Genomic DNA, 72,089 nt, shown 5'->3' with positions numbered 1-72,089 from the left:
AAAGCATCATGATCTATTATCTTCCTAATATCTTAATATGACTAACCGCTACTCCATTGCTGAATGGTTATTTTATGTAATTGAGCAGAACTGACCTGGATCATATTATTCAGAGCTCATGCAAACTTCCTCTTTGAGGTCACTTCCCAGTTCATATCTGGTCCAGACAGATCCTGACTAATATTTGAAAGCCTAATGACAACAGACGATCTGAGATAGGATCTCCAAAGGCCTGATAGTAGCAATACTGCTCACAAATGTAACATTGGCTACAAGGTAGTTCTGTCACTTCAGGATCCCTGTTTCCGTGGATCATACCCAACTTGCTCAAACATGGGACACAGTATCAGTAATGCTAAAATGTGCATCCCTGCTCTGATCTCCTGCATCCAGTGGGGATGTCTAGAGTGGCTTGAGAACATCACCTGAACATCCCATTCTATGAAACATGGAATGATTTTTTAAGTATCATAACACAAAATAAATATATTTTTGGGAATTATGCACCTCTATCTGGCTTTCTTCAGGGTGTATTTGGAGTACTCTTTTTGCTCCTTATTCTATTCAAGAGAGACATTGATGAACTGCAGTGAATGCTATGGAGAGACACCATAGCCTGGAGCACAGAAGTAAAAGAAGAAACCAAGAGGGTCAGGAGGAAAAAGAGTTTAAAATTGTAACTTAACTCCTGTCTGCCGCTCCCTGTGAAAGGCTGATCATAGAAGAGACAGAGCCAGACTCTTCTCAAGCCACATAGCCAAAGGAAAAAGAAGCAACACAGATCATAGGAAAAAAATTGTCCCTCAATTTTAGGGAAAAAAAGATCACCGAGAAGATAGTGCAGCACTGGAAGAGTCCACAGGTATAAAATTAGACACCTTCACTGTTGTGAGAGGAGCCCAGTCACAGTTCAGCAGCAGATTCTGGTCTGCAGGGCCTGGTTTTGTCAGAGGGAGTAAACATCAGCTGTTTCCACTGAAATCTGTAATATACGTCAACCTTTATTACTTTGAGGAAATTAAAGGTAGGTCACTCAAGATTCAAGGACCAGATTTTCAAAACTCATTTATGGAGGGTACTGGACATTGAAGACAATTGCAGACACATCACTGTGCACAGGTACTCTAAAACTGTTGCTAAAAGCACCATGAAAAATCAGGCCCTCATTGTTTGATGTGTCTCTTTTGTTAGTTAGGTCAGATTTCTTTTGCTATCCCACAGTGCTATATGCGGTGCTGTGTTTATTTTCCAGGTCAAGTAGTTTCACGCACTGGAAACTTAACTTTGGAGAAATAATATGAGAGAAAAAAAAAAGATAATCTTAAATCTACCAAGTTTAAAGGGAAGAGAAAAAAGTTCAGTTCACATGATTAACTGTCATAAGCACAGTAAATACCATCAGAGGTGCCAAAGCCTGACTTGAAAGGTTTTAAATGTTTCAAGCTGTGCAAGCATGCGTTTCTTCAAACAGGCAGAACTGATTATGATGATCACAGGCAAAACCTTAGTTAAACAGAGGATGTGCAATTTTTGTAAATCGTTATACAGTGATTACTAACTATTGAAATAAATGACTTGCATGTTTATTAGCATTAGAGTCTTTTTTCTTCCCTTTGTATCCCTGTGAAGAACAGGGAATGTTGCAGGTGATGAAGACAATTTTCATCATCAATACAGGACAAGGCAACAAGTCTGGAGAAAATCAAACTTGACCAAGTAGTGTTATTTAGATTTCAAAAAGTTTAGTAAACTTTGGAATAGTTTCAAGTGACTCTTTTCTAACAGTTAAGGTCAAATTTTCTTTTCAACCCTTTATTACCTATATATATATATATATATATATATATATATATACATTCTGGTCATACCAGGAAGCTGAAGGAAGCTGTTCCCTACTGTGTCAGGAACGGTACACACTCCTGTACACTCAACATTTCAGAAGAATGAATGGAAAGAAGCACAGAAATGATGAAAGTAGGGATAAGGTCATGTAATTCTTATTGTATTTTACTATTTGTGTTCCTAACGCTAAACAAAACCTTACTCAGCTGAGCTATACATATTTTTTAAAAACTTATTTAAACTGGCGGTTGTTTGGACACTCCTAAATCTTATTTAACTTGCACAAGAGACTGAATTGACAAAAAGGTATTAAGCAAGGCAAGAGTTTAAACAGAGCTTTGTAAGGGGTCAATTTTGTCTATTCAAAACTTAAGTTAAACTGGCATAGCTGTAAAACTGTAGAGGCACATGTTATTCCAGCCACGTTGTACCTTCAGAACACATAAATGCTCCAAAACACCATCCAAAACACCAAAACACCATCTCTAAAACACCAGCAGATCAGAGAGATGGAAGCATCTGGAGGCAGAAAAGGAAAACATCTGAAGATGGAAAATCTCTCTACCTAGAAGATGGCAGGAGTCTACATCTTCAGTTTAGATGAAGGTTCATTCTTCTCCTTGCTGGCAGTCTCCACCCCATTACATGACCAAACAAATCAGTAGTTCCCAGGAACAGGAGGTCTGCCTGAGCAGATCAGGTTGCAAACTGAGTCTTAAAACATGTGCTTGGTGTGTTGTGCATATCAGAGACAGAAAATTTGGGGACAATATTCTGAACTTTTCTGTGAAAACAACAAAGGATCAATCCAACTTGCTTTCCATAGAAAGACACATTTCTTTTCCCCAGAAAGTCTTGTTTTATTGTCTTATCATTTGCTCTCCCAGTTGGAGACAACTAAAAGAGGGCTGATTTTTAATAAATCATAAGTATCTGCCCTTTTTCTTTAAAGGCTGCAGCCAAATTACAATGCAGCACTCAGGCCATGATTCACACAACTGTGCTTCGTTATGCTGGTCCATGGTTAAGTCCGCTGAAATAGGAGATGTTCAAACACTGTACTCATTAAGATGTGTTTAATGCTTTCCTGGGGGAATTCCTGTTAGTTGGTGTTAGAGCACCTTGAATAAGCTGGACTTATTTGCTCCTTTTTTTTTGAAAAACTAGCAAATTTTATTTGTTCAGGGAGACAAAGCAACCTAAGTCCAATGCCTGGCTCTTAGACATAGTTACTTCTATTTCATTAATTATTTCATGAAATAGGATCTGTAACCATCAATAAAAGATGGTTTGGATTTTTTTTTCTTCCTGTAGGAAGAGCATCTCCTAATGAACTGATCCACCAGTTTGGCAGTATCTGACCTCTTCTTTACATACACACATACATCCCATCTATCTGTACTCAGCTCTTTACCTGTACTCTGTACACACACATATCAACTTCTGCATGTGTTATTCAGAAGAAAAATATACAACCTATGGTATATTGAAGTTGTCATTCCATAGTATCCTTAGATTTGTAATGGAAAAAGCCAAATCCAAAGGGAAATCTAAGAGGTTGATTAATACCAGAAGAGGAATAAATAAGATTGGAAACAGAGTGGATGCTTGAAAATCTTACTTGCTTCTACCTAGGGTCACTAATTTAATTTTCTCCTACCGTCCATGTGGTTTTTGTTTTTTAATTTCCAGGAATTCCTGACTGTTTATTCTGTAGTGAACCAATGGGATTTTGAGGCCATGGTATGTTGTGGGAAATGTCTCAGTAGTATGTGTTCTTTGTTAAAAGTTGCTGAGGAGCTGTGTTGGTGTAATTGAACAAACACTAACTATTTCACTTTTAAAAGGGAGCATAATCTGCACATCAATTAAAGCCAAATGTCTGGTTAATGGCTAAGACACTGCTATGTGTCATCCTCCCAGTATTCATCAAAGAAGTGTTCCATAAGTGCCTTGAAATCTAATTGCCAGTGTTAAGAAAAAAAATCTTCAAATAGATTTGTGGAGGCAGATGGCTTGTTTATATACAATTTTAATAAGAACAGTGTTTTCCTAATAAAATGGTGTGTGATTTATCCAACATGTAGAGCACAACAAAGGCAGACAAGGAGTGGGCTATATGTGCACACATCTCCAGGGTCTGGTTATGCAAAATGCCGCACTGCCTGCCCGAAGCCTGGCCAGGGCTGCGCTGCCTCCCTCCCATCCCAACACCTCCACTGGATGAGGAGGGGAGCTGAGGCATCATAAGATGATGGTCACCCTGTTCAGTTTTGCCCTCACCACATCCCTCCTGCTTCTAACAAAATCAGAATGTTAAATATAGATGAAGTCATGCAAGAAGTAACAGAGGAGCTGCCAGTTGGTAGATGTCTCTCCCTGATCTAGGTCCAACCTCACTTGTCCTTCCTTGCCTCCTCCCATTGCTAATATTCCTCACAGTGCTTCACAGATGTTTTCTTATCATGCTACTGAGTGGTTATTTTTCAAGTGGCTTCTCAGAGCAGATGTTCTACAGGCACGTGCTGTTTAGCCTTCTGTTGACATTATTTCTCTTATAAAAGAAGTGTTACTGCCACATTGCCTTTTTTAAAAAAAAAAAGAAAAATAAACCCCAGAACTCCAAATACAGAAATAAATAATTGGAGTTTTTAAACACCTGCTGATTATCTGATAATATTCCAAGAGAACCCTGGATGCTGCAGTTATAACATTTCACAAAGCAGCTCTTTCAAAATGTCTCTCACTCAGAAACCTCTAGTCCTTATCCAGTTGCAGCACAACACATTTAATCCTTAGCAATAAAGGCTACATGAGAAACAAAATGTAGCACATGTATGTTTAGACATATACTATTTTGCAACTATATTTTGTTTATTTGTTTTAACACATACACACACACAAAAGAAAAAATAAACTATAATTTGGTTTTATGCCAGCAGGTAAATCCATCCACACTCAGTGAACCCTGTCTCTGCCTCTTCCATCAGGTTCATACACTGGGGCATGTTCTTCTATTTATTTGGTCCTAGCATCTTTCTATCCCTCTTTTTGTAATGTGTTTCCTTCCCATTACTATTGCAGATATATTTACTTGCTGCAGTTTTGCTCAGGTTTTCAGAGGGTGTTTGGAAGTCCTGCATGTACAACCAGTTAGTTCTCAGGTCAACACTTCCAAATTAGCAAGGAACAACTCGTTGCAGAGAAATATTGTTGGAGGCTGATTTTCAAAGAGAAATGTGCAGCACAGCAGTCATGTGGAAATAAAGCTACATTGGAGACACTATCTGGGTGGAGAAAATAAATAAATATTATACAAGTTTGGGAACTACAACCAGTGGCCAGATTTCCCCCAATGAGTATAAAACTGGAATTACTCCATGAATTAAAACTTGGTTTCATGGGATCTGTGCCAGTTCAAACCAGCTGAAGAGCTAGCCCACAGCCCACAGCTTTTGGCTTTGACCACACTGCACATCCCACCCACTACACGCCCTTGATGTGGAAGCATGGCCTTGATGAATGAGCACAAGAGCAGAAAATCTTTACTCGAGCCACCTCATGCCCCTGCTCCAGTTGGCCTTTCTATACAATCAGTTCATTAAACAATACTTCAAGTGCCTGATTCATCCTCTTTTATGCCAGTGAAATTCTTGGATCCAAAACAGCATAAAACTGGAGCCATGCAGAGCTCAATTAAGCCCAAGGATTTTGAAAGGGTTGATCAGCTAAAGCTTTTACAGTTCCTGTTAATATTAAGCACCAAATGTGTTTATCTTGCATAGGCGTTTTTGACTTCCAGAAATTTCGGGCGTGGAGCTGTGGGGCAGTGGAAGTGTGACAGTGACAGGTAACTCAGGGAATGGCTTTTGAGACAATCTATCCACCAGGCAGCCTTCTGTAACTCTCTGACTTCTGCTTTTAAAAGGCAGCTTCAGTTCTCATCTGTTTAGGAAAAACAAATCCAATGTTTTCTGTTTACAGTCACTCCCTCCTTAGCTGAACATCACTCCTTTCTCACTGTCCTACATACAACCAAAACATCTGGGGTGGTGGCCCGTGCCAGAACTCACACCAAGTTGTCCAATTAGCCAGATATCCCCAGGGATTGGACAAATGCCTTGTATCAGATGTCTCTCCATCCCACTAATAGTTCTTGCTACACTAAAAAAAATAGTGCAGTGGTTTATTAAAAAAAATCCACCCCAAAACACAACAGTGGGATAGAAGAACTTTGGAAGCTGACATGAGGAAAGAAAGGGGAAAAAAAAGGTTGCCTCTGTGCATGCATGTGCATATTTACTCACACACATACACACAACATTTTTTCCAAACATGTATGATGGCTGAGAAATTTCAAGGGTGAGCACAAAAATATTACCAGAAAGCTTAAGAGAAATAAAGTAGCTGACTTCAAAAAGAGTGGAAAGTACTTTTGATTGGGGTTCTACTAACTGTGGGAAAGCTACTAAGGGAAAAGTGGGAAATGTTTAAGCAACTGTTGGAAAGAGTGCAGTTGAAATTCTTCCCACTTCAATCTAAACAGGGAAAAGTGCAACATAGGCCATTGCGGTTAGGTAAGGAATGAAATGCAAAGAGTTTTACAAGCAGAAAGCTGAAAGCTTTTAAAAAAGATAAACAAATCTGGTGCAGAGGATTTGGAGGCACCGTATGTAAAAATAAGCAGAAGTAAGTTAAAGGATCAAATTAAAGGAGCAAATGGAATTACTGAATGCTAAACTACATAAATATTTCAACTGACAACAATGGGCTCTTTAGACATATTCACATTAAAGAAAAAGGAAAATGTAATAGTGGTCTCCTAAAAATGCACAAAAAATGAGAAACAGGGACAAAGGAAACGGTCTAATATAATAATATAGCAGAGGAAGGGAAAAAATAAGAATTATATTACTGTTCCTGATTCAGAGCCCAGTCCTACAGGAACTGAAATGCAACTCTTTACACTTTTATGGGCAGATACTCATCTGCACCAGGTACATGACAAGACAGAAAAGGCAGGACAAAGCACACCAATTTCTCCACCTTTTCTCCCATTTGTGATTATGGGGCTGGCTCAGGCTCCAATGCTTGTAAGAGAAGGCATGTAACTCCTACAAATTTCACCTGGCCACAGTGATCCTAAAGGTGCCTTTCTGGTATTTGTGAATCATGGGTCTCACTCTTTTCTGATCACTTGCAAAATTCAGCCCAACTTGATGCCAGATAGCAGGGCACTCAGTATAAAGCCATTACAACATGATTTAACAACCTGTTCTCCAGAGAAATCCCAAGGCAGCTCAGGAACACTTAGGTAATTCCCACTTATTTTGTTTACACCTTGTGTCTGTGAAAGGAAAAAATGAACATAAGCATTAAGAAAATTTGAAATATCAGTATAACATAACAGGCTGTGAAGAGCTATGAATGACAGACAGTCAGTGACGTAGAATTTTTGGACCTGGAAGACTTTCTTCTTTTACATGACTCTCTTCTGTCATATGGACATCCAAAGCAAAGCACTTCTGCAGAGGATTTACTGAGAGAGTGAGCTCTGAAGGCAATTGCCCCTGCTTTGCATCAATATATGCTTGTGCTCTTTGATGGAGACAGACCCTGCACTGAAGTGGATAAACCAGTATTTTTCCTTCAAGCTTTCTCTCCCCATCTGGCTCCACACCTGTTGTGTGTTAAGTATATTTTCAGTGAAGACTGAAAACATTTAGGATGACCTGATAGATGTATACAAAATAATGAAGGAAGTGATAATGATGCATATGGTTAAACATCCTCCCATCCAAGAAGCCCAACAGCCATGAAATGTGGCAGAAGCATTCTAAATATAAACACAAATAAAATCCAGTAAGAACCTAGTTCTCAAAGATAAACAAACACCTGGAATAAATGGTGGCACTGGACAATAAAAACAAATTTCAACAGTGTTCTAAGTATTTTTGTATTGTAAATAAAAATATAAACCACTGAAAAGCAGGAATAAGATAAATATAACAAGAAAATGAAAAGAAGACACTTGGACACATCTGTGAGCAGGCTGCATATGCAATAAAAGCAACTGAAAAGGCAACTGTTCATTATTATAATTTATCATTACTTTATTCATTCTTCTGATACAAGAAGTATCTGAAGCCAAAGCCAGATGCTTACAGTGGAATTAGGTACATACACACTTACAAGGTCTGCAGGAACAAGCCCTGATTTCTCACTATGAGCTATCACTGCTGAAGATGTTGGCACTGACACATTATGCCTGACCACTCAGCAAGGATGATAACCTTTCAGAAATAAGACCACTGTTGTCAAGAATCTTTCCTGGTTTGAAAAACCTCCCTGACCTCTCAAAACCAATTTGCTCTATTTAAAGTTAGCTCTGAATCCCAAATCCAAAACCTTAAAAGGAATGGTTCTGTCCCTAGTTTCGAAACTTAGCCCTTTCTCCGAGCTTGGTTCTCAATTGCTTTATTAGAGCCACACTGATTTACGCTTGCTCAGTGTGTGGTTCTCCAAGGACAAGCTGAAAAAGCACGGGTACCCTGTGCCCAATATACATCCATTTTGACACAGGCTTTGAAAAGAATGTTGAATCCTTAATATCACTAAAAATATGGAAGTATATTTGATTTTTTTCTTCCAACAGCTCTACGCTCTCTCAGTTCTCCTAATTTCTGCCCTGAGGCACAGCACTCACATGTTCAGATACTGCCCAAACATGCTGGACGACAGCCCTCTGTTTACACACAGGACAATCCTTGGCCCAAGTTTTTTTTCGCAGTCTTTAGAAGATATTTTCCTGTTGTTCTCAACAGACTGTGTCTTGGGGCAAAAGCAACAGGGTTTCATTAGTGCTTTGCTTGGAAGATGCTGATTAACGCCCACTGTGGATGTGGGGGTTTGGGCTGTGTTTTGGCCCGAGTGCGCTGCAGCTCTGGCCCCATGTCCAGCAGCCAAACCAGTAGAAGATGGTGATGGCTGTCACTCCCCACTGCCCTCTGCCAGCTTGGAAACCCATCCACTGAGAAGCTGCATCTCATTAATGCTGCTGGACAGTGCTGGGCCACATTCGCCCACAGTGATTAATTCAGTGAATTTGGCACGCTGAAAAGAAATCTCTCAAAATCTCGCTATTCCAGCGAAAACACCTGGATACCCTTAGGAAACAGATATAACAACACTATTATTGAGAAAAAATAATCACTAGGAATTTTAAAAGGGGAAAATAATTTGCAGTCAGAGATGGATCAGAACCAGCTTGGTAAAACAGATCCCTTTGTAGAGTTATCAAATGTTCTGGTACATGGTGACATGCAAACTGCAGGTTTCCTGTTCTGATAAAATATGAGGGTGGGACTTCATTAACCAAAGGTTTTGTTTTTATATTAAAAACATCGATAGGTGTTTTCTATTCCACTATGAAACAAAACCATATCAAAAAGTTATACTTTTATTCCCCATAACCTACAGTTTTGACTCACAGTCCATTCTGTTTCTTTCCCCCTTCCTCCCCCATCTTTTTAACAAGAGAAGGCAGCAGAGAATTTGAGCATCACTCAGTTCTCTGGCTTTTCCCTTAATAAAACATAGTAAAATGGAAAGCTTTAGTAAATTTTTGTGCCCATCTTCATGTATCAAAAGGCTGAAAGGTGCTGGTAAAACTTGGAAATCAGGGTGTCTAAAACAGTAACTCTCCTACATTTTTATCAAAAAGGCTCTAATATTGAACACTTCAGCTGATTCAAAAGAGTAATAAATTAATAGTGGTCCACATTTCTGGAGCCTTTCTAAACCTGAAGTTCAGAATTACAAAGGGTCATACAATGTAAGAGAATCAGCAAAAAAACCTTTGCCAAACAGTCCCATTTTGTTTTTCTAATAGTTCCCATACGGAATGGCAGTGACCACGACAGAGGAGAGTAGAGAATGTCACTCCATAACCTATCCAATGAGACTTTAGTTGTTGTTTCAGCTAAAAAGAATAACACACAGTGATTTCATGTACTCTGAGATCCCTACTCTGTATCTCTCAGTTACCCATTTCAGGACAATAGAATCTAATTTCAGCATTCTGAGCTAATTGAATCAGGGTGAGAGAGAAAAGTGTTTCCAGTACTTTTCTGCAGAAATGTCTCACAGCCCATTCTGTTGAAAAAGAAAGATTACATTTAAATCTTTAATTTCTGCATCCAGTCAGTAGAGTTAAGTTCACACATGATCTCATGGAACAAAAGTAAGCAAAAGTGATGACGTGAGAAAGGTATTTTTTCCATGTTCCATTGCTGTGAAATCCTATCTTCTCAAGCTCATTGCCTATAACATCAATTTAGATGAGATATAACAGGGCACTTCGTTCTCATTCTGCAGCTTTTACCTGGTTTGTAAAATTCTTTCAGCACTTAGTACTTATTTACTCTCCTGGAGTATTTTTTCAATTCACCTGTTTCATGAGAAGAGCACTGTCTTCACACCGAAGGTCTCTAGACCACTTCTCTACTCATAAACTAATTACCACCAACCACCTATGACAAAATTACAGAGTTCAAAACTTACAGTGCTTCTTTAAGTGAAGTACAAGAGAAATTTGCACTTAGAGTCACTGTGTTATGTGTACATAATATGTGTACAAAATACACCAGAATCTGAGTTGCACCAGTCTTGCCTACACAACTGTACCAATGAGTATAGATGATAAATGCTTGCCCCACCTTATGGGCCTCAGGACTTTTTCATTCTTTGCATTTGAATAGCATAACATATAATATAAAAGCCACATGATGATTAGTAACCAAAACTAAACTGAAATCCTTACCCATTCAAACAAGAGTTTGAGCAATTGTAAATCAGTATTTGCTTGTGCAAGATGTTACGCAGTATTTTGGATGAGACTCTTCACCACAAAGTACTGATTTTATTCACTACTGAGCAAGACTATGAAAAAATCTCTTATTTGATCCTATACTGAACTTTTGCTTAGCTTAAAATTTTATAACAGCCACATCTGCTTCCACAGTATCTCTAATAAATAGATACACTCATGTGAAAAAACTTCACCCCAAGTTCATCTTGGTCCTCTTCTTAAAAAAAAAAAAAAAGGCGTATTTTTTCTTCCTGACCTTTTTCCTAGAAAAGACAGATAGATTGTGTGCAGAGTTTATTACAAGATCGATCAAGATAATTGAGGTATAATTTTCTCAGCTATTTCTGTCATCATTTTTAAAGGCAGAGATGATTGTTTCTCTTTCACCCATCTGGGAAAGCACACTGTGCTCTCATGTAATTTGAACGTTTCAGCAAGGATGTGAGACCATCTTTTTGGATGTAGCTAATAGCTCTGCCATTAGGCCATCCTCTCTTGAGATTTAATTTTTCCTATTAATAATTGTCAACACTATCTCTTTTTCAGAAAAAAAACAACCACACCTAAGTCTTCTCTTCCTGTCTGGCACAACACCAGCCAATATGAAGTTCAAAACGTGGCTACAGTTCTGAGGCTCCTTAAAGATTCATTTGCCCCTTATGAGAATCTTCATAGACAATCCCTTCTCTACACACACTTTTTTCTTTTTAAGAATGATTGTTGAGCATTCGTGTGAAAGGAAGCATGTTCTTTTTATAAGGTCCCCTCAAAATTAAACTCCAAGGCTCATATTTTTGCTGGAGTGACCATGCACAAATCCTCTTCTCATTTATGCCAATCTTCCAGTGCCATAATTTATGTGAATTATTTTTAATTGCATCTAACCTTTCAGAGAACAAGATCCTGTCTGTCTGCTATGTTAGTTTTCACTCAATCTTTTTTTTTCCCTATGTGCCATTCCATTTCTGGTAACTGTGATATCAGTTACCACAAGAAACGTTCCTGTTGTGAAATACATTTTTTTTGTATCCAATATTAGATAATTTTTCAGATCTGCAATGACAAAACGCTATTTCACTGTGATCTCTCATATTTTAATCTCCTTCAACTACCAGTATTTTACCCTGTATTTCTACAAGTATTTTCCATCAGTCACTTCCAGTCATTAATGCTCGAAAAGTTAAGGCTTAAAGTCAAAGTTTTTGCTTCTGTTTACCATTAAGGTAAAACCAAGACATTAAATAGGTTACGGCATGCATGAGTGTGTATTGTTGTGTATGTAGTTTGTATTAGTGGCTTCAACCCTGACTTTGCTATTTTCCTAGAACTGGCAGTGGTAAAATGTTCTTACTGGATTTAAACCCAGTGATTTTCAACTATGTTCGTAACATAAAAATATATAAATAAAAATATTCAGTGAGCATGTCTTAGCTAAGCATCTGTGTCCACATGAACCATTCTTGTTTATATACATATATATACACAGAATCTTTGATGTACCTTGTACACCAAATCCAGTCATTGTGTAAAGAGAGCTCCTTGCTCTGCATTTGACTTAGAGTATTAATATTAATCAATTTATACTGTTCCATCTTACTCTTTCACAAGTTTTTTTTTCTCCTCTACCACAAAAAATAAGGCATCTGACTTGAACTGTTTTGTTAAAATAGTTATGAAACTGAAGAATCAAATCAAATCAAACTAAATAGTAAGCTTTGAAAATTTGGATCCTAATGGTGGATTTATTCAAGCAGGACTTTTTTCAGGACTATCAAAATCTCTTTAAATATGAGTCACAAATTATTCACTATCTGTCTGGGATGTTCAAAGAACTGTAACATTTTACCCAAGAGTTTGCCTGCTCTGACTGGCAGCAAAGTAAATATGATGGGTGGTCTGTTTAAGGCACCTGTCCAAGCCCAATCACATTACATTTTCATAGTATCAACATTTGAAAACACTATAGCTGTTGCATCAACAGAAATGCATGGGAATATCTCCAAAGCAGATGGCAACTAGCACATCACAAAAACATGCAGATTCCTGAGCCAATTTATATAGTAAAACAGCATCTACCGCAGACCAAAGGGAAGAATAATTAGCATATTCAAACACTCAGAACTTCCCAACATCCCATGGTTTAGGCAAAGGACAATGAAAAGTAATTGTTCTCACGTAATACTGGCTTTCATTTGGACAGGATCTACTTACAGCAGGATTTACTCAACTGAGTAATTCCCTTTGAATCTGAAAGAATACACAATTAATTTGAAAATATTGGCTAAATTTTGCCTGATGGAAAACACAGAAACCCAAACAAGGAACTTCTTAATGAGAACATTTCATTATTTCTGAGTCAGTTCTTATAAACCAATGTGGTTCTAATGTCATGTATATATCAAATTTTATTGTAATTCACAGGTATTTAATACAGTCCACATTTCAAGAGAACAGTGAGCAATCTGCACCCATACAACACAGAACACTTTGCACCAGATTTGTTCATATACTGCATGCCTAGGTCCCTTTGCAATTGTTTCTGAAAACAAGGATTATGTTATGCAAACACAACCTACAATGTTTCCCATTGTCTGAAAATCTAATTATTTGACTTTCTACATAATTCTCTCCGTGTTAATTGACTTAGAATGGAGTCATTCAGTTATCCAGAGGTGGCTGATTTTGCAGATTTCACGTGTGAGAATTCATTCAGATAAGTAATGGAAAATCTGCCCTACAGCTAGATATGTTTAGAGCTGATCCAACACCTGCTGGATAACCCTTCTACTGTGACCTGTTCATATTTTTCATACTCCAATTCCATAGTTCCTCTACTGCAGGAAACAAAACAAATCCTTGTTATTGCTAGCTTGATGGTGCTGATTTGAAAAACGTAGGTACATTTCAGATATGACAGAACTGGCTCTTAACTATTTTGTGGCCACTCAGCCACCACGCTCCAACCAAGAGAGTTTACAGATCCAAACTGGGACCCAATCAGACTTCTGAGTGACATAATTTTGAGTGGCCTGCTAATAATGCTATGCCCATGACCTGGAATCCAACAATACAAAACCAAAGCAGAAACTTAGGATGTGCTTAAACTCACCTAACTTGAGACATCCAGATTTCAGATGGATATAGCTGAGCTCAAGGCCATAGCTGAAACCAGGATCCTTTACACACCACAGAGAAGACTCACTGCCTGTACTGACTACAGAAAAGGGACAATGTTACAGACTCAGAAAAAGATACATAGGTCCTTAAAGTCCAAATAAACAAAACTGTAAGGACCAGACACAGATTTTATCCTCAGCACACTGAAAAAACTGTACATACAGAACTTGTTATCAGAGGTTACAGAACTACTTTTTGGGGACATATTTAATTTTACAAAATTAAATAAAACATTATAAATGTATATATCATAGTCATTCTGCACACTGCTTTTATATTCAAGCATAAAATCATCAGTAGGAAAAATGTGTTGATGCATAGTGCATGTCCTTCTGCCACCTCTGGTCTATGATGAAAAAGCATCACCAGAGTGTTTTACTCTAAGGCACCATAAACACTACCTTAAAAACCTGGAGTACAACATTACACTTTTCATCCTACCTTAGTATTATATACATATTTATGTATAAACAAGCTGCACCACTGTTTTGGAAGAACCTGGTGCGGTGACACTAAAGTAATTTAAAATGTAGCACATTCAATTTAAAGAAATGGGGTGTCTGCTAATGCACTGTCTGAAAGTGGAATTGTATCTTTAGGATATCCTCTGATCTCCAGTCTTCCAAAGGTCTTGGTGGTTGGGCTTGTCAAATAGTCACAACACTGTACTGGAAATGTGAACAAAATATCAATTTTCCCAAATGAAATGCTATAAATTTAGGCCAATATAAACCTGTCAGAATCATCCCTCTATAAGATTCACCCCAGGGTGTGGTGCTGCACAGCTGAGGAGCTGAGCTAATAAGTGTTGAAAAAAAGGAAAACGCTGCTTTATGGCATCATGTAAATTGGCACAAAAAATTGCTTGCTCCTACGCCCCAATCTCGACAAATAACAGCCAAAATGTGGAAGCCATACAAAGTCCCACTGGTATGAAAGCAGGAAGAAAGCAACAATCAGTTCTGTTGGGGAGTTCTGTATTACACGTTTCCAGTGTTCATATAAATTTCTACATTTTACCTGCTCAGGCTCAGAAGAGGTAAGTTCACCAAAACCACTGTGCACACAGATACTTTCTACTTGCATATTAAAAAAGCACCTTCTGCCATTTCCATGTTCCAGTGGTATCACAAGACTGTGAGTCCAAAAGACTCTTTTGTTGCCTTCAGCTTACCTTTGGGTCAACCAGAGAGTTACTCTAGACTGACACTAATGTAACCAAAACCAGATTTTAGCATTAAGAAAGCAAATGTAGATTTTGTTGTGACTGTATCAAGTCTTGCCAACATATTTATATGAGCAAAGCTCTCTTTCAGATTTCCAATTTATACTGGCAAAGCGCTCCACATTGGCACAAGATGCTTCAGTTGGATAGACTGTATTTCTATGGAGAAAACGAGAGAGTTTGCTAGCACAGCTATGTTATTTGAGAGTCTGGCATGTTCAATATGCTCGATTCACGTACACATGAAAGAAGAAAGGGGCAGCACAGCTCTGTGCACACTCATTTAGGAACTCCATTGCAGAAACCTCACTAGAACGTTCCAATGAATTTCAAGAATTTCTATGTTGTAAATCAGAACTTACAAAATTGGATTAAAATTGTAAGAGTTTTAAAATAGAAATCTTGGGAGTATTTTCATGCATGTCTGGATTTTAAGGTTCATGTTTTCACAGCTTTTTTCTCCATTTATAGTGCCTATGTCCTTTTAAAGCAACAAGAACCTGAGATTCATATTCAGTAACATATACGCAAGAACACTGGGCCTTGAGAGAAATACCAAAACACAACAAAATCATGAGGTGTAACCAACATAAACAGATTATATTGATGAAGGATCTTTCATTCCCAATGGAGCCAAACCCTTACACAGCCACTTTAATCTTCTGCAGAAGATCTCCCACACTCAGGTGAGTTCATTACCCAGGAAGGGAATGTTTGAAATACTGTCTGATACATAAAGCAGCTCTGCTAGCAACAGTCAAACCCATGTGAAACCAGTCACACCAACACATTGAATGAAAGGCAGACACCACTAGCCCACATATTAATAGAAAGCAGCTTCTCTATCTACTGAGAATACTGTTAGTATGATTTTTCTAAGCCCTGAGCACGTTTGTGGAACTCTTTGGGGAGTTCTGCGTCAAGGAACATCCCTCCAGGCTACAGCAGGCTGAACAAGATGGGCCAAGGAGCTTGCCTGGAAGGTCCCTGCAGGTGAAGCAGCTGAGTGGACATCCAAATGACTAGAAATAGTTCCTGCTGCAAAGAACAAGCAGGAGAAACACACAGGCACCAGAAACATAGCCAAGCCTGGATTTGTTTTGGCAGCTTGTTGGATAGGCACAGGCTCTGATTCCTGAAGAAGGGAATTGCCTCCTGTTGTCCATGGACAGAGCCTTCATTTCTTTTTAAACAAATTGGATGGCATGCAGTAAATATCTGGCTCCTGCTAGCAAAATTGTCTCACAAGACCCTAAACACTGATGATCTCTCAGGCCAAAAAGAACATGATCTGTTTATTTATTACTTGTTTACCTTGTTCTGGTCACTAGAAACATTGGGTGAAGATCCCGTGTTGCCGACAGTACTCATGTTTGCTTTTCTCTTGCAGACTGATTTCCCTTATCCATCTCCACACTAAATCATACCAATGATGCACAATATTATTGATGCAGCCTAGCCAGGGGTCTTTTTTTTTCTATTAAGGAACAGAAGAATGCACCCCAGAACATACTTCTGACTGGGAGAAAACAACTTTTCAAAATCTACATATTTTGAAAGTTAATCATTTGCTAAAGACTCAACTGTTCAACTAAAAAGTAGGAAGGGAAATAAATTTTTTTGTTTGCCTTGGTGAGAGTATGACTAGCTTTGCATGATAAATGGACCACTAGGTTGTGTGCCTGAATAGCAATTTCTGTGGCACTTCCTACCTCTACTGTGGCAGTTGTGCAGACAGCTCTTGACAAGAACTTTTCATAATAAATGATGCCAAGATGTATACTGAAAGCATAAACATAAAAATATTAATTCTATGTCAAAGTGCTGCCATTGAATTCCAATATATGAAACCACTGCAAATTAGAGGACAGATTTGTTTTTATCAGACCACAGTAACTGGCATGAAGGTCTACAAAACAGACCCTTGAGCCCTGGAAGAAGGGTAGGAGAGGGAAGAAATATAGAAAAGAGTCAAATTCAGCATTTAATTTTAACACTCAATAATGACGAAAACAAGTGTAGAATACCTTCCCTCAATTCTGCCATCCTCTGGTATGGTGATGATGGCAATGCCACGATACTGAGAAAGAAATAAAGGGGGGATGTGGAAAGTTTCAAATAGCTGATATTTTTATTTCCACGCCAAAATCCCTGCTTCTGTCAAAATCACCTAGATATATAATAATTAGATAGTTATATAATCATAATAATCATATAATAATCTAATCAATTAGGAAACAGACATGACTCTTTGTAATCACCAATGAAACATCCGTGGATTAACTCACCTACTCAAAAATCCAAGAGTAACTGTACAATACCTGAAAACTATTTTTCAATATCAGGTGCAGGAGCCTTAGCTCTGCACATACAGCTGTAGCAGTGTTCCTGGATGTTATATATATTTACACATGCTGAACATAAAAATTACTCTGCAACATACTGCTTTCAGCTAAAGTCAATTTTAAAGTGCAAAGCCATTTTAAATGAGAAAAAGTATCAAAATGCTTGCAAGTAAATTAAAGTCTTCTGTTTTTTTCTGAGTAGAGTCAGTGTGAGAGAACAGAACCCAACCAGCAAGCACTTCAAGCAAGGGCCTATCCTAAGGAACAAAACAAAGCTCACACTTGACATTTACCTTCTCTGGAAAACTTAAATATGGCTACATATTTACATTTCAATATTCATTTCACATTTAAGTCACAATGTAATCCATTTGTTTCATTAAGACAAAAAAAATAAATAAATAAAAAGAGAAGCAATTGCAACAGAATATGTTTTTAAGGGTGTGGGATCACATTTTATTAAGGCTGTGAAATGTAATAAATTCCTTTTGGAGATGTTACATGTTAGCAGTGAAAGACTTGTAAAACACCATAAGCATTAGAACTTAAGCACACGTTAGTTTAACAAAATTTGCAACGTATTTCCATATTGCCTATAATCTTCTACAGTTATTAACATACTATTAATTCATTCAGAAGACCACTTTCAGACAGTAAGGCTAGGTTTTTGGAGAAGCCGTGATTTCCATGGGTTACATCTCTCTGCTTCACATGCTTTACAGCTTTGGCCCAGGAAAACAGTTATAACCCTCTTCTAGTTCTTACTCCAGCATGTTTCATCCTTCCCCTCCTTCAGGTAGAAGGCAAAACTGGCAGGGAAGGGGCCTCTTACTCCTCTAACAACAGAAAACTACCAGAAACAATAGAATCATCTACTGGCCAAGTCTGAGAACTTGTTTCAGGCCCACTACAGTATGAAGAGTTTTTTGCTGTGGGACTGAGTTTTGGTTTTTTAAATTTAATTAAATTTCATTAATCAATAAATGTCATTTAATATAATTAATATTCAAGATAATTAATATACCTCAAAAACAGCCCAAGAAACATTTTCCTTGGGTATAAATAGAAGTTATTACAGTAAATTTGTTGTCATTCAAATTGTAACACAGCACTTTTCAATTTATATTTGTTCAGAGCTCCTATTCTCTCACAAGTTTCTATGTAGCTGTCTATTTTGTCCCTTTTTAAAAAAAATATTAGTCTTTCCCCTGAAGCCAGCCCTGTAGTCCTCTCTGTTCAGGGGAAGATAAAGTTAGCTCTTTGTTTGTTTCCTGACAGAAAAAAAAGGATAAATCTTATGCCTTGACTGTTTCTCTTTTAAAAAAAAACCAAAAAAACAACACACAAAATCCTCCAAACCTTGAGTACTATTTTTGCACGGTGTAATATTTTATTCTTCGTTTTGTTCCTGGCATCAAGCTTTATTTGTTGGCACAAAGAAATCTTGTACCTCCAACCTTGTAACTCAGAGGCAGAGAATGACAATTCATAAGCTTTAAAAAAAATTGGTTGTGATTTGTTGCCATAACTGTGCAGAAGAGTTTGTCCAAAGCCGCCCACCACTGATGCACCTTTGTTTAGTAACTCTTCACGTATAATAACCCTCAAAAAATGATACTGCTCATGAAAGATGGCAAGATAAATTAAAATATTGCAAATAAGCATAATTAATGAGAAATTGTGTCCTATAATACTAACAAGTACATTTTCCTTCCAAGCTAATAAAAAAAAAAAAGAGCCTTAATGGCTCAAATACCACAATTGTTTTTGTATACTGAAAGTGACAGGAAAAGAAAGGTGTGTCTTAGCTACTAAACACCATCAATACTGACTTTTTCATTTTGGCACTACATTGCTGAGATTTTGTATTCTTCAGCTGGGCAACCGACAGTATAGCAAATTTAGATATACCTTTCATCCCTTCCTGCCATGCAATTTATTCATTTCCCCAACTATCAGATTTTTTTCCTTCTCCTTACTTCTTGGACTCATTGCAGAACGCTTTCAGATACATTAAAAATACAGCTGCATACTAAAGGGGCAAAACAACATGCTGTTTGTTAGTCTACATTTAACCAGTGCCCTAAGATTTCACGGCCTAAATAAATAGGAATAGAGTAGTCAGGACAGTAATTCGAACAGCAATACAAGCACAGCATGCTCCTCATACTACACACACACACTGATGTTTCAACTACTTAACCCACAGGCCATTCTGAAGGTAATAACGCGCTACCTCAAGAGGCTAGGGTTTCATTACATTTTTAAGAACTAACAGGTGCGCCCCTAGGGCTTGCCAGAACGAGTTGTGATGAACTGCCCCGGGCCGCACTGCACCTGGCCAGTGAAATGGCAACAGCGCACTTTATGGCCGGCCATCCTCGTCCCACTGTCGCAGACCTCAAAGCGCTAAGGCAGCTGGCTAATCTGCACGGCACTAGAGGAAGGGGAAAAAAAAAAAAAAAAAAAAAAAAAAAAAAACCTTGAACGTGTATAAGTTACCTAAAAGTGCAAAAGTAAGCTCCTACTCCTTATCCCCTTATGGCAGTTCAGTTGAAACTAGCAAGAGCATCAGAATAGTCGTGCTTAGACATGGATTAAGGCCGGACAAGCTCTCAAATGTCTGCGGGACCTTCTTCACGGTGCTCCTTGCAGGCCCTTCATTTTCTGAAGCGCCCCGAAGGAGCTACCAGTGCCACCCGCAGCCGGGCCCTGCCCTCGCAGCGCTGCTCGCGGTGAGCTGCAGCCCGACGCCTCCCCGCACACGTCTGACAACACCAAAGGGGCGGCTCGGCCCCGCACAGGGCACTGCTAAATACGGCGTCTGCAGGGAGTCCGCGCTGCCCGTAAACAAGCTCTGCTAACCGAGCTTTCTTAGCTCGGTGCCAGGAGAGCTGGGGGTGCCTCAGCAGAGGCGCGGGGGGCGGAGACAAGCCGTCGGCAGCCCCGGAACCGGCAGGGCCGGCCTGGAGGAGGAGGAGGAGGAGGAGGAGGAGGAGGAGGAGGAAGAAGAGAGTGCTGGGTATGGCGGCGCCCACAGCGCTGCAGCGGAGCGTGGTGTCCCCCGCGGGCAGGCACACCGCCTCCCTCATCTTCCTGCACGGCTCAGGTGCCTGCTTTCCCTCCCTTTTCTCCCCGCTGCCCGTGGGGACGGGGCGCTCCGGGGAGCGGGCAGGGTCGGCCCGCCGGTGCTGCGGGAGAGGGCGGCGGGGCGGGGTGGCCGCGGCAGCCGCCAGGCCTGGGGAAGGCTTTGAGGTGACCCGCGGCCGTGCCCTCCTCAGGCCGGGAAGGAGGAGCTGGCGGTGGGCGGCAGAGCCGTGTGCGGGTGCCCGGAGAAGGTCCCGCAGGGGCGGCGCCGGCTCACAGCAGCCCGGCTTCCGTGAGAACACCGCGTTGCGGGAGATCACAGAACATGCTCAGTTGGAAGGGACACATCAGGATCATCACAGTCCGACTCCTGGCCCTGCACAGGACACCCCGGCAGTCACACCGTGTGCCTAAGAGCATTGTCCAAACATTCTTGAACTTTTGTCAGGCTTGGTGCTGTGACCACTGCCCTGGGGAGCCTGTTCAGTGCCCAACCACCCTCTGGGTGAACAACCTTCTCCTAATACCCGACTTTACACTTCATACCGTTTCCCCGAGTCCTGTTACGCCCTAAATTGCCCTTCTCAGAGGGTAGCCACATGCAAAGGATGATTTTCACAATTAAAGTGGCTCTTGCTGTTTTAGGATTGGCATGAGAGTACTGTCACCTTTTAAAAGCCAGTGTGGCTTGACAGACCTCTGACTGTTAAAAAGAGCCCTGTCCCTGTCTGGGCTGGCTTCATGGCCACTCTCTGCAGGGGAGACTTACCTACATCAGTGACTGGAAGGGAGCGTGTGTTTTGTTGGTTTTTTTCCTTAAACGTTATTTCTAACGAGCTAAATAACAACACTAAAGTCCACATGACAATAAAAAGAAAAGAAAAACCCCAGTAATCTTAGGTCTTTATTAGATCAAGGCCTTGCAAATCAATACTATTGAGCTGCCCATGTGCATATGGCAATATGCTCAACACTTTCCCTGTGTTTTGCTTACTTTTGCTTTTAGCTGATGATTCTGTTGAGTTTAACAAAGATGTGTCCTTAATAGTTTCATTTTTATCATCTAGTTTAATTTTGCTTTTTAAAAATTCTGTGAGTAAAATAATGAAAATGAAAGAGTTTATGTGTTCAGCTCTCTTGATAATGCTAATTTTTTAATGCTTGAGGAAATAATATTCTCTAATGTTGGAGGAGTAAGGGAGGATTATGGTTAGAGGTTGATTCCGCATGTGGTTAAAGTACTCTACAATTTTTCTTTTTTTTTTATATGATTTTGTTCATAATGTTTGTAATGGGGTGGTTTTATTTGGTTTCTAAGAGTTCCACAGAATCGAATTTAAAACAGAAGTAGCCACAGTGCTGTTGCTGTGGGCTGGCCTGTAAACCTGAGTTGTAAACCTTTGTACAGCACTTGTGATGGAAAGTGGCAGTCAAATGGCATGAATCCATTTTGTTCGTAATGCTTGCTCTAGACAAACTATAATGAGTGCAGAATGTAAGTGCAAAATGGTATAGAAAAATATTAGAAAAATCCTGATGTACTCTACATCAGATTGAGGTAGAGGTGCCATTTGGTAGCTTGGCAAGGAAGATGGGCATAGCAAGTATGTAATAGCTTTTTAGGCTGAGGATTACAACTTTGCATGTTGTAACAAGCACAGAATCATAGGCTGGAAAAGACCTTTTAGAACATCGAGTCCAACCATTAACCAAACGCTGCCAAGTCCACCACTAAACCATGTCCTTAAGTGCCACATCTACACATCTTTTAAATACCTCCAGGGATGGTGACTCAGTGACTTTCCTGGGCAGCCTGTTCCAGTGCTTGAAAGCCTTTTCGGTGAATAAAGTTTTCCTAATATCCAATCTGCATGTTACATGTTGTTAAATTTAAACTTTGCACAGAAAGAAAACTTGGAAATTCAAGCTATATTTGAAAGGAAAGAAATTCATATTTTACTTGAGGAGGGAGAAAAGGATAATATAGCTGCCATCAGTCTTTTGCAGTTTGTAAACTGACTCAAAGCAGAGTCACCCATCATTTGCTTGCTTTTGTAGTGTTCAGAAGAACATACAATGCTAAAATTTCAGAAGAGCCTGAAAGACTTAATATTTCAGGAGGTTTGTTGGTTTTTGTTTGATGTCACAGTCTCCTCTCTTTCTCCCTCTCCTTCAAGTTCTGTTCTTAGGAAGTCAAACTACATTATCTGAGCATACAAGCACTTGCATGTTTGAGTAGCATTTGGACCATGACAGTTCTTGACACATGGAAGGGCATAGTTAAATTTTCTCTTACTGAGTTTTCTGTGACCTTTTCATGGACAAGTTGTGTTCAATGACGGTAAATGTTTCTGCAGACCTTTGTGAAGTTTAAGAGGTGGATATAAATAGTAGAATAATGATTTGTCCTGCATCATTAAGGAGTTTGTAAAGACCTAAGTCCCAATTCTATAATCATTCATATAGCTGGTTGACTTACCTGAGGGTTCATTCTGTGCATGTATTTGCAAGGCCTAAGCCTTGGCTTTTTAACTGAAAAAAAAGGACTCTATAAGGAGAAAAATGTTAGTTTGAGCCCCTCTAAGATACATTGTTTATAAGTGAGGTGACAACAGCCTTGAGGAAACCCTTGGTAAGTCAAGAGTGTCTGTGAAGAATCAGAGGTGTGTTTGGGCTTCTGACCATGCTGCTTGCATCAGCAAAGTGCTTGTGGGAGTGTGTTCTGAAGCATCCAGTTAAGGAGGTAACTTTGATTTTACTGTTTAACTTAGCACAGGGTAAGGTTTGTGTCAGTTTTGCAACCCTGTTTTTTATTTGTCACGTGGAGTGTTCAGGTCAGAGAACAGTTAGTTCTAGTTATGCTAGTTGTGCTTAACAGGGAAAAAATTGCAGGATTTGAATCCTTCTTGCCTTCTGTTTTAAATTTGAAGATACATTAATGTGTGTATAAATAAAAGCCACTAAATTTTGCTAGAGTCCTAAAGTAAGAGCAGCTTCTCTCCATTGGGGAATTACAATAATTTTAACAATGAATTGGTATATTCATGTGACAGTGTTCAGATGAGTCCATGTAATGTGGCAGTAAGCCTGGCTAAGGACAGTGATATTTTTTTCTTTTGGTTTGGCCATTTTATTGAAAAAAATGGGGTGAGTTCTGAAGTCAAACAAAACAACTTGAACTGAATAGAGAATAGAGAATATTAGCAATTTGAATTGATAATATGTGGGAACCTCAACTTCAAGCAAGACTAAAGTCCTATGGCATGAGTGGCAGTAGTGAAATTCCAGTTTGCTGAGCCCCCACTAAATTTTTTAGGTTGAACATCCTTCCTACTGTAAACTATATTCCTTGATGGACTGGATTCCTCAAGATTGAAGTATTGTATGATACTGAGGACTTGTGTGTGCCTGCTCTTCAGAGGGGTGGCAGTGAAGTTATGGCTGAAGATACCAGTGGTGCAAACACAAGCTGGAGAAACTGGTGTATATATGTGTATCTGTGTAAAAGGAGCATGTGCTATCTGCAGAAGAGTTCATCCTGTTCATAGCACTTCAGTCTGCAGGGGTTTTGGCTGTAGGCTGAGTTGGTAAAACTAGAAGAAAACCAGATTGGGAGTGGATCTCAACTAGTTTCCAAGCAGAACTGTGTGACTAAGGTTTCTTTAAGAGTCTGCTAGATATTTAGACTGAACCTATCTCTTTACAAATTGTGTTTTTCCCTTAAAGCCTATGTGCAATATTAGCATAATTAAATGTGAAGATCTTTTTTACTGGGTTCTGAAGTGGGTTAACATAAAATTCTCTAGTAAAAGTAATTATCTTTTCTAAGGGGAGCAACAGTTATTTTATCTCACCTTTCAAGATGTTTATCGAGATTTTTTGTTTATCAGTTATCAGCAAATAAGGTAAACGGCAAGTAAGAGATAAAGCCTTGTGTCTGCTTGGGAGATACTTAAGTCATTGAATGTAGTGAAGTATTGATTAAGCTTATGTTGTGAGACCTCTTAAGCAGTCTTTTTCTAGGAAGTTTTGAGTCCATTGGAAAGGGGACTGAAGTTGTTCTAGAAAGTTCTTTTTTAGCATTTTAGTGTATTAACTTAATAATTTAAGTCAATCTGAAGTATATTTGACATAATATATCATTTATAATAATGATATAATTATATATTATATTATTACATAATTTTCTTGCTAAATGCACAGAATAATTCTTTTTGTACTCTTCTGTGTGACACAGGTGATACTGGCCAAGGAGCAAGAGCATGGATAAAACAAATTTTGAATCAAGACATGGCATTCCAACATATAAAAGTAATTTACCCAACGGCTCCTGCCAGGTATCATTTAATAGATTGTAACTGTAGGGTTAAATTCCTGTGTTCCAAAACTGTAAAATAGGCTGTGAATATTGGTACAGACTGTTGTAACAATTTCTTCTTCTCTCTCATGTACATGCTTTTTGACAAAACTGAAGCTCAACCATGCATTGTTGTCCAGGAGCTGTGTTTTTGAGTGGTTAAGACTCTAAATGGTTCACAGAAGTCATAGCCTCTAGTTGAAATTTGGGTATTGTCCTCATAGTAGCTATCCATCTCCTTCATATAAATAGAAGATGACACTGCAATGTGTGTTGTAGGGCATTATAGAGCCATGATCCAGATCACAGTCCTACCTGGAATAACTCCCATATATTAACCATTAAAATATTGTGTTGTATTTAATGCCAGGTTTCAGTCCTGAAGGCGGTCAGTCTTTTTGGCAAGTAGGATGTCAAAGATCCTCAGCTCCTGGAAAAAGGGCTGGGAATTCAAAAATGCACATTACTTCTTGTTTGAATCCTGGCCCAACTATTTCAAAGAGAATTGAGTTCAACATTTGCTGTAAGCTGAAGTCTTGTTATTAAATGATGCTGTGTTCAGTAGTAGATGGAAATACAGACAAAAAATTTTTCCTGTAGGATTTTGAAAGTTTGTGAAGTCAAATCTAGAGGCTAAAAGTTGGACACCTACCCCCATAGTAATGTATCCAAAGATAATATTTAATATATAATATATAATTATATATATTATGTATGTAACATATATTAAATACTAATTTTCAGAGGTGTTTAATTTTTCTTAATACCATTTTTTTTTAAGGTGTCTGTGGCTCTAAGTTAGGAAAATGTTTCCTTGAAATGTAAGCGGGTTGAGTTTCTTTCTGAATTTGTGCATAAGTGTGGATGAATGCTGAACGGAAAAGGAAATTGTGACACAGACTTTTGAGGTACAGAGGTTTCAAAGTCAGAAAAAAAATTCTTGGAAGGTATAAACAAGTATAATAGCAGATTTTGTCTAGCACTCACTAATACATGAAAAAAACCCCAACCTTTTCCTTGACCATGTATTTTTTATGGTCTACTTAGGCAGGAAAAGCAACTGAGAGATTGCAGTGTGAATGTACTCACTGTGTTACAGAAAAATCAAGCCCGTGAGTGGAAGCCTTTGAAGCTGTGTGTTCTGGGTTAGCAGGGAGTGAATACCATTTTCTGTAAATAATGTGCTCATTGCTTCACTGATGACAGGCTGAAGTGATGCTAGAGTTACCAGTGGCACATCACACATGCTGATGAGCTCCACTGCTTCCCTACCAACACACCAGATACTGGGGAAATGCAGGAGGAGTTGCTCCCCTGGGAAATGTTTTTTTTCCCTATGCTATATGCAGCCAGAGCGCCTCAGACCACATCTGCTGGGCCAGTGCTTCACTTTTCCACCCCACTGCACTTCTGAGGTCCAGTCCTTTTCTCACTTGTTCTGGTTTCTTTGGGTAACTACAGATGTAAACTATGTATGAATAATTAATGAGCAAGGTCTCCTGACTCAAATGAAGGAATTTGTTTTTATCTTAAGACTTCGCATTTCAGTACTTTGGTAAACAGATGGGAAGAAAGATACTGTTGTAATTAAAAGATGTGAATAAACAGTTTATTTCTCTCTCTTTTTTTTCTTTTTTAAGTTGAGATTACTCTTGTTCTTTTCTAGAGCAGGTAGGGCCATGCATGAGTTGATTCAGAAGTGGCTTTTAGCAAAACAGAAAAGTTATGTATTCAAAGAATGTAAAACACTGTTTGGTTTTGACTGGAGAAGTACTCTTGTGTACAGCCTTCTGTTGCTGATAAACAGCCCTAGCTGACACAGTAAAATAAAACAGATGCTCCTAAGTACAGCAGTGTTTGCCACTGTTTGCAGCAATGCTGAAGTGGTGATGATACGTGTCATTTGTGAAACCACAATTACAAAGCATTTACAGACCTATTTCATATTGTTTTGGTATTCAAGAACAATCCACACTATGCTTTTTTGAAATGGTTTTGTAACAGTTGCCTTCCTTTCTTTCACAGAAAACAAAAGCAAGGCCTAGAACTTCCAAACTTGAATGGCAGACATTAAAGTAATTAAACTTGAGTATATATGTTGGTTTTATGTATGTGTGTATATATATATATACACACGTGTGTATATATATATATATATATATATATGCGCGTATATCTTTTGATAAGAATTCAAAATGTTTCTGGCACCAGGGGAGGAATTCAGCATCCTTGCTCATGAGACCTATAGCTGGGTGGTTATGGGCACGCAGATCTGCTGGAAAGATTCTGAAACCAGGTTCTTTGCTCACATAGAGGCTGAGTAATGTGCTGGCTGAAAGTCAGGCTGCTGAGAGAGAGCCTCTGTGGGTCTCTAACCTGCCACTGCACTGTCAGTGCAAAACTTGACTGCAGGTTCTTGTGCTGATGATGAAATCAAAGAAAAGCTTGAAGCTTGGCAACACCCTCCTAGGGTTGGCTAATGTGCTCTTCTGGCAAAATCCTGTTAATGTGGATGTACTTCATACTCTAAGCTCCTGTCTTTTCCAGGAGAACTTTGCACATGCACATTGAATGTTCTCTGTCAAAGTAGTTATGCCAGTAAAAGCAGGTTTGATGATCTAACTGCAAAGCTGGGGGCTTTGGCAGGATAAACTGCAGGTCAGGAATACCTCCTCATATTTTTGATGGATGTTATTCTGCTGATAGATCCATAGAGATGGTCTTATACATTCTTCACCTCTGTTGAACCGAATTTTTAAAAGCAGTGGAATTCACATTTTTCAACACAACATTGTTTTTGGGGGTTTTTTTGGTAGAGGATGGGTTTGGGTTATATTTATGTTTTGTTTAGCTCTTATCCCAGGTGCTGAAACACGCACATTTTTAATTTGCACAGCATCAGAGGTTCAGACATGTTTTGATTCAAGAGTCAATGTATTTGAAAATTATTTTGGAAAACCAGTCCAGCATATAATTGGGAAGAACTCAGAAATATGTTCTTTGTCTACACTAGCATTGATTTCCGCAAACCCTAGAGACAATTATGGGTAAAAGCAAAGGAATGTTACTGAACTACATTTTATGAAACTGTTTTTTACTCTTCTCTATAGGTCTCTAGAAAAAAATCAAACTTCTTTTTTTAAAAAAATATTTTCTTTAATAATTTTTATAATATTCAGGGTTTGTACAGAGAGTGATCACCTGATGTACCCTGGACAGGCAGTATTTGCAATATTTTGTCTCACTTATCCCCCATTACATTGGAAAGTGCAGTGAGTCTCATATTTGGTTGTTTCCTGACCAAAAATAACATAATATAGATAGTGAAATTTACAGTTAAAAAAGAAAAACTTGCAAAAATACTAAGTAAAATGCATGTGGTAAAAAGCATGCTTAGATAAAAATGGAAAAAATACGTGGATTTGAAGGCTCGGTGTGATGTAGTGAGAGTAGTGACACCTGAATTTGGAATATGTTTGGAAATTAAATGCATGTACCTGGGGTATGCAAATTTTGCTTTACAAATTAAAAGTTTTACACATTGCTTGGAGGTTTTGTTTTTTTCCCGGTAATGTAGCCTACTGGGAGACTTAAAAATGAGTCAAGAACTTGTTTTAATTGTATCCAGCATTCTTTCAAAATTAGTGCTTCTGCACATAGATTAAACTTGTTAAACACAAGAGAATTCTATTTTCTCTCAATTGTAATGCTAATATATATCTTTAAAAAAAACAAGCTCAAACTGGAGCCCTAGTAGCTGATGCAATCCCTAAAGCCACGTCTACACTAATAGTTTTAAAGGAAAGTGTTTCCTTTTTCCCTTTTTATTTGGGTCAGGATGGCTACAACTTTAAATACTGTTTCAGCTGCTACAACTGTGACTTAAACATTAGGTTTCTATTGAGTTTCTAAATCAGAACTGAATACCACCCAATTTAACCTTTTTTTTTTTTAATATAAAGTGATAGTTTAAATTGGCATTGCAGGAGCTAACGTGGTAAATTTAAAACCATTTAGGCTCTGCTTGTTTTAATACATATACCTTGCCTTCTATAATTCCCTGAAAAAATCTGGGCCAAAGATTCCTTGCGTTGTCTTGCATTCCATTCTGACAGTCCTTCTCTTTCGCAAGTCAGAAAATCAACTGTAAATACTACTTTGGCTATTTTGTGGATCTTTTTGACATTCACTCAACAAACTTTTCTGTGGTACTTAAGTCTCTGTGCAGAACTTGTTGTCTGGTTGGAGTTTTTTTCCCAATTTATTCTAATTTCCATTATCTTTATGTGGCTGGTAAGGACTAAAAGGCCCAGTACTCCATCTTTTCACCTAAATTCACATCTTTGCTCAGCTCGTGGGTGGAAATGAGCTTCATCTTACCATAGTCCCCATCTGGCTCTATCACAAAACCACCAGACAGTTTGGCACCACTCAGCTCCACTGGCAGCCTCTGCCTGTGAGAGGCCTCGGATTGGAAAAGCAGCAGGGGTACTGCAGCTCGGACTTGAGATGGATTGGAGGGGAGCGTGCACACTGCCTATCGTACTGTTTTTGGCTCAAGCAAATGTTATTAATCCTTGACTTTTGTAAGCCCTAACCTCATTCATAAATTTAACACAAAGGAGTCTTTTTTAAAGGTGGGAGCTTGAGGGAGAAATGGAAAAGGTTTGGGTTGGTGTCATGGGGTGGTTCTTTCATCTCCTTTAAGTAGAAATTCAACATGTTCTGCATAATAATGCTTGAAGCATGCTTGGATAAACTCTGTATTTTCCTTTTTGGAATTAGGTGAGGAAAACTTTACGGATATGCATATATCTAATACATCAGATGCTAAATAGCACGTGGAATGCAGTAAACACTTGTCAGAGATAACTGTAGTCACGCTTGGGGAAAACAAATTAAAATATCATGGAAATGATCTTGGATTTCTAATCCCTTTTACTACATTGTGCTCCTAAGCATCCTGCCTCTTGTTTTTCTTCTCTCAACCCTTTTCCAGTACAGAAGAGTTGGAGAAGTGGTTTTTATATCACCCTTCCAGGAAGCTGTTGTGGATTTCTAAGTTATGTGCCATTCTGTACTCTTGCTTTCCAGCCTTTTCAAGGGTTTCTGTTCTTAGCTAGTATCATTCATCCATCCTAAGTGTTTGCCACCAGCTTGTGAAAGATGCCACTTTGAATCCCAGAGTGCCTTTCAGACCCCATAATGGAGAACTGATGCAGATTGGACCCTGGTTTGCCTCTTGCTACTTCCTTTCAGTGAATGTATAAAGCAGCCACTATTAGTTGGTTGCTGAGGAGCTGGCAATGTGTATTAAAGGTCTTTTATGGTCTTTTCAACCATAAAATTATTGCTGTTCTCTGATTAGTACCAATCCCCGCAATTTACTCTACCGTCTCCAAAAAAACCCCCCCCAAACAACAAAACCAACCCAGCAAACCAACAGAAGCAAAGAAACAGAAACAAACTTAATTTCTCCCACTGAGTTTTATGCCAGATTCTATTGCAGCTCCCTTTGTCTTGAATGAATAAGATTTGTCTCAAGTAACAAAAGCTGTCAGCATAGTATTTCTTCAGGTAACCATTCTGTACCGGCTCAGTCAGCTCTCATTTCAGACAATGTGCATCCAGAACAGCTCTATCAAAAGCATTTGCATGTGTTTGAGTGAACAGGGCATAGCCTTTTCTGGAGAACAGCCAAAATTGCTCCTTACGGAGATGACTCTTGCCTTCCTTTTACAATTTTTTTTTTTTTTTTTAAGTGTAGTTCTAAGTTAAAGCTGTTTGAACTTTGGACACATCACATGCTCTGTTACCATACCACAAAGCTTCATTGTTAAGATATGTTCACCCTCAGTTTTAACATAAGATGTACCTTGGACTAGAGTTTCCAATTTATACTACGTATTTGACTAGCTGGATTCTCTGCTTTCCTCCCCATTTCTTTTAAAATTTGCTTTCTGCCTCAAGAGACAGGGGGAATTAAAAAGCAGAATTTTGACCTAAATTTTCTATTAAAATGTAGTACTGAAATTCAGCAGTGACTTTATGATATGAGAGAATTTGGGATTAGGGAGTCACTTGCTTTCATTCAAAAAACCAGCCATTAGCTTTAAGAGAGTCAAGACTTGCTTCTAGAACCACTCAATATTTTGGATTGGAAGGGACCTTTGAAGACCATCTAGTTTAAGCCCCTCAACAATGAGCAGGATCTTCAACTAGATCGTGTTGCTTGGAATCCCATCCAGCCTGACCTTAAATGTTTCCAGGTATGCGGCATCTACCACCTCTGTGCAACCTTGTGCTGCTGTTTCAGCACCCTTGTTGTAAAATATGCCTTCCTTATATCTTGTCTAAATGTACCCATTTTAAGTTGAAACATTCCTCTTTGTCCTGTTGCAACAGATCCCACTAAAATGTTTGTTCCCATCTTTCTTATAGGCCCCTTTAAGTACTGGAAGGCTGCAGTAAGGTCTCCCTGAAGCCTTGTCTCCTCCAGGCTGAACAAACCCAACTCTCTCAGCCTTTCTTTGTGGGAGAGGTGTTCTGATCATTTTTGTCGCCCTCCTGTGGACCTGCTCCAACAGGTCCATGTCTTTCCTGTTCTGAGGATTCCAGAACTGGATATAGTTCTCCAGGTGGAGTCTCATCAGAGCAATGTAGACCTACTGTGGTAGTGTGCCCTGTAGATTTTCTCAGAGGGGTGCACAGTCTTCCAAAAGACAGCAGTACAGTTTGAGAGTCCCTGTCTCCTAACTGAGAGGAGATGGGCTTGAGAAGCAAGAAAAATTGAGGATTTCTGTAAATTTTGATCTTCCTTTGTCTTTATTTCAATCTTGAAGCCCAGCTTCACTATAAATTTCCAGTTCTGTCTGACATTTCGGGAAGTTCTGTCTGGAAGCCTGGAGCCAGCACCAGTGGTCTGGGTTTATGTAATGCAGGGTGATCGTAGTGCTGAGCAGTGATACAATTGTGCATCAGGAGAAAGAGCTGGGGGAAGAATATTTGCCATTTATCAATGTGCTGTCTTCTACTCTTATTTAATGCAGCTATAACTGCTGGCTTGTCCTCTAACTTAAAATGTTGGATAGGGACAGTGATTTATTGGGTAATGAACAAAACCACCTGTAGTTTTATGTGAATCACTATGCTAATATCATCATTTTGGAGATGGGATTTGCCATAGTTTGAGATCAGAATTTGAACCTTGTGTAGCATCATTTGGTTGCTCTCCACTTCTGTTACGATAATTTCAGACTAGCTGGCACAATTCTAAACATGATTAAGAAGGTCTAGAGGATATATTCATGCTTCAGAAAGGTGGAAATAGATGGTGTTGCTGCTACCTACTTTCATCATGTTTTCTTCATTACTACAGAACTCAGGTTAGCAGAAGCTAATCTATCTTGAGTTTTTAAAATCTGGAATGAGGTGTATTGCTTTGAAACTTCACAGTGAAATCAACGGTGAAAATTACTTCTTTTTGAGATTAAAATGATGATAACTACTTACAAAGATATTACAGGACATATTTTCGTTTTAAGACAGTGGAAGTATTGTGTAGGATCTTGAGACTGCACTCTAATGCAAGAAGTATGTTGATCTACAATGACACCTTTACAAATAGGAGCTATAAAGTAATCAGAAAACATCATTTAGAGTGATTTGGGGATGTTGGGAAGCATTTTAAAGATTCTAATCCTCCTAATGCCTGCAGTTTCTTAAATGATGTTTGATATTAGCCAAGTCTCCTTTGCTGTCTCTTCTGACTTTTAAATTTTAAGAGAGAAATTCATACAAATTGAACTTACTTTCAACTGTCTCTTAAAAATACATAGAAGTTTGGAAGCTGAATATACCCAGAGAGAGGGTTCTTGATTCTTGTTTTCTTATATGGATTTGAATCTTTTATGTGCTCCAGAACAAGCGAAACATAAGCACTCACACCCTTTAAAACCCAGTAAGAAAAAATGCCCACACATCTTGAGGGACTATATATTTTCATTCCCAGTTTCAACAGCACACAGTATTAGAGACACAGAGCTTTATTTCTAGTATCGTTTTTAAAAGAGAAGAAGGAAAGTGAGGCACAGGTGGACTAATGGCATGAATTTTGATTAAACCTAACAAAACAAAAAACCCCCAAATTTAAAGCTGATTATTTGGTCTGACTTCGTCCTTAACTAACCATGTTGATCTTGTTGGATGGAGTTTCCACTCTGCTCTATATTTTTTTTTTGCTTTTGCATATTTCAGTCCAGCTTCTCATGTCAGTTTAACATAGGGATTTTTTTTGTGTGTGTGGTTTAATTGTATGAAAAAATTTGGTGCTGTATTCTTGGAGCTGCACAGATGGTTCCATGCCAAACATATTTGTTTACCGTGGTAATGTCTGAGTTGTAGTGTGCCAGCTAATAAAGGGATTATTTAAGGAAAAAGGTGAATGACTAAAACAGATGTGCCAGTTGGGTGAACCATTAAAAGAATCTTACTTCTCAGCTTTATGTAAAGGTTATTTTTAATGCATTTCTGAGAAATCAAGAGTGTTTGCAAGGATGTTTTTGAGGCAGCTGAAAGCCACTTGTCTGTTTGCCTGGGGGTCTTTGCCTGTGGGCTTAAAAGACATTGGTCTTTCATCTGTCTTACTGAAGAATTTGCAAAGACAGCAAGTAGAAATCCTGAGTGTCAACATCTGATCAAGTATTATAATCTCATGATGAATTTTGACCTGTTCATAAATGGTATGATCTTGTCATTTAGTTGTGGGGAAACCTGTTTTAATATTTATGTAATATAACAGTAAATTGCTGTAATGCAATATATGTATGTATCTTTGTTCCATATAAATCCTGGGTCAACCTGCTATAATAATACTGTAGTGGGTTCAACCAAACTATGCTAAACCATGACAAATACTAAAACCTTTCACATCTTTTCTTACACAAGTATTAGGTACTCTGACTTTACTAGAAAATAAAGCACTCTGTCTGCTACGCATTTTAACCAGGATTGAGGTAAAAGTGTTTGAGAGAAGCTAAAATCATGGATTAAATGCTGTTTGCCCAGGCATTTAGTCCATTGTACATCACATTGTCCAAGTGACTTCCAGAAACTCCACTGATTCTGCTCTTGATAGGTTTGACTGGAATATCTCTTCTTAGAAATTGACTTCTGTGAATTAGATATTTGTAATCTTATTTCTTACTAGGTGTTGATAAATTCATTTGGGAAGAATCCTGGAGATAGGATTCTAAAGAGAAGACAATAAAAAAGGCAAATGCATTTTAATAATGTTTTTAAAACGTAGCTTTATGTTGCTGGGTATACAAGATATTTCCACTGAATTTCCTTCAATTTAGGAGTTAACTGTTTATAGACAAGTAAAGGCTACCTTGAAAAGAAAGTAGGTCTATTTTTAAAATTCTGGTGCTTAAGTCTACCGTTTGTATTAAGGAAATAATTTGTAATTTGGAAATAACAAGTTAGTTTTGAATTAAGGAAATGAGGGGTTACCTAAGGCACTTGACCACATACTGTATGGCACTTTCAATCACAGTACATTTGAGGTACCCTGAAGCTTTGATGAAAAAGATGAACCTGTAGTGTGTCTGTTTGTACCTATCTGTTGCTGTTTGTTGCCTCTTTCTGTATATTTTCCTTACCTTTAAATCATGGACTTTTTTTTCGTGTTCATGACAACAGGCAGAAAAAAACCTTTGTTCTCTCATTTTTTACTTTTATGACTGAACAGTGCAAATAGTATAATCTTGAACACTTGTCCCAGTGGCAGTACTGGTTTAGAAATAGCTGTTTACATATGTGAAGCCTTGTTAATAAAGGCAGAACTTGTTCCTTCATTAAGAATAACTGAATTAGTGGCTTTCTCATTTTAGGTTAGTTGTGGTTTTGTTTAATCCTAGTATTGAAAAAATTTCAGAGACAGCACAGAAGTCAACTTTAGCATTTTCAGTGTGTTCTCATCCAGAAATGTATCAAAAGCTGTCCTTTTGTGGATGATGATTGTAATCTGATCTAAGCTTAAGTAAAAATGAAGAATTTCCTCTGGTTGAACAAAGCAAGTAAGGGTTTCAAGGGGCTTTGTTTGAGATGATTGATCTCATAGCAGTATGTTTTGTAATATATTGTAGAGCCATTGCAAGGCAATTAGATCACCTTTCTTGGGATTTTCAGGCCGCTATTAATCATCTTTATTTAAAAACAAAGAAAAAGCTTCTTTGAATTGAAGGTTTCTTGATTATCTAAGGTTTGGGCAGCCTGTTGAAGCACTTAAAATAATATTCTGACAATGTGGTGTTATGGTGGGTAGTATCATGTCTCTTGTTTGTGCACCAGTCCAGTAAGCACATGGCATTTCTTTCAGTTATTTTTATGAGATACTTGCCCCATTAAGATGAGGATTGCTGTATTTATTTGACAAAAAGAGAAATTGCCAGGCTTTTTTAATACCTAGAGGTTCATAATACCCATCCCCTGTCAATTTTGTCAAGAATTAGACAATTGAATTCCATAAAGTTAGCCCCTGCAAAGCTGTCTGGTTTAGAAGTTACTTCAGTTTGTCATATTCCAGTGTGGATTTCAACCCTAGCTTTGTTTAGGATTAAGAACCTCTTGACAGGCTTAAGATTTAAAATGTTTAGCTGACCTAACCAACATTAACATTGAACTGGCTGAAAATTGCATTTTACGTAGCTTCCAAATGTTGGCTTCATTCTTGAAGGACCATGACTTGAGTGCAAGGAAATGCAATGTGACCGGATGTCAAACGAGTTAGACCTCAAAGAGGTCTCTTTTGCTGGAGATATACTGAATTTTTTTTTATTTATTACATATGCTTGAGGCTTTTGGTCTTATGCTTGGTTAATCATTTGTTTTCTTTCCTTCCACCACTCCAGGCCATATACACCTATGAAAGGAGCCTTTTCCAATGTGTGGTTTGACAGGTATAAGATCTGTAATGACGTTCCTGAACACATTGAAAGCATCGATTCCATGTGCTTGGGCCTTACAGAGCTGATCAACGATGAGGTTAAGAACGGCATTGCCAAGAATAGGATACTCATAGGTAAGAGATTTATTTATAATGTGTTTATTCTAATGTTTTTTTAATGGTTAAGAGATCATCTCCTTTGAATTTACTCCATCCTGAAGGCTCATGAGCATGGCTTGAAACTGCTGAACAGCCTTTTCAATAGCCAGTCCTCAACAATATTAAATTCTTATTTAAACCCATATCAGGTGGGGAATGTGGCTAACTGTAAGCAGTATCCTCAAAATGTAAAACTGTTTTTATTGTCAACAGTCATTTGTAATCATTATTTAAAATAGAGTGGTCAGTGATTTACTTTGAGAGGTACATAATTTTACTATTGCCTTTAAGCCCTTTTCAAGGATGGAAAAGTACACTTTCCAAAAATGACGTGCATTTTGGAGAATGGAGAGGTAGCATATAAATAATCATGAACTTTTCCTTACTGCTCTAATCATTTTGGGTTAAATTAATTCATGCAGGAAAAATGTGCATGTTACATAGCACTAAAGGTTAACACTTGATAACAAATGAAGTATTAGCTGTAATAGTTTATATGAGTCTATCTTTATTTCTCTTTCCACAAATTTCCAGTAACTTTCACAGTACTTCGGTGAAATAGATAGCAGGATATTGAGGCGCAGGAGTTGAGGATGATGAAATCGCCTATGGCAGGGAGGGAGTGAGAATTCACAAGTCTTTGGCTCCCTGTCCCATCTCTAGACCACAGACTATTCCAGGTTGGGGGAAAAACTCTTAAGGTGGGATCTTATAAATTTATGTCCACCTGAGTCACGCCGTCAAAATCTTGCATAGTTGAGCCACTACCATTCAGCCTGGTGTGTTTTCTTGGTCCAGCCCCATGTTGCTCTGTGAAGGCCTGTGCTTGCTTTTCCTTCCTGGCTCATTGCCCTGGCTGCAGAGTGCATTGTTTTGGATGGCTGTCAACAGAGTCTTTTTGATCTGTCTTTCCTGTGTTATACCTGCTGACTTGGAAGCAGCTGGAGAAGTGCAGGTGCTTTGCTGTTGAGCAGGCTGGGAGATGTTCTGTGTGCAGATCCAGTGTGCTACTAGGCTTTTTTCCTTTCCTCTGAAGCCTTCAAAATTAAAAATAGTCAGACTGCAAAGTATGAACGTTGTTTTCCAAGTCATAAGCAGAGTAAGGAAGTTGGCATGCACTGAGTGTTTCATCCTGTAGATTCTTTGGAAGTCCCCGTCTCAGTGTGTTTGCATTCCTCACATATAAATCAGAAATAACTGTACTTGTTTTTTCACTCTTGAGAGCTCTGTTTCCCCACCTGACAGAGACTATAATCATACATCCTCATGGTTCAGCCCAATGTTTATGCAAAAAGCAAAATAAGGCAGCCCTGAGTTACTTCGTCCAAAGTACAGAAGGGGACTCATGTGGATGCATAAGAAACTTGGTAGTGGAAAATTGTGTCACTTGTGGCTGTACAAAATGAAGTGTTCTTCCACAAGAACTTTGTGCCTTTCTGCGCTGGTTTTGGTCATTAACCAGTACGTGATGCAGTGAAGAGTGAAGCTTAGAGATCGTGTAAGGTCTCTATGCATAACGGTGACATTAATTGTCTTAGGAATTTGTGCAAATAGTTGCCCATCTTCTGCCATTGTTTCTTACAGGAGATTAGGACTTCTCTGTAAACGTACTCTGCAGCTTTATAGTATTCAGCCTGGAGAAGAGAAGGCTCTGGGGAGATCTTACAGCACCTTCCAATACCTAGGGGCCTACAAGAAAGCTGGGGAGGGACTTTTTACAAAGCTGTGTAATTATAGGACAAGGGGGAACTTTTAGACTGAAAGAGCATAGCTTTAGATTAGATATTAGAAAGAAATTCTTTACTTTGAGGGTGCTGAGACACTGGAACAGATTGCCCAGAGAAGTTGGGGATGTCCATCCCTGGAAGTGTTCAAGGCCAGATTGGACAGGGCCCTGAGGAACCTGGTCTAGTGGAAGGACTTCCTGCCAATGGCAGGGGTTGGAACCAAATAATCTTTAGAGTTTCTTCTGACTCAAGCCATTCTGTGTTTTTTTGATCAAAAGAAAATGTGAGGCCAAGTCAGTATGTCTGCATCAAACTGTAATGTCCTCTGGAAAAGGAGAAATGTGTGGCCTGAAATTTTTCTGAGTTTAGGAGATTGGTGTACAGGAGATAATGGAAGGTATGGTTACTTGCTTAGAATGTCAGATAACTAAGTCCTGTCAGATCTTTTTAGATTTCTCTTTGAAAAAGTCAGGAATATCCATCTGGTACAGGAAGATGGGCCTTAAGGTAACAGGTGGGAAGTAGTCAGTGGATTTGTGACTGCTGGTACCATGGAGTTGGAGGAGGCAGCCTTTGTGAGGTAAAGGGAAAAATAAGACATTTATAGCAGGAGAAACCATGGTGAAATTTTGCTATGAATTCATAGTGCATGTTGAGTCATGTTGGAGATCCATAATGGGAATACTGGTACATATCTTATTATGGAAAATAGAGACAAAATAATTGAGAGAAGCAAATGGAGAACTTGGGAGTCTGTGAAGAACAGTGGGGGCCTTTTCGGGAAGGTCACAGAAACCAAAGAGCAGAGCAGTTGCATGAAGGTACTTACAGGGAATGAAATGCTCCTTAAAGGGTTAAGGAGAACTGAGTTGAGTGACCATTTTGTAGTAAGTGGGAGTTTTAATGACTGGAAAGAAAACAAAATGACTATGAACAGCATAACAAGATTGAAGGTTATGGTTTTATATGGGATAGAGGAGTAGAAATTACAGGCTGAGAGTGAGTGTCAGATATTGCTGGATGAGGGCGAGTGAGGTGTTAGGCAAGCAGGAAGGTGGGCAGCTGCTGACAGCTCAGAGCTGTGGGATAAGAAGGCAAGATCTGAGGGAGCACTGTGCAAAGGTGAGCGAGTGGGAAGAGATGGGAAGCAGCAGTGGGCTCTCAAACATGGAAAATGAGAAGCCCAACACCTGGTGTTCTGGGGGATGATTCCCCTTCTTGAACCATTCAGTCTTTCCACGAGGCTCAGGATGGTGGGGCAGTAAGAGCATTTTCTCTGAAAGAAATGATAGCCTGCATTGTTTGCTTCAATAGCTCCGAAATCCACAAGTGGCTGCTGGTAAAGCAGGGCTAAAGCCAAGGATGGAGTCCAGGTTGTATGGTGCCACTCCTCTCTTCTTTATCAAGAAAAATTCTGGTGCAGCCTTGCTTTTAACAGCTGCTCTATGAATCTACTGCTAAAGAATTAAATTGCTTAGTTTACTGGATGTAAATGAAGTCGTATTTTTAAAGCTTCCATATTAATTTTGTGACATGGCTCATCTACCCCTTCCTATCTTCCTGACAGTTTCATGAGTTGCTTTCCTTTTAACACAAGTCTTTTGAAGGAAGTAGGCTTCTGATTAAGCTTTATTTCCCCTGACCTTGGAGGAGGAAGGAAGGGAGACTAACAGCAGTACATAATTATTCAAAAAAATAATTATATCATCCCCAGAATTTGATAATGGTACTTAGTTTTTTACCAGATATTCTTGTTGAGTTACTCTTACTGGTCTTCCTGGCTAAAGCACTCCTTGCAAATAGTGCTGTAAGTAGGTTTTATTGACTTTGGAGATAAAATAATGTTATAAATTTAGTCAAATTTTGACACTTGGAGCTTTGATAGTATCCTTTCTTAAAAAACAGGATGTATTTCTTCTTTATAAATGCCTGAATTCATTGCTAAATTGGCCAAACAAGCCACAGTTTAAAATGTGGGACAGTAATTTCTTTTTCTATTTAAAGCTAAATTGGTTTTTCAGGTGGTGGTGGTTTTGGTTTTTGTTTTCTTGTGTTGGTTGTTCTGTTGTTTTGAGTTTTTTTAACTGCTTCCACATTGATACTGCGTTGTAAAAAAACTCCACTTAGGTGAAAATTGTTAAAGATTTCAACAATCTTATTCGAGAATATGTCAGAAGCTCTTGAAAGAAATGGCTCTCTCGTTTTCTGAGCATTTTGATAGAGCTCGCTGTAGTCAACGGCACGTCAGTGAAAGGCAGTCTTTTTGTTCTTTTTTTGTTCTTAATTTAGCACCAATTTTCTACTTTCACAGGTCACTTTTTGTGTAGCTCAGAAGTGCTGATCCAAGCGTGTTGGTCTCTGCCACCTGTAGTCACTTGTGTACGCGGCCAGTGAAAATAAACTTTCCATAACAGTCCTGTAGGTTTGACTAAATGCCAAAAAACACATGCATGATTCCCGACCTCTTGTACTGTAACAATAACACGAGACACACAACCAGTTTTTGTTTTTTGCTAGACTTCTTACATAGCTACTGAACCATGGTGGAAGCAACATGAAAGCTCCATGCTTCTTGTAAATATTAGCATTTCCTTCTCTCTCAGTGTGTGTGAGAAAGGTATGGGAGTGGGGGGGAAAATATCTTGGCTTTGACATCCCAGAGAGAGGATTCTGTAAATATGTGAAGATAAAAACATCCAACAATGAATCGTTAAAGTGTTGAGCAAACTATTTCACCTACAATCTTGGCATTTATGTTTTTGGCTTCTAAGCCTTTCATTGTCACTCATCCTATCTTGTATCTTTTGTCTTTATTAGGATGACATTGTCTTCCATTCAGAGGTACTTACTGCCTTGTTCTCATGGAGTAAATTTGTAGATTTGTTTTGCTGTTTTTCACTGCAATTCAAATGAGATTTCTCTTTCTGTACCTCCCACTACGTGGCTTTGTGGTTTATCCAAATTGTGCCTGAGATGCTGGGCTCAAAGCAGTACTGTTAGTCCATCTTCCCCATACTACCTGCAACATTGCATTAATTTTCAGTGCATCAATGTAAATTTGCATTGCATTTATACTTCGGGGTAAATGTTTGTTCCTCTTGGTTTTTGGGGTTCTTTTTGTATCTGAACTGACCATGTGTTTTCCTTTTGGATCTCTGCTACTCAAGCTTACACATCAGGAAGTAAAAAGAGACATTAACGAATTAATCATTCTATTTCCTTCATAACTCTTTCAGTAGGAGGTACGACGCTAAGTTTAATTAGGAGTGGGATCCATTACTTGTTACTGTGTTTCCCAGCATTTGATGGTGTCAATGTATCTAAAGACTCTGAGAAGTGGCACATTCTCAGTATGGTGAATGACAGGTTTAGCAAATGGTAGTGAAGATTAGGAATAAGTAAGACTCGCAGTAGTAAACTCAAAAATAAGTCAATCATGATATTATCATCACATACAAGGTAATGACTTTGGTAAGAAAATAATTATAAAGTGAATCGAGTTCTGATCTTTTCAGCCTTGCTACGAATTCTGTTGAAAACATGTCCTTACTCATCTTTAATAAATGCCTGAATTCAGTGCAAAACTAAATGGATGGATGGGCTTTTAGAATGCTTGAGAGTTGTGCAGACATGCCACAGGGTACAAATTAACCTGTACTTTCTTCACAGTTGTGCCAAAAGAATCATAGAAGAGTGAGACTTAACAACATTTGCTATTCCATTGTCATGTGTCAGTGCAGGTTCAGCTCTATTTAAGCAAATCCTTATCATTGCTTTTCTGACTTCTTCTAAAAGACCTCTGCTAACAGTAGGTTCACAGCTCTGCAGAACAACCTGTTTTTGTGCTTCACTATTTGCTTTAGAGAGCTATTTTCTACTTTGCTTTCTGTGATTCAGTTTAGAATCACAAATACCGTGAGCATAAAGGATAGGTTGTTCTCTTCCTTTTTCCCATGTTGTGCAGTTATGCTAACTGTAAAAATGACAGGTGAGTGTTGCAGCGGGGCAGTGCTGTCATCCTCTCTAGAAGCAACCAAGAAAACACACTGGGTACCTGAAGTAAGCAATAGATTGGCAGAGTAACACCTTAATAAAAATTGATTTGAGACTTTTCATGGATTTTATTTTCCTTCCAGAGCTAAAAATTACGACTCCTTTGGTACACATGTTGGGTTCCCCTCTATTACCCATAATAGTTGAAAATAAAAGTGTAACTGGTTCTGGTTTTACTGTGAGTTGATATGTTAGAAACAATTGTACACTTGTTTTTACAAGAAAGTGGTAAAACTCGTACCACTTAAATGTGCATTTCCAAATGTGTTTTGACTGGTAGGAAGGTTGGGGAGCAAATTGATTCATGTTCTCAACAAGAGCAAGTGGCTGAGCCACTCAAGGGAAGTTGCCTTTGTTCTTGTAAAGACTCTCAAGTTTGTTGCTCTTATAAAGACTAAGTAACAAACAGAATAACGAGGCTGTCAAAGGTGGAAACCATTCATTGCTGGTGTGCAAGGTTTTTGTTTGGTGAAGTTTCATGAAGAGATTAAAAGGAGAAAATCACAGCTGTGAGGAAATTCACTTGAGACAAAGTACATGTTTGAGCACTTAACACAGAAGCAGTGTTCAGGGAGTTCTGTGGAGAAGGGAATTTGCTGTTCCACTGGCATTTGTACTCTTTGCTGATATTCATTTGTGACCACTGTTAAATGTATATAATACTTCCATTCATTGATGAAAAGGGAAGGTCAAAACAGAAAGTCTGCTTCTTTGTAGATGATGTGTAGAACAAGGTTGTGCTGTTACCATTAATAGAAGGTAAATCACAAAGTCCCCAGAGAAACGGGAAAGTAAACTGAAATGTAGCTTTGGGGAGAAATTCCTGATAACAAACTGATTAAAGCAACTCTAAGTTGAAATACTAAAAAAGGAGAAACTGCGAATGAAAAACGCTGTGAGAGTGGAACGAAAAGGAGGCAAGAGTGTGTAATGTATTGTGATAACAACAGAACAGGCCAAGACAATTTCTAACTGTGCTGGTGTAGCCTTATACAATGGAAGAGTGTTTGTCTTGTGCTGTGCTGGCACAGGCACTGTGTGCTGTAGGATTCATTTCTTGCCACTTGGTTACCAAAGCTGTACTGACAAATTTGAAGAAATACAGGAAAGTTGAAGAACAACTACTACAGAGAGACTAGTGAAGAAATACTGCTTAAAATAAACACCCCAAACTACACCCAAGTCCAAATCCTAATCTCATCAAAGTCTGGGATTTAGCTTCTCCTGTTCCTTTTTTTCTTCAAAATTTGTGCACTAGGTATGATTCATAAATATTTTTGGTCCCCATGGCTGTGATTTCTTGTGTGGCAAACAGCTTTGAGCACATGTTAAAATTTTACCAAAAAGAGTGAAAAAGTGATGTTTGTTGCTTCCTATTTCCATAATCATTATAGCAAATGGACCAAGGCATTTTACAGTCATATCTGTATGACTCAGAATGCACTTGGCAATGTCAAACCTGTGTTTGTTAGAGAGCTGTTTTTTCTGTAAAGAAGATTGGGCACCTAAAGAACTTTCTGAATTCAGGAATAGCTCAATGCAGCCACTAAAGTGAAGCATGGGGGAGAAGGCAGTTTTTAGCATCCTCTTAGGTATACAGGACAGGAGAGACAAAAATAAAGAAACCCTTGTGCTGGAGAATAGTCTTTTCTGAGATGCAAACGCAGGCATTGTTGGATGAAATACAAAGAAACAAAGCTGAAGTTTGACAGTAGGCAAATACTTGGTTTCCTGAACCCCATATAATGTTCAAGTGTCATCATGGACCAGGTTATCATTTCAGACAAATACAAATGTGAAGCAAATTAATACAAAGCAAGCTCTTTAGCAAAAGTGAGCTGGAGGTTTGTTTAAAAGGCTCCTAAGGCCATTTGCAAGCTCTGAAAGGAATTCTTTATCACTGAAAAATGGCAACTGTGATGAGGGTTTCTGTTTTATTCAATCAGGAATAAATTCCTTATGAGAAATTCAGTTTCTGTTCACACACTGTGTTACATCATCCTGTGGCTGAGATTACCTTAACATAGTTACAGATTATGTTCCAGAAAAGAATGTTTTCGCTTTAGTAAAGTATTGCATGGGAGTTTCCTTCTGATTCAAATTCTTTAATTTGGAAGTGTGATGACTGTGTGATTTCAGCAGATCTTTCTGAACTACCAAAGTGAGTTGCAAGCAGCTTTCTTCTTATTGCAGAGGGGCATTACCTAAAAATCAGCACTACACTGAAGCAGATTTGAGGTCATAAATGCATTCTTGAGTGAGTTTTCTCTGCAACTGAAAGTATTTTACATAATTGTGTCTGTTTTGTGTGTGCTCCCCTTTTAGCCTGCACATAAACCTCCTTTGTGAGTCAGGGAAGTTAACACAAAGAGTTAGGTACTTTCCTGAACTGGCATACTGAGCATTGTAGAGCTAACCCTGTTTAACTGTCTTGAAGCATTAATCACAGTTCTCATTAAAATATGTATGAGGGGAAAACTGCAAGTGAACATACTTCTTTATTTAAAACTTACTGGCAAACTCTGAACTTCTGTGCAGTCTTTGTGTGTCTTGGAATTAGATTGGTCTCAAGCAGGGAAGTAGATGGGTGAAGAGATTGCAATGTTCTGCCCATCTAGGGATTAGATGTTGCTGTGTCATTTTGATTTTGTCTAACACTCCTGACACAATCTGCTTAGCAATGCTGTACAGTTTATGTATTCTTCGTGCTGAGATCATCTGTATACATGTACTTTTGTGTTTTGTTTACATTCTGTCATTTCATACCTTTGTTTTATGTAATATCTGTACCTGCCTCTTATTTTTCCTTCATCCAAAATTTGAATTCTTGTAGAATTTCTTGACTGAGAATGTCTTTTATGTGTTAAGTCAAACATACACTTTTATTGAAATGCTTCTTGTAATTGAAAAGAATAGTCTGCAGCTATAAATGCTTATTCAAATTGTTGTTTTTGAAGCATTTGCCACACAGCATTTACTTGAAAATTGTTGTGGTATCAGGTGATAAACTTCATGTATTCCCATGCAAATCAAATTCCAAGAGCTAGGCCTTTGTATTGCATTTTCTTGTAGTAGTATGAGCCACATAAAAGAGCCATTACCTAATATTCTTCTAAACAGAAGGTGACTGCACTGTCAAAGACTGCTGGTGAGTAATTGCAGACAGTGTGCCAGATTGTGACTAACTGGGTACAAAATTTTAAGATTAAATCATTTACAAACTAGTAATGACTTTTCAATGCAGCTTTTCTTCCTGTAATCTGAAATACTTAAAATGGACTTCATTTTATATGTTGTCAAAGCATTGTCTGTATTTATTTGTAAGCAAATGCAAAATGGTCTCTTAGAGTAGAAGTGCTTCTTCTGGGGTTTGGGATGACAGCATTCTTCAGAGTGATCAAAAGGAAATGAAATAAATGATCAGATTCCACATAAGAAAATAAAGGAAACATCACTCCAGTCATTATCTGGATACAGTCAATATAATGGCCTGTGTACTGTGTCCCTGTGAAGTAATGTGGTAGTCTGGATTTCTTTCCTAATGAATAAGTATTTGTCATGTAAAAATCATCCCTGAGGAATTATCTTATGTAAGGAATTAGTGCAGTTGAAGAGACATATGGATCACAGAAGGCCATTAATTCAGAGATCCTGTTAGAGCTCAGGGGGAGTACATTGCATTTGTTCCCTGTTTATAAAATATCCCAAGGTGTTACATCAAAAATATCCTCAATCCTAGTTTAAGTGTGAACGCTCATTGATTATGTACAATAGAGATCTTTCTATCTCATGATCTAGTGTGAGTGCTGCTAGCCTAGGGGAGAAATAACTTGAATACCAAAAGCAGTGAGAATTACCTGTTCATAAGTTTTACTTCCTTAATGTCAGAGTATGTATGGCCACAGTATTCAGCTGCCTGGTAGGGACCATACACAAATGGCCTCTCAAGTAATGGCATTTTGGCTGTTCCTTTTTCGCCTCTCTCAGTAATGAATCTTCAGCACTACTTCAGCTTTCCAGTTGTCTTAATTGCATCATGCTTTGAATTAAACCTCAAGCTCTGCCGCACGAGGTTCAGGTTGGACATCAGAAGGAATTTCTTCATAGAAAGGTTGTTAAACATTGGAATGGATTTCCCAGGGAGGTGCTGGAGTCACTGTCCCTGGAGGTGTGCAAGAAACAACTGAACGTGGTGCCATGGTCTACTTGACAAGGTGGTATTGGGTCATAGGTTGGGCTTGATGGTCTTAGAGGTCTTCTCCAACCTAAACGATTCAGTGATTCTAAGATCATTGTAACCTTTAAGATACATTTTTTACTGTATTATGTATACAAGAAACAACTCTGAAGATGATAAATTGAACACTGGTTTACAAAGACTTACAGAAAAATCCAATCTTTGTTTCTTTTGTTGCACCCTAGGAGGCTTTTCGATGGGAGGTGGAATGGCAATGCATTTGGCATATAGGTTTCATCAGGATTTGGCAGGAGTCTTTGCCTTATCTAGTTTTCTCAATAAAGACTCTGCTGTTTACCAGGTGAGTGTGTAGTAGGTGTTATAGAAAACCTGCTTAGCTACATGGAAAATGTGGTGATTAAAATCCAATATACATGTTTATTCATCTGAGGTAGTTGATTCATATTCTAAACTTATGCCATTTCCTGGAAATAAATAAACAGAATATTAGGGAAGTGAGGCTTTAAAGCTGTCTTTAAATGATGTTTTGTTGAGCTTTTTTGCACAGACAGTACAATTATTAAAGGGTACAAGAAGATTAACAAATGAAATGCTTTGCTAGTTTTCTGTAGTTGTTAAAGAGTCTGTGTAAGCATAACTATTCTTCGAAAATTTGTGATGCATTATAATACTCATGAGCTCCATTTGCTGTCAAGAATTTTTTCTGTTTCTCTTACTTGGAGACAGGTATAGACCTTAAGGTAAACCTTATCATTTGTCAAGAGTTACCATATTGGAATTTGAAGGGCATTTTTTTCCAGTATTTCCTTGTTTACTTCCATATAGTACAATATGACCCCTAAAATGTAGATTAGTAAGTGCAATGCTATATAAGTTGTCACCATGTAATTGTAAATATTCTTTTAAAATTTTTGGCAGTATGTCTGACAGTGTCTCCTTTCCATCTAGGCTTTGAAAAGAAATGATAGTGCTCTTCCAGAATTATTTCAGTGCCATGGAACTGCTGATGAACTAGTTCTCTACTCATGGGGTGAAGAGACCAACAAGATGTTAAAGTCCCTGGGAGTATCAGCATCACTTCATACTTTTCCAAACCTCAATCATGAGCTGAACAGAACTGAAATAGAGGAACTAAAATCCTGGATTGTAAAGAAATTGCCTGTTGAAGCACCAAAGGCAAATGAATAAATGAAGATTCGGCCTCATACTGTCTGATTTTTGTAGTTTTAAAATCATGTGTGACATATATATGTGGGTGTCCCATATCCCTTATGTAAGCACAGCTTCAAGTAAACACTTTTATATTCCATAAAGTTCACCTAAGTGGTGAAAAGATGGTGCTGACCACTAAACCTCGCCTTATTGTATGGGTTTCTTTTTCTGTTTTCTTGTCCAGTTTTTCAGCACACATCAGTCTACAAAAAATAATGACTGATAATATTAAAACCATTCCAAAATTATCAAAGCAATATTCAGGAAGCATTGTTCTGAATGTCCCAGATTTTTTTTTTTTGGAGAGTGGGGGTGGGCAGGGAGGTGTTCTGAGATAGAAAAATAGACAGCAGCGTGGTTGTTTCTAATGGCATTACAGCAACAAAAAGGCCAGTTATTAAAATAATGCAGTATTACTTGTGGAAATGCATGCATCTATTCAAGTTTGGTGAGAAAAACTGTATTGGCTTCAGTTGGATTCTCAGCATGTGGGAATGAACCTGCCTAAAATCAGAGTTGTATGTCACCTCAAAAAATATCAGGTTTGTGTTATATTTTAAAAAGTCCTGAGTAGCTGTGTCTAGCTATACCACAGGCCCTTGTTATTGCCCTTTCTCATTGTTTTGTTACTCAGACATCTAGCTTTGTGTGAGTTTATTGAGCCCTCCTGTGGTTTGCAGTGTAGATTAAAAAAAATAAGTGCCATCATGATTGCTAAGATCTATCCTGTTTTTGAAGAAATCATTCTTTGGGCCCTGTTCCTGTAGAAACTTATTTTTGCCAAGAGCTTTCTTTTGGCCTGCAAGATCACATTTTAAATTAAAAGATGAGGATACTTGACTCCACCATGAATATTTAGAAGTTGTAAATAATGATTGTGATATAAAGAAAACTTGTATCCCCTTATTTTAATGGTGGATGATTCATCTCTCTGTCAGTTTGATAAATTAACTCAGAGTATAAATATCTATTCTTATGTAATTGTAATGCTTTTTTTATTTCTCTCCCCTCTGCCCCATTTTCTACTCCCCAATTTCAGTAATTTTTTTAGCGTGACAAGTTATTCAGCCTTTTGCCAAAGCCAATAGATCCAAGTCTCTTGCTTAATCCTCTCCTTTCCCCATTTTTGAGGAGTGGATCTGGGACACTGTTGTTTGCTCTGTCACAGCAGATTGCTGCCAGTACTGACTATGACTCCAGAAGTATCAGCCAGCTCCCAGGGACTAAGTTTTATTTGAATCTTCACGCCAGCTTTTACCTATCTTGAGGAGTAAGCAAAGGGGAAAAAATGTCACTGTTCAAGTACAAGGCATGTAATTGGCAGTAGCAAGTAACAACTTCCTGCTGCTAAAAATATTTTGCTTTATTTCATTTTCCTAGCATTAGCAAGTCAGCAGTCTGTTCTGAAAAACAGCATTTTAAATGGCACATGAAAACTCAGCTATTAGAAACAGTAAGTGAACAGCAGTTTTTCCTGGTGCCCTAGGCTTCCTAATTACTGCATATTAAATTGAAACAGGTGTGTTCAGAGGCAGCTGAGCTAACATTGCCTTGGCCCAACTCTAATTGCAATCCTTGACAAGTGAAGTAGCAGCATTTTAGGGATAATACATCACTTTTACCCCATTTTCTGCTCTTCCTGAGCTTCTCTCAGGAGGCTCTTTGAACCACTAATGCAAGGTGGCAATTCATTTTGGTGACAAGTGCATTCAGATGGGAAAGTGGCAGGCTTCTGGGAAGGTGGCTTTTAATAAGGTCAGAGAAGAGCATAAAACAGTTGAAGGAATATCATGGAGGGAATAGAAAATATTACCAAGCCAAACCCAGCTCTTTTGATTGTTTTTGCAGTGTCAGTAATTGCAAATACAGTGGATACATACGGGGTTGGCTTTGTTCCCATGATATAGGTTGAAAAGCAATTAAAATGTCATGACGTCCTTAGAAAACAGTAAGTCCCCAGTTTGCGTCTGTTTTCTCCCATCTTCTTGGCTTGTGAGTGAAATGCCAAGGAGCCCGGAGATGCATTGTGACATAAGACTGGAAATCCATTAGATATATGCTGTAATGGAATCCCAAAACTCAGAGGTTTCGAGGTCACTTTTGGGATGTTGGAGAACTCAATAGTTTTCCTTCAGTCTTTCAGGTAGTGAGGACAGTGGGACTCGCCTGTCCCTTTTGCTGGGGCTGGTGTGGCTCTGTGTCCCAGATGGTGCCAAGCTCATACTGGACAAACAGATTGAAGTTTAGCCCAGAAAAATTTGGGTTGCTGGTTGGTATTGAGAAGCAGCCAGAGGCAATATTAGTCCTTGAAGACAGTGGGCCTGCTGTTAGATCTCTAGTCAAATGAAAACCTTAATGGTCAAAATTAGCCCAGCTGCTTGACAGCATGTTTCAGAAGTAATTCAGACAGCTTTTTGACTGGCCTCTTTTTTTGACCTGGCCCTTTTTTACCACACTTAAAAATTTCATTTTTAATTTGATACTGAAAATAGGGTAGGGGTTTATTTGCCAAAAGGGCATCTCTGCAATGCTTATGGCACTGCAGCTCCAGGACCTGCCTGTTGATTTCTGGGTAGAGTTTAAAGTGCTTCTTAGCATCTTTAAGAATCAAAAAGACTTCCCTTTGGACTAAATGGTTGCATGTTATTGGGACAGAGTTGCTGTATCGGGTACCAGGGCGTACAGAGCCCTGAACTGGTACCTCTTATCAGCTGAATTTAGATTCAGATGAAGAGAGTGAAAAAGAATGCAACCTTTCTCATTCATCCCTGATGTTTCACTCCTGATCATACAAAAATGTTAAGGAGGAAGATGCCCTTCACTCAGGAGGAACAAACTTGAAATGCTTTCCTTTTTTTTTTTTTTTTCTCCTCTGTACATGAGCTTTGTCCTGTTTCTGTTCTAAAGATACAGTCCTGAACAGCATTTTGAGGAAGAGATTGCAAAATTTAAGTGCCAAGCCTGGATCTGTACCACTTGAGCTACTGAAGATATGAGAACGTACACTAGAAAGAGGGCAGCTCCATCCTGCTCCCGAAGAGGCAGGAGCAATTAGTTGGCAATGCTGGTTTCTGTTTTTACTGTAATTCATTTGAGGTATTTTTTTCTTTCCTTTCAAAGTTAGATAAGAGTCTGGCTTTAAAGTCCAAACTTACAATACCATTTGAAAATACAATTGGAATAACAGACTGAGTAAATCCATTCAAGTTGATGTTATTTTCTTGGAGCTTGGTACTGTTTTGGTGAAACACAATTCAGTAGGCAAAAGAAAACTACTTTAATAAAAACTTTTAACTCTTGGGCTCACTTAAGGTGTTCCATACTGCTTCAGAAACAAAGCACTAGTGTTTGGACTTCTTTTTTTCTTTTTACTTTTCTGATACTTCACATTTGTATTTCAGATGTTTGAAATTTGTGACTAGATCATTGCTGTGAGTGTGGGTGCCTTCTGAGTTATTCATGTGCTTGTATAGATGTATAAAGCCAGAGAACAAATATGAATAAGGCAGAAATTCACTGAGCAATGTGGTAAGCCAGAAGTCATTGGTAACATAATTTTGACATTAAAGCAAGAAATTCTCTGCTTAAATTAATCTCTTCTCATGTTAGATCTTTCACTGCTTTTTTAGTAAATCATCTTTAAAGCCATTTAACAAGTCTCCACAGATGAAGTGAGCCAAGTGGGTGAAAGTAACTTGTATTTATAAAGATGAGATCCAGATGGCAAAACATGGAAATGGGAACCTAGTGGACAGTGTTAGAACAGAATTTGTTAGGACATAGATGGAGGAAAGTGGATATGAGTTTACTTTGCAGTTGACACGTTCTAGGACAGCTGAGAAGATTGTTCAGGAGATCTTAGAAAATAAACTTGTTCTGTAAGTTTTCCAGCTTGACTTAACCTTCCTTTGAGATGCAGCTGGTTAAGGGTGCTCTAGAGAAAGGAAGTAACAGTTACCAATTCAGTTTCCTACTTCTGTTTCTTTTCCAAATCCTCTTCCACTGTGGGAACCTGTTACGGCTACTCAGAAGAAAGAGAAACGAGCAATTCTATTTTCAATATCAGGTTGTCTGTTCAAATGTTTCTCTGCACACTGCACTGGGACCTAGCACCTGGCTGTGCCTTGGGTGAGTATTGTATTTACAGAACAGTTAGATTTAAAAAATCATAATTTAGAAGAGCCAGTGGTGTGGATCCAGCAAGGCCTCTTATTCCCCATGGCATAGTGTTGAGCCTACTAACCTGCTGTCATCAAGGTAAGTTTTGTGAGTTTGAAGTACAGAAATTCCCCTCCTCTGTTAAGTATGTGAGGGCTGTAGGCACTGCTTTGGTGAGGAGGCACCTAAAATCTTCCATGGGTTCAGTGTGTGAATCAGTAAGTTCTTTTAAAAATGCAAGGAAAAGTTGGTATCTCCTCATTAAGAGCTTGAAAACAGTCGTTTAATGAGTGTTAAACATTACTCTTGGATCATTAGTTGGTAGTGACAAGGAATTTGTCATTTGTCATGATTCCTGAGAACAAAGTCAATGAGACTTTGTAACCTGTGCCTTAATACACAGTGGAGACTCTCAAAATTGACCAGAGAGTGTACTTAGAACTTTTCCACCAGTTCATAAGGCCAGTACTTTGTGGTTAGTGGATATTTTACCCTGGCTTCTTAAAAGTAGTTACTGTTTTAAATTAAATGCCACATGAAGCAGTAATAATCTAATAGTGTGCAACTCTAATAAAAGCATAGAAGAATTAATTGCTTGCTTGCACTGTCTTGGTTAGCTAAAGGTGTTTGTCACCACAACGAGTCTACAGTGGTAGACATCAAGTACCCAGATCAGATCATAGTTGCAATCAAGGAAGCCATCAAGATGTCACGTATACAGTAGAAAATTTGTAAAAAATATATCTTCTGCTGCTTCTTGGCCGTTAAAATATGCAGAAATGAATGACTGCAAGCATTACCTGCTGTCATAATTGATCTTAGTGGAAAAAATGCTTTCTGGGGCACATTTCAGCCAAATACTGATTCAAGCATGTGAACAATCTCTGCTGCCTTAGAGCCTATGGTTCCCACTGATGGATCTATGTAGGAAGTCTGGCTTCAAAGATGGAGTTTGTTTTGTTTGAGTTTGGAGGGTTTGGGGTGACATTCTTAATGTAGCCAAGGTCTTGTGAGGGGCAGCCAAAATAATTATGAATCTTAGTCACACTAGTATGCCAAAATTGCAAAGGCAGTGATTTAATGCTTCCAGAGTAGTAAGAATGGTTGAGTGCTCCACCATGCTCCCCTTCCAGAGCTTCCAGTGCTAATTTGTAGCCCACTTAAGGTATGCTTATATATCAGAGGAGAGTCCCTCTTTTGTGTTTACCTTTTTATGAAGTGGAAGTTGGAATAATTTGGAGGTTAATGTGATGCATGATTTAGGCAGCAAACTTCATCTATACTTAAAACAGAACTTCCCTTCATTGTCTTTGCACTGCAGAAATATAGTAATGGCTGACTGATGACCTTCTGGGAAAGAAGTATGGCATTTTCATCGCTAGGATTTTTCCAAAATGCACAATAATTTAAATCAGGTTTACCCATAGAGCCATTTTGACTTAAGCCTCAATCCTGCACCTTACAGAGAAATTAATGTTTTTCAGTGTTTCCACTGAACAGGTTACTCTCCAAATTGGCTAAATAAATGCCCAGTGAGGAACTCAGGGTTCAGAAATGGAATTAAACCTTTCTTTGGTTTGCAAGAGTATTTTTCAGTTAGGACTTACAGGTGACTATCTGACTGCCACCTTTCCTTCCCCACTGGTTTGGGAAGGGAGAAGAAGTTTCTTTCGAAGTAGGTTCCCTATCCTTTTGGCCAGTCAGCCTGTGGAGAAACACTTCATTCCATGACAAATCAATTAGATTTACACTTAGAACCATACAGACTTTTGTACTATGGCCACCCACAGCATGTACAGAGGTGATGTGGAGTGCCAGGTGCTAATTTAACATAATTTCCTGAGAAATGAACTGGATGGCAAATGAAGGATGGTGCTGCCAGTATTTATAATAATATGTTGATATGTTTTTTTGGAAACACTGTGGCCCCTGTTTCTGTTTGTATTTATAATTTAGCGTGAATCATAACCAGAAGTCAGAACTGTGCTGGTGAAAAGAATGGATATTAATTTTAAAAGTGCCAGGGCAGATTTTGTATATTGAAAGCTGACAAAAAAGACAATTTGCAGAGGTTTCAGTAAGTGCATCATTAAATCATCCTTGGCTCCTTCTCAGTTGTTTTTTTTTAAATGATGCTTCTCTAAGCAAAAATATAAACATGTGAAACACTGAAGGTGACTTTCTTGGAAGAACTGGATTTTTTCCTCACTAAGGAAATATATTTTTTCTGAAGATGTCCAATTGATTAATGCCAGACTGCATGGAATTACTGAGTGAAATCCTCAAGATGTTTTAGTGTTTTCATAGCACAACTCGGTTGTCAATGTTTTTGTGTATATAAAAATACTTGGCAGCTTTGTTGACCAGACAGGCAATGGTATGTGAATTTCACATTTTATACAAAGGCCCTTGGTTTCATATCTGCAATTAGGGGTTTAACATTCAGTTGAAACAGTGGTTAAGTGATTGCCTTCATAACTTCTGTAATGTCATGAGAAGGGAGAGCCTTGTGTCATGCTCCACTCCACCAGCTCTGAATATTTGGTTTTCCTGAAGGCATTTTTGGACCCAGCAAGCTGTCAAGCCTGGAATTGCCTGTAGTCCTGCTGGCCTCTGCAGCTCTCCCCATGGCCCATGAAGGGACTTAGGTCGGCTCTCCCGGTGATAAAAGCAAGTTCCATCCTCGTAGTGGAACCCCCTTACGATGTTTGGCATGAGCAGCACTGAGAAACGTACGTATTGTATAAACTCCCTTCTTGAAGTACTACCAGTACTTTGGTTAAGCCACTGTAAAACTACTGGTATGCATTTGTTCATAGTTTGGAAAATACTGTTTTCATTACAGTAAACCAATATAAACATCAGCAATATTGCTATCAAACAAATTAGTTCTCATATGAAATGTATGGTAAGTAAATTTGTTGTGTAGCTCAATACAGTGTTATTTAATGGAACTTGGTTTGGTGCCAAGCAAACATATGGATCTTTAAATGCATTCCCCTTGGGGCTATGTTGAAATCATCCACCAATAACATGGGCCGAATTCCCTTCCAGATTTGCAGGCTGGCTGCCCTTATTGTGTGAGGTTTGAAATGCGACTAATGGTGCAACAAGTTCTGTTTTGTTAGTTTTGGGGTTTTTAAAAAATTTGCTTCACTAAAGCTTTTCTTCTCTCTTCCCCAACCCCCCCACCCCCAGCAACCTTCCTTTCACCCTGGAGAAGAGTTTTATTTTTTCTTCAAAAGCCACAGAGGTTCTTGGTTCCTTTGGGGATTCTTGTCTTCATTTCTCTTCTAGTTCTTGTCTTTTACCAGGAAAAATTTATATAAGGGGAGGTAAATGAAAGACAGGGTAATACAGTTAAATATTCTTGCCTTTGCCTCTTTATAATATTAAAATTATTACTATAGAAATAGATATATTTCTGAAAAATTATTTTTCAGAAAGTACTGCCTTTTTTTCTTAGTTGTGACAGTCTGTGTTCTTTGACAGGAAGCAGTACTGACAAAGCTACTTCAGCCGTCATATTTTTAACCACAGAACTTTAATGGGCTGCCACAACAGGTTACATTACACTTGCAGCAGAATTAATCGCATAGATCCTTGTCTGTGGTCTTTGCTGTTGTTCTTTGCTTGCTGGATGTAGTAGTATTTGAAACCAGTGTCATTCCCTTCTTGTAGTGAAACTCAAGTGTCAAAGCTTAATACAGTGTTCCTCCATAGCAGTCACTATTAAAGTAGGCATTAAAAATTACTGTAATTACCTCAAGTCATTTAAATTTAACTCACTACAGTTTCTTTAAAACCTTCCCTTTGTACTTAATCAAATGCTGAAGTGGTGCTAAAAATGATGGGCCTCATTTTACTTTGTCAAGTTCCCTCCAGTGCTGCAACCACAAGTGAGCATGTTACAATGATTTACTTGTAGATCTGTGTGTGCTGATGTCTCTTGTAGTCAAAATTGTGTTTTGGCTTACTGAGACAACTAAATGGCACAAACTGTGTTCCTAGATTTGTGCCTAACATCATCTCCAGACCTTTGAACACATTTAGCTTCTGGGTGGCTGGCCAGACCTCGTCAGGTTACCTGATGGTGGCACACAGAACTTTCAGGCATTCAAAAACAGCTTAACATCCAGCTCCAGGCACTGGATGGAGACCACCTTGGAGGGACTTGGCTTTGGGAGAGCAGCAGGAAAATAAAATGTTCTTTCAATAAATAATTAGGAGGACCTGCTAATGCTATACAGAGTAGAGCAGAGTTGTCTGTGCCAGTTCCGTCTGTAAATTGGTGGAGCTCATTTAGGACCAGTTGAACTGTGCCAAAATACATCAGACAGCGTCCTTACATGAATGGAGTTACTGGGGGCTTGACCCTGTGCCATCTGAGGATCTGCTTCTCCTGGATAGTACATCAAGTAGTAGAGGATGTCAAAGAGGCAGTTCAGTAGTACGATTTTTTATTATTATTTTCTTAGAAGCCTCAAGAAAATGTAGGTGAAATGGTGGCATAATGCTGACAGCTGGAGAGGGGGCACTTGTGTTGGAATTGATACAGCCACCACTGGCAAGCTGAAAGATGTTCTTACTCCCTCAAAAACAGAGTTAGGGGCTAATTATAGACCCACTGATGTAATGGGAATGTTCTGACCCACCATTATAGTCCTAATCATAGTTGTAAGTCTGGTAAATTAAAAAGTCTGGTTTTCTTGCTTTCTGCGTACAAATTCCATTTCATAATAACATTTTGCGTTATTTCAGGGAAGTTGCAGGGCTCTGAAGGAGATTAAAATTACTCAGTCATCGGCAGCATGACTTGTAACCCACCCAAAGGCTGCTTATAATAGTATTGCTTCATTTTGTTACTTCTCTTGAAAATTCCTCAGCTGAAGGTGAGATGTGGTCTAGGGAACCTCAAGTATTAGACTGGAAAATTAGAGTTTTGTGCAGCTACTGCAGCCTGCTCTCTGTTTTGTTAAAATCTTGTTTGGAAGGGGATAATGAGGAGTGCAGGCAGCCTGGGGACATTGAGTCCTGTGTGGAGCATGGAGCAGTGTCTGTACTGCAGCACTGTGCTCTGTAGGGCACCGTCCAGAGCAGGACCCACAGCAGAGGGATCTGTGCAGCTCTGGGACTTCACTGTGTAAATCCAAGCTCAGTCATCACCTGTTTGCTGGCACATGGACTTTGTGCACTGTCTTTACCAGGTAAGTGCGCCAAGTCTGCCACCTTACACTTAAACCCGCGCTCTTGTTAGAGAACTTTGGCTTGTGTCTCAGACCAGGTGACTGAAGTGTTTCACGGCAAACCCAAACTTTCAGTGTAGTCTGTCCTGTCAAAGATCACTTAAGCTGAATTGTTCAGCTGCTCACCCTAGGTTCCCTTTGGTCTTATCTGGGAAGAGTTATCTAGTCCCTTTCCCAAAGTGTTCCAGCTTGGAGCCCAGCTCTCTCCATGCCTGCTTTGTGCAAGCAGTGTTTTGGACTCAGAGTAGAGGTGAGAGTGGAAGGGCAAGAATCAAATATTCAAGACGATTCTTACTGCCTGCAGGGGCACATTTGGCACATGGATGACCAGGGTATCACATGTGGGGTCAGCATCAGAGTAACGTGAGCCTGTCAACATGCTTTGAGGTTGGGTGGCTGCAAGTAGGTTGGGATCTTGCCCATTCAGTCAGAGATAAGATGGGCTTTACTTGCACAGTCCAGATGCAGAGACAAAACCTCTAGGTCTTGAGTGTGTTTGGATCTGGTGTTGCAACCTGAGACCTGAGGTGCACTGAGAGATGAGCTGTCATAGCAGTATGCATGGATGAGAAACAGGATCCCAGAGGATATGAACTTCTAGGAAGAAAAATGACATGTACTGCTGTTCTGTTTTGTGGGTTGGTTTGGGATTTTATTTTATTTTATTTTATTTTATTTTAATATCAAAAGCAATGAATGATATGGGGAGCCAGAATAGTGTTTGAAGTTGGCAGTCAGTACTTGGGAATCAGATATCAGAGATAACAGGCGTGATGCAATGCAATGAGACATGCTTGGAGGGGGTGAGGGAGGACAGCAGAGATGGTGAATAACCTTCAGAGGAAAGACTCTGAGGGACATAACCACATTTCAGAGAAGATGTAATACTTAAGGGGCCAGAGGGGCAGTAGGAAATGTCAGAAGCCTTTGAGAGGGCCAGAAGGTTTCCCAGCCACCACTTGGAGATAAACGTCTCTTTAGAAAAGAATCAGAAATATTTAAAATTTATGTGATGTGCATTAAATAAAGTGCATTGTCAGCTGATCCCTCAGCCAAATTTTAAACGTGGTCAGAAGCTTTTCAAAGCTTTGTAATCTTTTAAATTATAAACCAGTGTTTTTACACTGTATTGAAATTACCATAAACTCCTGGCCTCTGTGATAAGCCACCAGATAAAGGACGAGATGCCAGCAAATATTTCTTGCTAATAATCTCAGAAGAAGTTCTTAATTCTTTCCCAAAAGACTGAAAAAATTGATTCCCAAATTCGGTTCAAACTGGTGTGGATAACTGCTGCTTTGGATATATAGGGTATAATTCCTTGGATAAAGATTAGAAGATTGCTGGTTAAAAGACTCTTGAAATGTTAGTTTATATTAGTTTAGCAAAGTGAAACAAAAGACACACTGTAAAAAAAAGAAACTGCTCAGACTAATTTCTCTGTCCCAAATAAGATGTGGGAAGTAAACCAGCTGCATAATGGACTAAATGCAGAGCTAAAAACTTGTGTCATTCTATTGCAAATGGCATGATTTTGTGATGTATTTCATAAAGCTTGTAGCTCATTTAAAGTCATGAATCTGTGAGAATTTTTGCTTATTGGTATTTCAAGTTTATATTCTGAATTGCATGAGAATTGAAAATATGCTCTAAAAACTCTAGAAATCCAAAGCAAAGAAAAAAAATCAAACAAATGTTCTTCACTAAAATAGATATCATAGGGATATTTTCAGCTGGTCATAAAACCTTGGGGTATATATGGGGGTGTTATATGTGAGTAACCTGTATTTGAGTGCTACATTTCACTTCCAACTTCAAACCGACTACCCAGCCTCAAGAGGAATATTTGCTAAGTAGTATGACCAGGTCAATATGAGGGTGATTCCACTGCATGACTTCACTGCCATGTGAATTCACAGATATGTAACTTAAAACTTGATTCTTGCAGATAAACATTTGTTTTTCCTTACTCTTTTTGAAGTGAACCTGGAAAGCATCTGATCACCATCTTCCTTAATTTTTTTTTTCCTTTTTTTTTATACTGGGGAAGTGGTTGTCACTTATTCCTTGGTATTCAGTTCCTAGATGAAATCTAAGTTCTTCAGCCTTGCCTTGTGTCATGTTTTGTAGGCCTATATAATTTTTATTGCCAATGTTGAACTTGGTTAGAATCTTCTGGATGAGACCTTGCAACAGCAAAGTTGCACAGAATAACTACTGCCCATCTCTTAGGAATGTTGTTCACATTTTTAATGCAAACCGAAAAGAACTTTGCCTTCTTTTAGCATAATGATAGTGAATTGTATGTGGTTTGTCATATTCTGTAACTCCAAATCCCCCAAGTTCATCTTTATTTTGTGATAGTACAAAAGTAACAAAAACAATTACCTTTTTTAAAGTGAGTTGTCTTAAAAATAACCAAATTCAATTTAACTCTCTCCTTCAAAAAAAAAAGGGGGGGGGGGGACAGGGAGGAGAATTTTTTTTTTGGGTGGAGAGCTTTTATTTCTAGCTTCATACCAAAGCAAATTTTTATGGCTGAGTTATAAACCCCTGAAAATTGCAGTTCATAATGGAAACATTGGCAGACGCTGAACGGCGCTGCTGTAAAGTAGTATGAAGCCTTAAGTTTTTCCACTTTTAGACCTGGAATAAAACTAAATTACAACACTTTCCGTACAGGCATTTGATTTTCCCCCCAGTAATTTCTGCTGGATCTGTCCAGTGTTTCCTGACTTCCTATGTTGCCATTGGACTTTTTCCTGTTGACTCTGCAATTGGTTTCCTTCAATTGGTAGATTTACCAATGGGGATGCTCACACAAAGTGTTGTTTTCTGGGGCAGAGGGTGTTGGGGAATGTAATGCTGGCTTGAGGAAAGTTACACTGAAGATTTATGGAAGAAATTTACAGCAAATGGGGTTGGAATGAGTGTTACGGGAGTCACAAAACATGTGAAGTGATAAGGGTTCTTACAATACTGTTCTGCAGAACAGGAACAGTTCTTTCGGACTCCATCCAAACCCATTGACCAAATGGATGAAAAAGCACTTCAAGATGGGAATATCAGGGTTGTTTTTCTTTCCCAAGGCAGGAGAAACAGAGCAGCAATGTGATTTTTCATAGCATTGCAATATGCTAGAGTATTCCAACAGGAGCAATTTTATCTGAAAGTGGATATGAAAGCAAAAGGCAGAATGGAAGTCAGCAAGTGGACAGGGCTTTTTTCTGGAATTATTCCTGGAGTCATTTCTCATACTGGCACAGGCTGCAGGAAGCTGAAGATCAACATGTGGGTTATTTATAGCCATCTGCAAATGATCTGTTTAGCTACTTCAGTCCTTAGGGCAAGACTTGCAACGCCACTCGTTTGGCCCCACGGTATTGCTATTACAAATTATGGAGCCAGGGCATAAGCAAATAACATAACCTTGCTTTTCTGGTTTGGGTCCCTCCTTGAAGATGAAATGTTTTGTTTATTATTATTTCTTTTACTGCATCCCAATGGATTTGTGGTGCTTTCTGGCATGAACAACTCAGGGACATGATATATTCCTAGCTGGTTTGTATTTAGTTGTTTTTTACAGGCAGTTTTGCCTTCTGCCCTGTAACAACTCCCCAGGCTGTTGGGGCAGCTGGGACTTCTGGAGTTCTTGGGCAGCAGGTAAACTTCCTTGGACTGTAATGGGAATGATTTTAAATCAAGATATGAGAGACAGGTGTCTGAAAATTAGCCCTTAAGGTCATAGATAAATACCCTTTTAAAAGGATCCAGATCAGGAGATAAACACTCCTTCCCAGGTGTGGCTGAAGGTTGTACCTACCTTTTTCCAGAAGTTACACTACCTGTAGGTCTTTCCTGGATGGAAGCATATGACTGCTCCATAATCTGCTGCAGGAAAAGTTCTTTAGCCTTCACTGAGGAGCTGAGCTGTTCCAGCTGATTTTTGTAGGTGAATTCCAGTAGCTGTGTGTTGGGCCCACAGTAAGGAAAGCGATAAACTGGAGCAAATCCAGAGGAGAGCCGTTGCAATAGTTAGAAGGCTGGAGCATGAGAGGCTCTAGGAATTCCTGACAGAACAGGGTTTGCTTAGTTATGGGTGGTTGAGGGGATCCTGTTGCCATCTTCCATTATCCAAGGGAGTTTTTGGAGATGTAATCAGGCTCTCTGAAGGACACCATGGCAGACAGACAAGAGGCGATGATCACAGTTTGTAACAAAGGAAGTTGTGTTTGGATGCAAGAAGTGTATTCTTCATCATGAGAGTGGAGGAGCACCATGAAAAATCAAGCTCTCCTTGGGGGGGGTTTCAAACCTCAACCAGACCAGACCCCACTTTGAAGCTGGTGCTGCTCTGAGGAAGTTGGATGTTAGGTCCCTTCAACCCACTTTTTTTCCACGAATCTGAATTCATTTTACCAAAGGTAGGATCAATATGGAAGAAAAAGAAGTAGCAAAATTGAGGATTTGAGAAATGGGCATCTATCTATATGACCAAATGAGAAAAACAGGTTTCCAGCTATTTAATTTAGTGGTTTAGTTTTCCTTTGGAAAATAAAATCAGCAATAGTTTAGAGTCTGAAAGGGAGAAATACAGTTGAATCAGAAGAGCTTAATATTTTTAGCTCCTGTTTTTCAGAAGTAAACCATTATTTAAGAAGAGTATATTTCCTTTGCAAAACAGAGAACGATTGTAATGTTTCTTAATATACATCAAAAAGTACAAAAATTACATTCTGCCAGCTTTTGTGTATGTGTGTGTTAAATATATATAAACTGATTTATACATTTTCAACCAATGTACATAATTCTGCACTTTAAAAATCGTGGGCATGGAGATGTCAAATAGGATGTTCTGGGAAATAGAACTCTCAGAAGATTATGAACATTTTTATATAGCATTATGAACAGCTAAGGTGGTTTACACTTAATACTGACTTTTTTAATTTGCTTCAGCTGAAGGCCAGTTGTGGAGGGCAAGAAATTTGAAGAACTGGACTTTTGCTAGTACCTTCTCACAACAGCAATCAGTCTTGATGCTTTGCATTGGTTTTACTCTACAGCTTGCCAAAGAGATCACCTGTCCTGTAAAACAGTCAGGTTTGACCAGATGAATGAACAACCAGGGACACAGTAATTGTTGCTCCATTGTGGAGCCTATCTTGTACAGGAGGCCAAAAGGCATATCTGGGATCAGAAACCAGGTCTTCTCTGGGCTGGTCTGACTCACTTTCCTCTGGCCTGCTCGGTATATTTGTTGTTAATACAAGAACTAAATTCAACTGAAAGCAGATAACCTTGTGTTATAGGACCCTGATTGTTTTTAAACACTGATAAGGGCACTTTGTAAGACCAGCTTTTGATTTGTAGCTGTTTACATTTGGAAGAGACTGAGAGATGCTAATGTCCCTTCTGGCATCTGTAGCTATTTTGTTTTCTGAAGATTTGTGGGTTTTACATGGCATAAGATCAAGCAATAACAGGGCTGTGACAGGCAGGATTGCTGTTGAGGTACAGAATGAGTCTTCAGGCTCCAAGGAAGTTGCTTACTTTGCAAGTCAGTGTCTGCTCTCTCCAGTGTCTCCTTTTGCATAAAAGGGTCATCCCTTTAGGTGGAAGATTCTGTAAAAAAACACACAGCAGGGTTACATCTGTGAGTGGATGAAAGAAGGCTTTGAGCTGGGATTTCTTTCCTGCTCAGGTAAGGCTTCTTCCTGCACCATAGATGTCCTCACAAGACAAGCAAACATAGTCTCTGTTACTGAGCCAAAAGGGGCAGATAAATCTGACAAATTTTGCTCTTCTGCTGTTTTTCTCTTCTTGGTTTATGAAAGGTCACAGTGTGAACCACTTCAGTGCCTTCTACTGTTTTCTTTTACATTTTACAGTGCTTGCATGATCTCAGTGAGGGAGCATATTTATTGTGCATGCCATTCAGTTCAGATTCAACTGCAGCACATGATTACAGCGACTTAGAGGAAAAAAAACTGGAAAATAAGTCCCTGATGTAAAACTGGTAAGTGAGCCAAAACAGTAGTGCCAGTTATTTCAATGCCTCACATAGTGATTTACGAATTTGCTGCAAACACATTTAATGATTTATTGGGACAACTGTGCGTATTAACCAGCTCTGTCAAAACCTTGGATGCAAACTTTTTTTGATGAGAATTTTTCCTTTTAATATTTTACAGAGAGGCGTTAGAAGGTGACAGTAGTGAAAGCTTATGTTTGCATCATACTTTTCAGTGCCACCCCTGAGTTCATCCTTTCAGTCTCCGCTGTATTATTTTATTTGGGAAAATATATGCAACGTCTCATGCAAGAATGAATACCTACAGGACTGATCTGAACCCTATAAATATTTAGTAAGCTGATTCATAACCCATTTTTTTCACAAACACGTATTGCACGTGCATGCACCTACTGCCTATGTGGCTCTTTTAGGCTGCTGAAGACTGTGAGAAGTACTTTGTAGCTGGGATCACTGACTGTCTTTCAGCCTTTGCCTACTCCTTCCTAATTTGCACATATTGAATCCATAGGATTTACAAGACAGGCCATGGCTGAGTGGACGAGGATGGAGGGTTGCAAGGAAAAAACATTTTTTAGGAAATGTCTGTTAACTTCACTTTATGGCAGCTCATGCACAGGTAAGTCCATTTTATTTCAGGCAGGCATTTACTTAGCTTTATAGTAGTTTCTGTAGCAAGCCTCTTGTTCAAAAAATTACTTTCAAATAGTGCTTGTCTTGATGGTGAATACAGAGGCCCTGTCAACCTTTCAAACTGAGGCACCAAATACCTTTCCACGGGAGAACATACAGCTGCTGTCTTCCTACTAAACCTGTAGCAAGGAATGACTAAATATCATCTACAGAAAGTTTTAAAGGTAAGTGGAATTAATGAAAGCCCCAGGTGATTTCTCTATGTTCTTTTTAGAGCCTGACGGAGGCAGTAGCTCAGATTCTTTTCTTGATCCAATAAAGTCTCATCCCATGACCTTATCTATGTGCTGGCAAGGTGGAGCAAAACAAAGTGCCAGCACAAAGCAGACAGTGAGAGCTGTCTGAGGGCTGTAGGAGGAAGTTGGAGCTAAAGTCTTGTTTTTCACACAGTGCAAAATCTTGGTCATTTTCCTCCCTCCTGGCTGGTTATCTTCAAATAAGCCAGATACCATTATAAATATTTTAGGTGATATTCTTATGTTTTTGTAAACGTTCTGTGTGGTTTGATTGGTAACAACTGCAGAAAAGTTCCTTTTATTCTCACTACTGCATGTGTCTAGGGCTCAAGTATCTCAGTCCTGTTGCATATCTATTTTTAAAAGCTGTATTTTTTATAGCTTACATACAGAGTCTCCAATGCACATTTATGTGCTACAATGAGGTCATTTTTCTGGATAATTGGGAAAGTCAAGTAATTGCTAGCAAAAGTAAACATTTCTTTTAATGTCCATGAAGCAAGTCTTAGAGCTGTTAGATACCTACACTTTTGAAATTAAACAGTGCTTTACATCAATGGGAAATCCATCTTGAGCCATGCTATGATGTCATCTGGCAATACCAGGGCACATGTAGGCTACTTCAATACCCTTCATTCATGATGGGGATCCTCACTGTGATTTCACTTTTCCCTTAGACAGCAAAAGCTGATCTATAAAATGTGGTATTTGTATGATTTGTGTGTATTTGTAGCATGCCTCTTGTCAGCTTAGGACACCAGTGGGACGGGCTGGCAGAGTTTCCTCTCTATTTTTTGTTGTCTTTATGTTCTCCAAAGCATGACCTTGTGGCTTTAAAGTAATTTACCTGGTGGCAGCAAGATAGTTTGGAAATAATCCCCTTTGTTGCATTTGTCCCAGACCAAAGAGAAAAAACTTGGTCTGTGTCTAGGCTTCCTTATTTTGTGTGGTTTGGGGTCATAATTTCCCATTTCAGCTGTGGTGGTGATTTCAGCTTCTCTGCTGAGATACCCAGCTTAGTCTGGGACACTTTACTACCTTCTTCCACAGAATTTCCCATAAAAATTTCTCAGTTCATCAATCTGGGATAAGATATAACTATAAGAGCAATATTTGTCCTTCCATGTCAGAAATGTTAATTCTGGGATTACTGCTTCTAATGCAGCATCACAATCTAAACACTTTTCTGCTTCTACCTGTTCTCTGCAGGGTTTGCTACTTTATGTCATTCACTAAACTCTTCGACTCAAGCTCCACCAGACAAGACATTTTTTTTGTTAACTCACAGTCTGGTGCCCCAAACTCTGACTGGGGCGTCAGTTAATTATTTAAGCTGTGGTTACTCCCAGTAATTAGTGGTATGTATTCCAGTCACTGAGAAAGGAATGAATTTAGGTAGCATACAGCCAAATGCCAGGGATGATGAGGGAAGGACAAAGTTTATGATCTAAAGAAAGGAACAGATTTCGAACTTTGTTGAGATAAAGATGAGTGCTCTACATGGGAGGAAGCGAAATAATGTGGCTGTAGAGGCTGAAATGTTGCACACAGTGGAGCCCTCAGCTACAGTATGAAGAACAACGAGAACAAATAAACCTGGGGGGCTTTGACACAGTGGAAAAAGAAGAAATCCAGGATGACTTACTGCAAAGGCCAGTGAAGAAAAACCATGGCAGCTGAGCTTGAGGAGTCATTCTTGACAATAGGGAGCAAAAAGCAAGAGAAGAACCAGAAAACAAGTTCGTTCTGGAAGTGGATCCTCAGCAGTAGTTACTGATAAACTCAGCCCTCTGATGGGTGTAAGATATCCTGTAATGCTTCAGAAGGTGCTTACATGTTCATCAGCTCCTTAATCTCTTTGACTAATTCTGAGTATTTCTTAGGTTAATATTTGGGATCTTTTGCTTCATCCTGGATGTGATAGACAGTTGTTGATTTTTATGCTTGGTGCAGCTTCAATTACCTTCTCCAAAGAAAGAAAAATCTGGGAACCTTCCAGAATTTTCAGTCTCTGTGGATGTCTCTACTGTTGGTAGAAATCAGTCACCTTCATTTTGTTTTTCTGAAATATCAGAAATATCTTCTCTTGACTAAATAATCTTGTGTTGAACCCCTTGGAACCAGCTGATTGCACACATTGCTTTCCAACTCCTGAAAAGGTTATGTCTTTGAACTCCACATATTCCCTCAAAATCATTAATTAGATTTGCCACTGTACCTTACCATACTTCTGTAACTTCTTGGTAGGATGCAGAAAAAATCTTCCAGCTCATTGCTTCAGCAAATGACTGTATAATAAGCTCAAAGCTGTTAAACTATGGCTGGCTTCATCTGACGGTGGCACCACCAGCATTAACCTGAATTAGAATGGGGCAGTACAGGAAATAAACTGATGATTGCTAAGGGCTGTTTTTGAAACAGATTTACGCACAAGTTAAAGATAAGTTGAGAAAAAAATATTTCAAATAAGAGTTAGAAAACATCAGAATAAACACAGTAAATTTTTTTGAGAGTTTTAGAAAAGCAGGGATTATAAATGCCTTGATTTTCCATATTATTTCCCTTTCTCCCTTGTAGTGCACCCATCTGTACTGAATATTTTGCATGCTCTCTCTACCTGCATCACTTGCTTAACTGCTGGAATCTCACTTTCTTAATTGCTTTGGGTCAGCATGAAGCAATTGTTTGTTCTCTTTGTCATTGGTCTTAAAAATATAAGCGAAAGACATGGTTGAATTATAGAACTTCTCTAGCATAGAAAGAAATTAGAATGAAATCTAATTAATTGCAGTAGCCATGTTACCAAAAAGATCTACAGGGGTAAAATCTTTCACCAGCAGTAAGAACTAGTGGGGTAACTCTAAGCTTGGGTGCTTTCTTTCATCTCTATAAGTGTTCAAGGCCAGGTTGAACGTGGTTTTCAGCAACCTGGTGTGGTGGAAGGCAGTCACTGACCATGGCAGGAGGTTTGGAAGTAGATGATATTTAAGGTCCCTTCCAAACCAAGCCATTCTAGGATTCATTTCTTGACTAAAATCAACTTTGACCTATTGATTACTGTGGAACAGTATTTTAGAACAAAACCACACTCATCCATTTATAATAAGCCTTCAAAACATTTAGGCCTGTGGAACAGGATCTTTTTTGGTTTGGATAAAGTAGTCACACTCCTTTCTATCATTAAGCTCTGGTGCAACATATACATTTAAAAGAAAGCATTGGCAACCACAGAAGCATCACCATAGGCTGTATGATAATGGTGATGGTGCTCATACAGAATTTGCATCTCATTATTTTCCCCTCATTCCAGGGGTGATCAGGACCTGCATTTTAACAACAGTGAGGGAAGACTTAACTTTAATTTGTCATTTGTCCTTTTACCTCATTTCATCAAGAGGCAAGCTTAGACATGTGCTTAACCATGTTTGATTTTGACTTTCATTTCCTCTTCCATTTTTAATCTGTGATCGCTTGCTTTGTGTCACAGTTTATGATTGAAAATCTGTGCTTTGTAGGACCACAAAGGAATATTTAGCACGTATTTCAACACCTTGGTTGAAGATGTGAAGTTTTGAAACTTATGAAAAGTTTTCTGTGTTGAAATGCATCTCTCCAGGAAAATAATGGAGGTATAAGCAGAGTAGAAGTCCATGACTCCTGAGGCTTTGTTGCAGTAAAATAGGAAAGAGAAGAACAAAGGGCAAGAGGCTTTAAAAAGAAAAAAAAATATCAAGAAATATAGTTCTGTCTATTTTTAAGTCTCCTCTGAGATGGAGATGAGTAAATACAAAGATAAACCAAACCCAATAAAGATGATTTAAACCCCCTTTTGCACAGTCACAACTGCAATTACAAGTCTTGCCAGTGAATATTTTCTATTTCTACATGTGTAAAAATGTGTTCATGATCCATTTATTCATTCAAACACCCAATCAAACCTGACTTACATACTGACCAAGCAGTTTTCATAAAACCTGTGCTCATGAACACCAGAGAGCCAAGTAGAAAACTTTGGGGGGTAGTTTGTTTGTGGGGTTTTTTCTTGTAACAGGTTAGGGGTGCTTTTATCATACAGCTATTAGCAGAGTGCTTACAAAGGATTCCAGCACTTGAGGGTGCATATTTAACTTAAGGACATTATGCAATTTTTTTTCCAAAAGACATGACAGAACAAGTTATCTTCCAGATGAGGTTCTACCTAATTTCTATTCAGATCCATCTAAATATTTTTAAAGTCCCAGAAGGAACTCAAACTTGAGGGAAAGTTTGCTGGCTCTCTCACCACAGAATAGTTTGCTCTTTAACAATTACAGGCTTTGAAGAAAGGCCGTATCCTGACTCAGAGCAGTCAGTTCTCTGATCAGAACACAAGTGGCTTTCCCATGTTCTCTGGGTAACCCCCCAGCTGTGCAGGCTGCCTGCAGAAGCAGCTGCCTCAGGGGCTTTGTAACCACATTTGCAAACTTCTCCAGCTGCAGAGGCCTTCATATGGCAGCAAAGTCAGTGCCTAAAGTCAGGTGGTGTATTCCATGACCTTGAAGTTGGGTTGCATTGTCCTGCGCTCTTGTATAGCTGAGCAGCTGTGTTTTTTACACACACTTTGGATCCCAAAGAGGACAGGAATGATTTAGAAAACATCCAAGTACTTCACAATGAGAAATTTTAAAACGCAAGACTTCCTTCGAGAAATGCCCATTTCTTTGGCTTTTTGAAATGCAATTTATTTTTACTTTCCATTTTAAGTTGCTAGCCACTTTTCATTACTACCTCATCAGCAAGGCTCTGTTAAAAAATTGTCTCAGCTTTTAGAGGAAAATAATGTCTTAAAAACTTAGTTAGAGAATGAAGCAACACATTGCTTCTTATGAGGACAAAATGTTTTCAGATGAAATTGGATTATTTTTATGAATCTTATTTTTAATTTAATACTTTTCTTGAATTTTTTTTACTGTTTGTTTGGAATATATTTGCCTTTTAACTCATTTTTTGTCCTTAAGTTCACTGGCTGACCTGAGAGGAGAGCTGATGCAGAATGGATTTTTGACCATTACTGTGTAACTACCTTCAGATGAATCCCTGAACTTGTTCCAAACAATGCTGCTGTTGGAGCACTGCAGAATCAGGAGCAAAACTTGCCTTCCAACTCCTGGCCCCCCTAGCTAAATGACAGTTAAAACTGAAAAAAGCATTAAATTGCCTATAGTGGGAGTAGTTAATCAGTTAAAAGTCTGGTCAGGACTCTGTCCCTTTCATCCTGTACAGGGTATTTTCAATCAAGTAGGGATTCACATTTCTAAAATTCCCTAAAATGTAAGGAGCTGGCTGATATTGATATCCTTGTTGATAAACTTTTCTGAGAAACTTTCAACCTTATTTGCTTCACAGAATTTCAAAAAAAACAGAAGGAACACCTCCACTGTGAAGGCTTCTGGTGAGATGGCATCAAAATTGCACTCCAGAGCTCTGGTAATCTGTGCTCTGGAAAGATTAACTAAATTACAGCATGCATGTTCTGGGAGGGGAGGGTGAGCCCTGGTTTGTCCAGCACAGAAAATTGAGAGTGATGGCTGGTCTGTGTGAGCCAGTCATGGGGATTAAGGGGAAAGGAAAGAATTACTTAGAGGATATTCTTGGCCCGTGAACAAATGAGCTCGAACAATTCATGAATAAACGAAGCTTTCAGAAGACGCTTAAGTATGGGGTCTGGAACAATCCCTTAGCCAGGAGAAATGGGTGAAACACTGACCTACTTTCAGTGGGATCATGGTTAGTTACGAAAGGAGCTTGTATAATGTAGTTACTGAGTGGCCCAAGAGCCCAGGAGGTCCCTCCCCAGGTTGTAGTCTGTATTACAGAGAGCAGAATAACAACAGCATCGTCATAACAGGGGTGATGATGACTACTGCATTCTTCAGTGTTTTCATTGCTTTTCATGTGTATCTTTAGTCTTTGATTAAACAAAAAATCAAATTAATTTCAAATACTATACAGTCAAAATCTTTGAGTAAGGGTACAATGAACAAAACTATTTGTTGAAAGAAGGAAGAAAAAAGACAGTAGAGCTGTCTTTCTTTGCTCTCAGTTTTTCTGCTCCTTGTGCATATTTTTTATCTTGCCAAGAGCCTGTGTTGTTGGCAAAGTGCTCTCAATTTTTAGTAAGGTGAAATTTAAAAAAATATTTCCATGATCCATCTTTTTTGCAGAGTGTGAAATGAATACTTTCTACTCTATAATTACTAAAATTATATTTGCATTGAGAATGATGATTTCCATCTGGTATTGCAGGTGCATTCTGTGTAATTATCCTAATCTGCTTTCTCATTGGATAAATAGCAGGATCACAAACTCAGTTATCAGCAAAATGTTAATTTACACCCTTCAAAGCAGTTTAGCTGAAACCAAGCATTATTTGTGCACAGGCAAGGATTTATAAGCACAGAGTTTTGTGTGCAGCAGTAAGGTCATTCAGGGGAGATCAGAAGTACAGTAGATCAGCATCCCCATTATGTGCCTGCCTCCTTCCTGGGAAAACCCCTGCTCAGGGCAATAAAGCAGCTTCAGTCCCCTGGCTGTTCAGCTGAAGGCTGTGTCAGGACACATATATCAGCTTTCCAAAGCAGCAACAGCACATTAGCTCAGTAGTAGCTCCACACAAAACAGATCTGCAGTCCCTCAGTGAACAGGACATAGCTGCCTTTGTGCAGCCGGGATTTTGACAAAGCCCTACAAAGTGCCGCTTAAGCTCCAAGGAGGAGTGAGACAGTGACAAAGAAGAGACAATAAAACATGTCGTAGATCCAGTTAGGTTATTGCCATAAACCTTTTTCCCTGATTAAATCTCTAAAGCATCCATAATGTCTCAAGACAGGCACCCATATGTTTAGTTCAATGATTTGAAGTAAAAAAACTTCAAAAAGACCACACCTCACTTCTCTGATCCCCTTAGGTCCTAGAGGCTGAGATCACATAAGATTTCTGTGAGGCTGAGGTTTTTAAGTGTCACTGTCCTTTTTTTCATAAAAACAGAATTTTTACACAGTCAATATAAAATAAAAGAAAGATGAAAATATTTTTCAGCCTAAAATTTCACCCTGCTGTCCACAGAACCTAGGAAATTTTGGTGGAGGAAGGGAACAGGGTGTTTAATATATTACAGAATATTTTGAGATCTTTTATGTGGAGAGCCAGTTGATCAAGCTTTTATGGATTAAATATTATGTTTAATCACCAACAGAGATGGAAATAGTGCAATCCTAATAAAGCTTTCTTTCAGAGAAAGGATTCCCATATGTCTAGGCACTTTTTGAAAAATCTGCTCCAACATGTCTGCATCCTTAGAAGAGCACCTGAAAGCCATTGAAATGTAATTCTAATATGTTCAAAATCCAGTTCCAAAAGACACTATATATTTCCATGAAAATGTAGCAGTGATTTCCTGTAGGATCAGAAAATTGCCACCTTCCTCAGAGGACATGTTTTGTTCCAAAGGGAGTATATTTGCTGCAAGCATGTATTTAATGCCACAAATAAATGTTGGAGCTGTTACAAAGTCTGATAAAAAAGGAAAGGAACATCACTTTCACAAAAATCTGACAGCCTTTGCAGGAGTTTAATTCTAAGATGCTGCTGGTAAAAGAAAAATCCATTTAGGTGATGCAGATTGTAAAACACCCACCTCATGGAGTACTCTCAAAAACTCTCAAAAAGTAAAGGCTGAAACTGTCCAGGGATAATGTAGAGCTATGAATTCTCTTACAATGGAAAAAAGTTTAAAAAATAACATTTGTTTTCTTTGGTTTGTTCTGTCTTCTCAGCAGCACTTTTTAAGGATAGTGAGTGAAAGGGATAGTTTACTGTGAACAGGTACAATATTGACAAAGGATGCATTAATGAAAAACAAAACATTGCATTCTTCCTACAGAAACTGCAATTTCTTGTTCATTCTAAAGACATTACAGAAACAGAGTGACATTTGAAGTTATTCAGCCCCCAACTATGTGACTGAATTCCTACTCTCATGAGACTGGTGTAAGCATTAGAATTTATTGTAAAGGCTCTGAACCTAATTTTTTATTTATTTATTGCGTGCCAAGGGGTATTTTGAAAGTAAGTGGTGAGTGCAATGGAAAACAACGTGAAGTGACCACAGCCAGTCATCCAAACCCCAGAAGCTTTGCCCACTGACTTCTGTCCCTGTTGCCAGCCTCTGTGAGCATGAATGTCCCACTTTAGTCATTTCCTGAGGGTTTGTCTAGTCTGCAGGGCAAGCTGAGTGTCTTGGTTTAGCCACTCACTGCAGACCTTTCCATTTATTTAAAGATGATACCTTAACAATATTTAATAAGACTTTCTCAGTTTGAACTCCTCGTGGTGTCCTTGATTGAGAGAGGGGACTGTACATAAAACTTTAATGCCAGCCATAAAGTACTAATGATAAAACATGATTAACACTTTCTACCTCACATGTGGTAGCTTTCATCTGACCCTTGATTAAAATTGTTTTGCTTCGTTTTTGTATTCCATCAT

The 72,089-nt window shown here is 38.7% G+C and overlaps 1 protein-coding gene across 1 annotated transcript; it reads left to right on the top strand.

Moving 5' to 3' along the window:
- The first annotated feature begins 20,447 nt into the window (after window positions 1-20,447).
- On the top strand, window positions 20,448-47,194 carry LYPLAL1 (lysophospholipase like 1). The gene is made up of 5 exons (XM_039569673.1): window positions 20,448-20,567; window positions 24,783-24,882; window positions 35,816-35,985; window positions 46,212-46,327; window positions 46,936-47,194. The coding sequence occupies exons 1-5, from the start codon at window positions 20,483-20,485 to the stop codon at window positions 47,173-47,175; spliced, it is 711 nt and encodes a 236-aa protein (XP_039425607.1). The 5' UTR covers window positions 20,448-20,482; the 3' UTR covers window positions 47,176-47,194.
- Window positions 47,195-72,089: the final 24,895 nt, after the last annotated feature.

The sequence above is a fragment of the Corvus cornix genome, chromosome 3, assembly GCF_000738735.6.
Source record: "Corvus cornix cornix isolate S_Up_H32 chromosome 3, ASM73873v5, whole genome shotgun sequence".
NCBI classification, from domain to species: domain Eukaryota; kingdom Metazoa; phylum Chordata; class Aves; order Passeriformes; family Corvidae; genus Corvus; species Corvus cornix.
Note: the sequence above shows the minus strand (reverse complement) of the source record. Positions and strands in the feature narration are given on the sequence as shown.

Bases quoted from the DNA above. Each gene is read 5' to 3' on its own strand.
- LYPLAL1 (XM_039569673.1), top strand. From the start codon at position 20,483: ATGGCGGCGCCCACAGCGCTGCAGCGGAGCGTGGTGTCCCCCGCGGGC. The intron at 20,568-24,782 runs GTGCCTGCTTTC...TGTGTGACACAG, and splicing joins CATCTTCCTGCACGGCTCAG to GTGATACTGGCCAAGGAGCA. The intron at 35,986-46,211 runs GTAAGAGATTTA...GTTGCACCCTAG, and splicing joins CAAGAATAGGATACTCATAG to GAGGCTTTTCGATGGGAGGT.